General features: G+C 39.2%; 7 protein-coding genes across 9 annotated transcripts; 5 read left to right on the forward strand and 2 right to left on the reverse strand.

Moving 5' to 3' along the window:
* Window positions 1-5,135: 5,135 nt before the first annotated feature.
* LOC121053457 (probable F-box protein At4g22030) lies at window positions 5,136-6,428 on the forward strand. The gene has a single exon (XM_040520386.1). The coding sequence runs from the start codon at window positions 5,136-5,138 to the stop codon at window positions 6,426-6,428; it is 1,293 nt and encodes a 430-aa protein (XP_040376320.1).
* A 3,391-nt stretch (window positions 6,429-9,819) lies between these two features.
* Window positions 9,820-12,708, reverse strand: LOC102710471 (peroxisomal membrane protein PMP22-like). The gene is made up of 7 exons (XM_006648408.3): window positions 12,391-12,708; window positions 12,197-12,295; window positions 11,227-11,328; window positions 10,881-10,956; window positions 10,419-10,489; window positions 10,253-10,338; window positions 9,820-10,137 (listed from the first exon to the last, which is right to left on the reverse strand). The coding sequence occupies exons 1-7, from the start codon at window positions 12,499-12,501 to the stop codon at window positions 10,086-10,088; spliced, it is 597 nt and encodes a 198-aa protein (XP_006648471.1). The 5' UTR covers window positions 12,502-12,708; the 3' UTR covers window positions 9,820-10,085.
* Window positions 12,709-19,340: 6,632 nt separating this feature from the next.
* On the forward strand, window positions 19,341-20,939 carry LOC102722272 (inorganic pyrophosphatase 2-like). The gene is made up of 3 exons (XM_040521231.1): window positions 19,341-19,784; window positions 19,857-20,192; window positions 20,281-20,939. Exons 1-3 carry the CDS (start codon window positions 19,623-19,625, stop codon window positions 20,707-20,709), a joined length of 927 nt encoding a protein of 308 aa, XP_040377165.1. The 5' UTR covers window positions 19,341-19,622; the 3' UTR covers window positions 20,710-20,939.
* Window positions 20,940-22,954: 2,015 nt separating this feature from the next.
* LOC102722550 (mitochondrial carrier protein CoAc2) lies at window positions 22,955-27,002 on the forward strand. Its single transcript, XM_006647019.3, has 7 exons — window positions 22,955-23,199; window positions 24,782-24,867; window positions 24,945-25,152; window positions 25,385-25,511; window positions 25,592-25,776; window positions 25,851-25,973; window positions 26,578-27,002. Exons 1-7 carry the CDS (start codon window positions 23,065-23,067, stop codon window positions 26,713-26,715), a joined length of 1,002 nt encoding a protein of 333 aa, XP_006647082.3. The 5' UTR covers window positions 22,955-23,064; the 3' UTR covers window positions 26,716-27,002.
* A 9,965-nt stretch (window positions 27,003-36,967) lies between these two features.
* Window positions 36,968-41,003, forward strand: LOC102710762 (homeobox protein ATH1-like). Of its 3 annotated transcripts, none has more exons than XM_040521085.1 (5): window positions 36,968-37,041; window positions 38,532-39,608; window positions 39,735-40,159; window positions 40,280-40,340; window positions 40,603-41,003. In XM_040521085.1, exons 2-5 carry the CDS (start codon window positions 38,580-38,582, stop codon window positions 40,750-40,752), a joined length of 1,665 nt encoding a protein of 554 aa, XP_040377019.1. In that variant the 5' UTR covers window positions 36,968-37,041; window positions 38,532-38,579; the 3' UTR covers window positions 40,753-41,003. The 3 variants fall into 3 exon arrangements, with proteins under 3 accessions (XP_040377019.1, XP_040377018.1, XP_040377017.1); XM_040521084.1 differs by lacking the exon at window positions 36,968-37,041 and adding an exon at window positions 37,836-38,059; XM_040521083.1 differs by lacking the exon at window positions 36,968-37,041 and adding an exon at window positions 38,066-38,203.
* Window positions 41,004-52,433: 11,430 nt separating this feature from the next.
* Window positions 52,434-53,336, reverse strand: LOC121053612 (abscisic acid receptor PYL9). The gene has a single exon (XM_040521240.1). It carries the CDS (start codon window positions 53,334-53,336, stop codon window positions 52,719-52,721), a length of 618 nt encoding a protein of 205 aa, XP_040377174.1. The 3' UTR covers window positions 52,434-52,718.
* A 2,960-nt stretch (window positions 53,337-56,296) lies between these two features.
* On the forward strand, window positions 56,297-60,128 carry LOC102722830 (pentatricopeptide repeat-containing protein At1g51965, mitochondrial). The gene is made up of 2 exons (XM_006647020.3): window positions 56,297-57,026; window positions 58,286-60,128. The coding sequence occupies exons 1-2, from the start codon at window positions 56,319-56,321 to the stop codon at window positions 59,489-59,491; spliced, it is 1,914 nt and encodes a 637-aa protein (XP_006647083.2). The 5' UTR covers window positions 56,297-56,318; the 3' UTR covers window positions 59,492-60,128.
* Window positions 60,129-63,339: the final 3,211 nt, after the last annotated feature.

Consider the following 63,339-nt stretch of genomic DNA (forward strand, 5'->3'; position numbering starts at 1 on the left):
ATCGTTTAGCAGTCTGGGAAGCGTGCTCGCGGAAAATAAGGGAGAAAAATTAACTAGCAGCATCTGCCGAACGCGGCCTTGGTCACACTGCTTTTCTAGCTGAAGTCAATGGAGGCAGACAGTATGCAGCTGGCAATGGCAGGCTTGCAAGTGTGCAACCTCAAACTGAAGTCAAATGTATATGAACATGCAGTCGTTGCACAATTCAGAGTCGAATCGATCGATTCACAGTACGTAATTCTTCATGATGATTAAAGAATTGAATAGATCAACGCAAAGTTTAAGGGCTAAAAAATGAAGTTTGCCCAAGGATTAAATACCTAAATTACAGTCCTCCATCACCTCATTTCAACCAAAAAAAAAGGATAAAATGGTACTCCTACCTCAAAGCTAGCAAAGCACTGTCAGAATCTATGGCTCGGAGAAGCTGCTACAAAGTACAAACTGTTCACTGTTTGCATGCACATGCATGTAAGCATAATAATAAGTCTGTGTTTTTTAATGGAAAATAAAAGATTATATATTTTTTTAAATAGATTTATCAAGTATAAACGGTGAAATTAACTTAATATAAAATTAAAAAAACTATTCTATAAAGGCAAGATAACAGAATTATGTTAATTTTTTTAATATATATATATATATAGATAGATATATATTGTTTAAGAAAACAGAAGACGAGAAATAATCTAACTAAAACAACTCACCTAGGGGATGGAATTAGGATGCATGATGGGCATATCGCGCGGTGGAAGGAGACAAAGTGGTGTCTGCCATGCTGGAGAGGGCAGGGCAAGGCAAATGCATCTGGCCTGTCGGTCCAACGGCAGCAAATAGCTTAGCTAGCTGGATATGGCCAGCCCAAACAAGCTATAGTGGGTTGATAGCTCATAATTAATTTAAACCTTTACCGATTCTCTATACGCATCTTTCATAGTATCTGTCAAGTTTGAGCTGTCTTTCCATAAGAAATGTTTTGTTATATATATATATCAATTCTACTCGATCTGGTATTGCTATTCATAAGGGTGACTGAGATCTTCTTACATCTAGGTCACTTGAATGAACTGTTGGATCAAAATCTAGCTGTAAGGGACAATGTCATCTTCTACCTCTTCACCAGCTGAACACACACACACACTATGATCAGTTGCTCGAAGTGTTGCTAGTTCTTGCTTATTGCAACCATGGAATGAATTCTTCAGTGCTGACACGATGAGAGGATGGCTGGCGACATCGCCATATTAGGATCACGAGTGGAGGAGAGGTTTGGGAGGGAAACAAGGGAGTTAGAGGGCCTTATAGGGATATGGGAATGCAACGAGGCCATGGTGGCACCATAAGAGTATATATCATGTTTGTTTGGATGAGCCACCAATGTGCAAAGTTAAAGACGAGGGTAAAACAAACAAATTAAGTGGTTAGTAGGCAATGGGATTGGGAACAGACATAGAGGCATCAGCATAGTAATTAAAGGGTGAGCCTTCCGACAATCTCAACCAACTAGAGGGGGAATGCATATGTTCACTTGCATCTAGGAGGTAGGAGAAACATCCTAGCCATTAGATTTGCACCCAGCATTTGAGATAATTAGTTGATTAAGTCCACGTTCTTTCCTCCGAATAACTAAATCATTATTCCCTCATTTTGTGTATGCACGCGTCGCAAACTGTTAAATTGTATGTTTTTTTATGAAAATATTATGCAGCAAAATTGATTTCAAAAATCATATAAATTCATTTTAAAAGTTTTTGTAGCTAATAATTGGTTAATACTCCCTCATTCCCTAAATGTTCGACGGCATTGACTTTTTTATATACGTTTGACTATTCATCTTATTCAAAAAATATATAATTATTAGTTATTTTTATATCATTTTATTTATTGTTAAATATACTTCTATGCACATATATATATATATATATAGCTTTATATATTTGATAATTTTTTTAATAAGATAAATAGTCAAACATTTATAAATCAAATATTTAGGGACAAACACAAGTATATTATTATGTTGCTATATTTTACTTGCCGGTTACTTATCCACTGAAGAACAGTGCCCAAGTCTTCTTATGAATTTGGTCACTTTACGGTTAGATGCCCCCATCCTACTCCTAATGTGAACCGGCTGTAGCGTAGAACCATGCATTGATACGTATGAATGTTACAAGTTATATCATTATATTGAAACAAGATAAAAAAAATTGCTTCAAGGCACTCTTGATTTGTTTTGTCTGCTATAGCCACAATACTAGATTATCCTATGTAAAAACCACATAACTAGGATTTCATGCAGCAAACTTTGCCAAAGAAAATGTTGGCATGTATGCATCTATCCAACCATTTGAAGAAACAAAGTGTTACAAATCATTAAAGGGGCTGTAGTTGCCTAATTTTGTACTAAATCTCAGTCACTCTTAAATGGTTAGATTACTTCAAGATTCATGCATAAGTATAAACCTGTTAACGCCAAAATTTTGAAATAACCGTTGGAGGAAAAATCGGGAACAGTAGCCGAATCAGACAAGAGAGAAGGACGATCGGACTAAAGAACGGCGGAAAACGATTCGGATACAACAGATAGAGTTTGAGTCGAATTGGAAAAGGAGTCCAATTGAATCCGAGAAGCATGCAGATAGATTCGGAAGCAGATAGAGTCTGTAAGCTTTTATATGTAAATATTAGAGTTTGTTTTAGGTAATATATCTAAGTAGAGTCCATGTGTAACAAGTTAGGTATTAGATACGGATCCATATCCGGTTTTAGTTAGTTTTGGGGTATAAATATAGCATCCCACGGTTTGTAAAGGACATCAACAATCTTATGATCAATACATCTTCGGCGCATCGCCAACTTTTCAATAGGAGCGAGCTCTTGGCGTGAGTTTGTCAGCTTCGCAATGTAGTTCGTGATTGTCAACTTGTCGATCGACTAGATATGACTGCCTCGGTTTAGTTCGATCTCCTACCAAGTTGCTTGATGATTTATCTGAGACTTGTTAGTGCTTTAATCTATTCTTGGTTTGAAGTGGTGATAGGTTCTCAATCAAGGTTTTGCGAGTGTTTCATTCGATCTATCGATATGAGTTTGGTTAACTCGATTCTGCCTCGGTTCAGTTCGATCAATCTGGTTAGTCAGATTCGTATTTATAGATTAGATCGAGTGTTCGTATGATCTTATTATTGGAGTTCTAGCTAGCATTATCTTAAGTAGTTTATCGGCTTGTTTGTAAAGTTTATAGATCTTCACGTTTTTTATAGTTTTATCGTACTAGAATGCATAGTGTCTTGGTTTGGTCCGATCTATGTCAATCTGGTTCGATCTACCTTTAGAAGCTTGTCCGATCTACTAATATTAATAGATAAGTTGATAAATTACGCTGGTTTAATAGTTAATTCTCGGTATGCTACAATGTTATGCTGATTTCATATTTACTTGCGTTTAAATCTGAACTGTCTTAGTTTAGTCCAATCTTCTAGGTTTAACGTGAGTGTGCATGCAATCATCTATTATTGTTCTATGCTGGAAATTAGGGGTGGTAATGGGCCGAACCATTTTGCCTGCAAAATTTAAGGGCCGGGTTTAAAACGAGATGAAAATAAAATTGTATAGAGTTTTGAGCTAAATTTTTTTAAGAATTAAATAGGGTCGTGAAAGAACCCATGGGCCTTGGCCCATTCCCACCCCTACTGGTAATTAGTCTAGTAATCAAGTTTCTCATGTTTACTAATTACATATGCGATAAGTGCTAAATTGGTTTGGTCGGTTGATTAATCTTGAAACTGTCTCGGTTAAGTCCGATATTTTAAGAGAAATTAAATGGTTGAACTACTTAGTGATTATCGTACCCTTGATTCAGCCGATAATGTATACTTTTATTTTTATTTATATTTTGGCTATTTTAGAAAACTTATTTTTATAAATAGACTTAAAAAAATAATCAAGAATGTACCTTTTTTTCACCAATGATCGTGACAGTTGGCACCGAGGTGCAACGTCTCAATGACATGGTCGTTGGCACCGCGCCAAGACCCTTGCCCATAGTAGCTACAACATAGAGAAGATTGACATAAAAGACATTGGAACCAATGATCTATTTATAAAAAATTCTATAAAAATGATATATACGCATAAGAAAAATATGTATAAATAGCCAAATAGGTCCACGGCGCAAGCCATATTGGCTCCGATAACCTATTTGTAAATATTTTATTCTTATGTATAGATCTTTTTTCTTGATTTTTTTTGAAAATAGGTCCTCGATGCCAGCCTACTCCATTTCAATGAGTCGTCGTGAAGTTGAGGGGGTCGGCATCATCATCTTTGCAGATGAGACGTTGAACCTCAACACTAACGAATATGGTGCCTAGCAAAAAGGTCCAATTTTTGTTAAAGTTTTTCTAAGGGTTTATTTATTATAAAAGTTTTTCAAAAGGGCTATAATATAAAAATCTAGTCTCTACGTTGGTAACATGACTAATTAATTAAGATGGAGAGAAATGTCAAACATGTAATCCATAAAAGGTTCGATTCTTTAAAAACAAGGTGTTACATTACCTGCGATGAAGATCTTGTACCATTATGTCAGTACCATTGCAGTCACTAGCATATGAGTCCAACTCTCCTACAGACCCGCATATCTGTGACTATAACGACACTGCTATTACAATAGAGGACATAAATCCCATTACCGGTGCACGTTTTATCCAGCTCAAGCGACAGCAGATGCACACAGATGAATATGAGATCTTGGAACGGTGAAAAGGAAAGAAGCGAGAAGGCAGTGTGGAACTGTGGATCGAGTGACCACGGAGGTAGGCGTACGGACGTACCATTTGTAAACACGTCGCGGCGTCAAGTTGATCACACACCTCGAACGAAATGGTCTCCCATCAATCAAAAGCCACGGTTTCCCCGAATTGAAATTTGACCCAGCCCTAACCCCAACCCCAACCCCTCTCCCCCCTATAAAACACACCCCACCTCGCTCCGGCGACACCAACCTCATCCAGTCATCCGCATCCATCCTCTTCTTCTTCGCCGGCGACGTCCAGCCAACGAACGAACAAGACCACGCACGCACTTGCTTGGCTGTGATCGGTGCATACTCAGTTTCAGTCCGTGCTTTCATTATGGCGGCCATCGCCCAGCAGCGACTCTTCTTGGCGGCGTCCGCCTCTCGCTGCGCCGGGCGGCGGCTGAAGCCGAGCAGGATCGCCGCTCCGTGCCGCGCCGCGGTCGGCGGCGGCGTGCGCACCGCGCCCAGCCCGTCGTCGGGGAGCGGGAGCCCTGGCCTTAGGCTTCATGACCTCGAGTGGGTCGACCCGCGCGTTGTCGCTGTCCCGAGGAAGGAGGACGCCGCGGCGGAGGCGGCGAAGCTGAGGGCCGTCGCGGAGGCGGCGGCGGACAGGGCGGAGATGCACGACATCATCGGGAGGCAGCGGGACAACTGGAACCACCTGCTGCTCCACTCCACCAACTCCCTCGCGCTCGCGGCCTCCGTCATGGCCGCGCTGGCGCCCGCCGCGCCGAGCATGGTGGCGCTCAAGGCCTCGGCCGGGGCGCTCCTAGCCACCGCGGCCGTCACCATGGCCGCCGTCAACAAGATCCAGCCGTCGCAGCTCGCCGAGGAGCAGCGCAACGCCACCCGGCTGTGGAGGCAGCTGGAGCGCGACGTCCGCGCCACGCTCGAGCTCGCGCCGCCGACCAAGGCCGACGTCCAGGACGCCATGGACAGGGTCCTCGCGCTCGACGCCGCCTACCCGCTGCCGCTCCTCCCCGGCATGCTCGAGAAGTTCCCCAAGACCGTCGAGCCCACCCGGTGGTGGCCCAAGAAGAAGCAGCAGCAGCAGCAACGCGCTGCTGTCAGCAGGTCGAGCAGCTTCGGCAGCCGCCGCCGCCCACGCGCCACCTCGGGCAACGGCTGGACGCCGGAGCTGGAGGAGGAGATGCGCGGCATCCTCCGCGTGCTCAAGACCAAGGACGAGCACCAGTACGTCTCCTTCGGCAGCATGGTCCTCAACATCAACAAGCGCCTCGCCGTGGCGGGGCCAGCGCTCGCCGGCACGGCCGCGGTCGCCGCAGCCTTCATCGGCGCCGGCGAGGCCGGCGCGTGGGCGTCCGGCGCAGCCGTCCTCGGCGGCGCCCTGGCGGCCGCGGTGAACACCATGGAGCACGGTGGGCAGGCCGGCATGGTGTTCGAGCTGTGCCGCAACTGCGCCGGCTTCTACCGCAAGATCCAGGAGGAGATCGAGGCGAACCTCGGCGAGGCCGACGTCGACAGGAGGGACGACGGCGAGGTGTTCGAGACGAAGGTGGCGCTGCAGCTCGGCCGGAGCTTGTCGGAGCTGAAGCAGTTCAGGGCGATGGCGTCGCCGTCGTTCAAGGACGAGGACGTCAAGGATTTTGCCGGGAAACTCTTCTAAGAACAGAAGAAAAAAAAACAAATTTTTGATCACTCACTAATCACTAGTCATCTACCTCGTTTGAAATGGTAGATAAATTTATTTTTTTAGCAGCTCGCATTGAGCGAAATGTGCATATAGGATTCAGGGATTATTCCATTGATTCTTTTGTAAATGCTCAGACCGAAATTGATGAACATTCTTTGATTCATTCGTTTGAAATTCATTCCAAGTTTCACACTGCAAAAATGCAGCTACCAACGCGTGACACTGTTAGCAAACTAATGGAGACAGGAGATTCGTTTGGGTCATAAACTAGCGCTTCCAGCACTTTTGTTGGATGTGTTCTGGAAACATCTCGAGTATATATAAGAGCAAGGAACATAGTAACTGATCGACCGTAAGACTCTTTTAATCTTTTCTTAGCCCCACTCATAATACAGTAGGATTAAGATCCTCTACTATTACGATGTTATTACTATTACATGCACTGACATATGGGTTTTACTATCCGTGGGACCTAATATCAGTGACAATAATGTCACTACCATTATAGGATATATTTTCATCGTTAATACATGACTCATTGCTTCTCTCGCAAAGTTTCTTGATTTTTGTGTCTACGTTGACCATAAGATTACGATATGCTTATGATCTCTCTTCTCCACCTCAGCATAGTCTGCTATTATACTTGCTCTAAGAGTTACAATGATGTTGTGCACCGATCTCAAGACAAAAACTGTATGTCTAGGTGCATAATTTCTTTCCCACGGATATTTCTTGATGTTATATTTCGATGTCAAGGAGTTTAGATTTTTAAGGGTTAATTTCTATGTGCTATCCGGTTTCATAGGAATAAAGACTAGAAAAGGCAAAGGGGTTTTTCTTTCCTATATGTTGGTGAGAGAACATAGAATTTTTTACATACACCTAAAATTTATGGATTATAAATAAATTAATACAGTGCATATATTTATATTTCTTTGATTTTTTTTTGTTTCTATAGTTTGAAATTACTCCAAACCAGCCCTCGGAGGCAAGCAAAATTTGAAGGATATATTCGACAAACTACTCCGGTTTGTTTATTTGACACCGGTATCTTTTGAATCTACGTTCGTTTATCTTATTAAAAAAGTTGTGCAAATATACAAAATTATAACTTATTTTTAAAGTTTCTTTAATAATAAAATCAAATCATAAAAATATTAATTATATCTTTTTGAATAAGGCAAATGATCAAACGTAGACTAAAATTCAATGACGTAAAAAACAGAGACAGTAAAATATTAAGGATCAGATTAACCCCGGAGCGAAACCTTAGAACCTACAAAACACGTGTCTATACAAATGGTCTATCTTCTCCCAATATTTTTTTTATGTTACACGAATAGGGATGCATATTTAATTGGATTTTAGTGAGATCGAAAGGTTAGAAGACATTTCATCTCCTTAGAACTCTGTTCCTGTTGGATTTCAGGATGGGCTTATACCTTGTTTTTCATTAACGAAATTTTCAAACGGTTAAGATGTATATTTAAAAAATGCGCAATTTTACTATCCTTAAGGAGGTACCAAGAGATACCACTGTTTTCTATGTAAAATTTGGTATTATTTTACATAGAAAACAGTGGTACCTTTCGGTATCTACTCAAGAATGGAAAAAAAACTCTTAAAAAATACTTTATATATATAACTTACTTTTAAAAAATAAATAAATCTACCTATCTTAAGTTTTAATAAATAATGATCAATTAATTATATGTTAATCATATTTTTCATTTTGCATGCCCCTAATTAACTAATTCCATCCGCTGAAAATAACATGCCATAAGCGTATATTAGTTGACGTTCTCGTAGATGTGTGAGCACATGTGCGGCATGTACGTGCTCGTGTATATGCGCTAATAGTTTTTTTTAAAAAAAAAATATGACACGTCTCGTGCTGAAAGCATCATGCAAAATTCTGACCTCATTTGGACGAAACAAACATTCACACAGAAACCTCAGCTATAACACGGCGAACAAGAATGCAGGGGTGAACCTGACGGTTCGTTCGTCGGCATGCGCGCAGCTGTTCATCGCTTACTGCCATGGTCCTCGGTCGTCTTGCTGTGACCATGATCCGGCAATGCAGACAACAGGTTGCATTTTAAGCAACTAATCTCTGACCGACAATGCAGAGCACGAGTCCATAGTCCATACGTTTGACTGGTTGCAAGGTAGGTTTTGCAGGCATCAGACTACACGTTTCAGTAGATTTTGGATCAACATAGTGATCAAGAATTCATAAGATAAATAAAGGGCATATGATTTATCTCCTTTTGGCTGGCTTGGAGAAATAAGATTCAATCAGCAGGGCAACTGAAAAAGATGGGGTGGGATGGAGATGATAGATGCCAACCTTGTGGTCAGGTTGAAGATGCTGTTCGCATCTTCTTTAAGTGCCCCCATGGCAGTGTTTGTATGGTGTACCTGTAGAGATGCCCTAAACTGGAATAGGTTACCAATTTCTTTTACAGATTTTACTAACCTTGGGTTATGGAATAGAGTTTCGAAGTTACCAAAAATTAGTTTTTGTTTGTTAGCGACTTGTTGCTGGAATTTGTAGATGGTGAGAAATGATATGATTTTTAGAGGTGTCATGCTTAAGTCTCCCTTACAGATTCCTTTTGAAATTATTATAGGAAATCTGATTATGATGTCAGCTAATAGCTCAGAGCAGGAGGCCAAACCCCACCCCACCACCCCACCCCCAAAAAAAAATGGATATTTTGTCAGCATGCGAATTGGTAGGTGAACATGATTGGTTCAGATTGTGGACGTGAAGAACTATCAACGTACGTGTACGATGATCAACTGGTTGGACCTAGAATTATTCAGAGACGGCAGGGTCAATTCAACAGGGGCTGTAGAGCGTTCAGCTTCAACGCAGCGAGAAGGGCAATTTTTTTTGACAGGAAATTGGTTTCAATCAATCAGAAAAAACTCAATGGCACAGGAGAAGGTCTTGTATTATTGTTAGCTGAAATTCAATGTAAAACTTCAGCTCAATAGTAGCGTGGACAAAATCAGTTTCATGTGCTTTTGACAAGAAAGCTAGTTTGATTTCAGGCTGGTGTTGCATGGTTAAAAAGACCCAGTAAGACAAGGAAGACGAGAAAAAAAAAAGATTGAAATGAAAGAATGGTCCTGTCCAGCGTGAAATTCTGAACGGTCAAGCGTGGACCCATTCCAGGAGCCAGTCAAGAGGATTGCTGAGCATTGAAAAAACAACCTTTCTGTAGAGGAGGAGCAGCAGATTATACAGCAGAAACATATTTGCAAGATATGATAAAGGTGATGGACAAGCTGGATTTCACAGAAACAATTGCGCATATTTGGAAAATATGGTGAAGCAGATGGACAAGCTGGATTTCAAAGGCAGGCCAAGCACATCCATAGATATCAATCATACTTTGGGTTTGGTCATGAATTATAACCAGTGTCAATAGAATAACCTTGTTACCAAACTCACATTTGTTGACAAACAAACCCAACTAAACACTAGATAAATACTCCAAATCCTGGACCACCCATAACAATTCGTTGCTGGCAGCATATTGCATAGCACTCGGCATCCTTGTGCTTCAGTAAGTACGAATCAAGTTGGAGGTGCTACAATTTTGCCTACTAAACTGTCTACGACTGCTTCAAAGACATGGCCCTTGCCCGCAGGTTCAGAAATATCCCCCTGAAGAAAAACGGGATGACCAGGTAAGTGTGAGATGTGGAATTTCATCCATCAGAGAAGCTAATCATCCATCACAGAATAAGTTAACCAAGTGTTCTGTTCTAAAGAAAATTACCAACAACATGCAACAAAGCTGTGGAAAATCACCCGGAACTGCAACGGCATGTACTGATGGTTTATCCAACCAACGATTGGCCAAAACTGCATGTCGATCAGATAAATTAATGGGTAATGGAAGGAATCTCAAAGGCAAGCAGGAATGCTGAAAGCAAATCACATACCATCCAAGCAGACAACTGCACCGAGGGATATTGTTTCCTGACCCTGGTCTTCACCTCCTTAAGAGGCCTCCCTGCATCACAAGATGCAACAAACGATAAGAAGTGATTTACTGGGTTAAGAAGACATGGGATAAAGGTTTTTGTATTCACTACTGCCATTATATTTAGATATATAACCACTGATCCAAGGAAAAGAAAACAATACTCGTAGTAAATGTGCATTACTGTGACTCATTCCCTTTTAGGCCCTTAAGGACCTCCGAGTATTGTTATTTATTCAGTATGTTCCAAACATCACACTGAAGAAAAAAAAGACTAGCTGAGAAAATTCCAGAACCACCACATGCTAGGAAGACAATACATCAACTTCAAAAGTATCATTGCCAGCTTGTCATCACAGTATAATAACACAAAACTGGCATGGAGTAACGAACTGTGCTAACTTGACAGTTCAATACTTACTCTCAACAACATAACCATAATAGAACAAGAAGAGCAAGTTGTTCCAGGGAGAAGAAGTGATCTGCTCCAGTAGCACCTGAAAAGGGTATCAACTATTAAACATCTAAATAATAATATCAAGTACAGCCTGTTGATCAGGGCTAGTATTACATCAATCATGGTTTCCTCCAATATTCTGGAAAAGGACATAAATTAACATAGTCTAAAACTGTGTTTCTGGTATATTATTAGTTTGCAGTGGAATTCATTTTTTTTTTAAGATGGAAGTCTAAACATTTGCTAGATCCAGACAGCCACATAAAAAGAAGTGAAAGATTGCACATGCCATCACAAGGAAATTTTATACCTTCTTAGCTATAGTTTTGGTATCCTTCTTTCCTTTGAAGATATAATCTAACACTTTATGGAGGTAATGGCCAAAAGGGCCACCATAAGCAAACCCAAAGAGCTACAGGGAAAGAAGTGCACTGTCAGATTTTTACTACAAAAATACATGCACAAAAACATCATAATAACACTAGAGATAATTACTATAGGAATACCAATGTGACTAAATTATTTTGAGTCACCAACATCAGAGAACAGGTTAGATATGAAAAAACATGTAGTGCCATTTGTTGTCGACTGGACGAAATATCATGCATCTCACAAAGAAAATCAAGAAGTAGAAGTGAAAAAAAAAAGGTTTCAAGCCTTTCTTGTCTATTATCGTATAGTGCTAGTAGTTTATTTTAAATATGTTAATGGCTATGCAACTAACAGTATTTAAGTATATAATGTGCCATCAAAATTGAAATCCAAGGATCAGTAACTCTATGGTAGTTGAGACAAAAAAAAAAGTAGTAGATAATGGAAAACAAAGAGCTGTCTTCTGCCTGAAAGTGGGCAGCATTCACCAATAGTTGGAATGTGCACCCTTTTTGACACAACTATACATTATCCAGCACCATATAAAATATAATGTTTTATAATTGATCTTTATAGGAGACCTTGCAGTCCTCAATGCTACAATATACAGTACCAACTAATTTCTATTCACTGAAACTAAACGACAGAAAAATAGCAGCACACCAGAGCAAACCCCATCAGCCGATCTACATTTTCCAAACTGATCAGAATGTCTAAAACTACTCGCTACACAAACACTATTGAACATCCCCGACTTCCGACATGAGAATTCGACCCAATTCCACACAAGCGAGACCAGCAGACGACCAATCTCGCAGCGAAGAACTAGAGCACCCACTACGAATCAATGAAAAAAATCCACCTTTACACACAACCCCAGTGGTATCAATCTATCCGTAGTTCCGTACCATCTTGAGCAGAAGGCGGCGCTTCTCGATCTTGTCGTACCCGGAGAGCTTCTGCGCCACCGAGTCGCTGACGCCGGCGAGGCACCCGGCCGTGATCATCTGCACCACGCACGGAGCATTAAAAAAAAAAACCAAACACGCAATTGAGCAAACATCCCCCACGCAGAAAAAAAAAAAGAGACGAATTCGAAGACCTTGGTCCTGAGAGGGTGGAGCTGGAGCTGGCGCAGGTACTGCCTCCACGCGCGGCGAGCCAGCGACCCCTCCGTCTCTCTTCCCTTACCTGCTGCCGCTGCGGCCGCCATGGCGGGCGGGTGGACTCCCGATCTACCCCGCGAGCGAGCAGCTGAGCGCTTCTTCGAGAGCTCCTCGTGTGCTCCGCCCGCGCGCTAGCGGCGGCGAGGATGAGATGAGATGAGATTTTTGTATGGTTTTGTGCGTGGGGAGGGGGAAGGGCGGAGGGGAGATCCGCGTGAGGATTCCTTCCTCCTCCCTCTCCGTCGCGGTGATGCCTCGCCGGCCGGACGTACAACGGAAGGACTCCGCCGTGGTCCGCGGGCCGCCGGACGGCGGGCTTTCCTCCGGCCCATGGTAATGACGAGTGGGCTGGGCCCAAGCCCAATAAAAGCAAACGAAACAAAGGGGCACTTGGGAGTTGTTGGGATTTAGAGTTTATTTCATTTGGACGAATTTTGACCGGAAGTTGTTAGGTCTAAATATTTGTTTAGTGAGAATAGTCCTACATAAATGAATTTTGATCAACTTGTATGCCTAGTTCATTCTAACTAAAATACCGCAGGTTTAATACAAAGTGGTGATGAAAATGTAATTGCAATAGTATTCGAACATGGGTGCACTTTAGGGTGGGTTCTGTGGAGTTAAGAGGCTGAGGTGTTACACACTCTCTCATAAAGAAAAAAACATTATCTTTATCATGTGCATATAGCTGGGCATTCGCTTCGTTTTCGCATCTAAATTTGGAGTTTAAACAGTAAATATGAATATAGATTCAAAAGCAAAAAAATAAGGCCATTTTTAAAGCACTAATCCAATTTTTAAAATAATATGGTATCTCTATGTACCCCTTCTCAAGTATAAAATCTGTAGAAAAAATTGAACTTCGTCCATTTAGTTTTATGTGTTGTATTTGATGACCAAAAGTCACTACACGTAAGTCATTTCGTTGGTCCAAAACGAGTACTTAGGCCTGTTTAGTTCCTAAAAATTTTCGCGTTTACCTGTCACATCGAATCTTTGGAAAATGTGTAGAGCACTAATTATAGTTAAAAAACTAATTGCACAGTTTGGAAGAAATTTACGAGATGAACCTTTTGAGTCTAATTAGTTTATGATTAGTCATAACTACTACAGTAAGTCAAATATGCTAATAACAAATTAATTAGGCTTAGAAATTTTATCTCGTGGTTTACTGACACCCTATGTAATTAGGTTTTTAATTAGTCATCGAAATAGTCTTTTGACATCCAGTCAAACATCCAATGTCACACCCAACTCAAAAATTTTCATGCACTAAACAAGCCCTTACCTTTGACGTGGCTCTCTCTCCTCACCTCACCCTCACAGGATCCTCTTCTGAAAATCCATAATCACTACTCACCACTGATAACTTGCATGAATTTTAGTCCCAAAATGCCTATGAGGTGCACTTAGTTAAGCAACCCACAAAAAAGATAATTGATTAATTAATGATGATTCTATCCTAATCACCATCCACCAGGTGGGGAACTTAGAATCTAATACTCCCTCCATCCCTAAATATTTGACGTCGTTGACTTTTTTATACATGTTTGACCGTTCGTCTTATTCAAAAATTTTACTTAATTATTAATCATTTTTATATCATTTCGTGTATTGTTAAATATATTTTTATGCATATATATAGCTTTGCATATTTGACAAAAATTTTTAATAAGACAAATAGTCAAACGCGTATAAAAAAATCAACGACGTCAGACATTTAAGGACGGAGGTAGTAGTAAAATAAAAACTAGTGACCTTTAAAAAGAAAACCCTAGACTTGAATCTTGCCAACATTTTGGTATTAATTGACCAGCACATGAACCTACTTGAAATTTCGTCACCTATTTAACATAAGTTGTGACCTCAGCTGTTTTAAGCATGGTGCGTGCCATTGTTAAACCAAAAGGTTATCTTCAACAAAAGAGCAGCGCCATCACATAAATGGAGGGAGAGTCGTCTCTGCTTTAGCTGAAAAAAAAAAGAAACACCAAATCTTATTCCACTAATCGTTATTGCTTCTTGACATAGACACATCAAAGGTGTTCCTTTTCCAGGTTTGTTTGAATTGGAAAAAGATGGAGTGAGCAACTATTTGCCACATAATTTATTAAGTTGGTGAATATGGGTATATATGTAGAGTTTAAATTATTAAAGTTTTGGTTAGAATAATTGAATTCCAGGGTATGTGGACTGCTAAGGATTTTGGTCCTAATTTGTGGTATGTTTTCTTTGGTACTTTTATAATATTGAGATGCTGAGAATCATCAAATGAACAACATAAAGTTTGGTACTTGCATTATCCCTTTAGAGACCACAACTCATTTTATCTTAATTTCTTTCTTTCTTTTTTTGGTTACAACATTCAAATGACACTTCCAATTTGGTATTTTTATTTCTTTGTGTGAATTAAGAGACATGAAACCCAAACTTGTAGTATTGATGGGCTGAATGCATCTTGTTGTAGAGGCTGGATTGATTTTATTATCAAAGAAAATGATAGTACTGTTTTTCTAGTGTTCTAATGAGGCTAATTATGTAATAAGCTACTCAATTTACATATCCAGGTTGGAGTAACAATTCAGGAGAATTGAAATACCCCCAAATATAGTCAGGTATCAACCTCTTACCGAGCATTCTCTATATGTTTAGAACACAATATAATTTCTACAGCTACTACCAATCATTTTTTTTACTGCAGGAATTAATAAACAAGTTCCAATCAAATAAGGCCATTGTAACCACCCTACGCTGCTAATGCATCATGCACTTGACATCGATCAAACCCTACTTAATAAGAACATCCTATATATAAGGGCAAGATCACAGAAAATAAATGTCATGTGCAACCTAATATGTATGGTCACTGTCTCTAGAAAGAAGGTCACTACCGTTAAAGCCATAATCAATATGTTAATGAAAAAGAAAACCTCTGTTTGGTCCTGTTCGTTGTAAGAAAATGGCTGGGATAAAGGTAAACAAAATTAGATCCTCCAGCATATCATTGCTTTGCTTTGCTTTGCAACGTCCGATAGATCTCACTGGAAGACCAGTGGTGTTAATTAAATTAAACTAGCATATCGATATCAACCAACATTTTATTTAGATCCTCATATTGATCTCTAAAGGAAAAATGATTGCTCCACTTCGTCACTGCCCTAAAAGAGTAGAGCCCACATGTCGGTGGCTCTAATGCTACTAACATCATAAGTAGAGGATTCAGGATACACAACTCTACGAAATTGTACCTGCAATTAATTTGTGAATGGCACTCCAGTTTTTGCTAAAGAGTTTACTTAATTGCATAAAGAAAATTCATTTCATATCCATAAGGATTTTTTTTTCCTTAATCGTTTAATTTTGCCTCATCCTTTATAAAAATAAGATTTTTAGGCTACTTTGGTCAATGATATTTATAAAAATAAGTCATTTCAAACAGAAGAATTGTACATTCCGATAGTATTTTAATGATTTATCTACTAACATAATTATTCTGATGTGATCGATCTTTTTATTGGTCTTTTATTAAAGTATTATTGTAGAACGGCACATGATCGAATGTAATAATAGCATCGATTTGCAGAACAAACAGAATATTGTTGTTCCATTCATCGATCCATGTATGTACTACCTCCGTTTCATACATATACGATATTGATATTTTTGGTTGTGATGTTTAATTGACTATTCATCTTATTTAAAAGTTCAATACAAATATAAAAAATAACAAGTCGTTCTTCAAGTTTTTTATTTCAAGTTCTTTATAACAAAATAAGTCATAAGCAAAATAAATAATATTTTTATAATTTTTTGAGTAAGATAAATGGTCAGATATTACAACTAAATAAGTCAAATATGACGACGGAGGGAGTATATCGCTTTCTCAGCTGGGTAGATGAGTATAGTCAGCGTATATACGCTTGATCCGCCTCAACGATAGATAATTCTTGTCGCATTTTATCGCTTCACTCGACGATGTTATCCTAATCTTCGATCAGTTTTTATTCTCGGAACATATATATGTACACGCCATATGTATACAGCAAACGTATACTAGTATTTGATACTCTATCTAGGCCTGTCAACGTACTTCAATCCAATCCAATCCACTTGGATCAAAACCTCTTCACCAAATCAACTCACACCAATTGTTCTTTATTAGAACCCAATCCAAACCTATCTACACCAAACCATTGGCTAAATGGGGTACAATATATACACTCTAAAAGAATGGATGTAATCATTTAGTATCTATAAACTCATACCTAAAATTTTTAAACACACAGTCACATTATAAAATTTTATCAAATTTAACTGAAATTTGGTGGTGGGATGATCAATTTATTATGTATAAGAACAACTTTGTGCAAATTTTGATCACATATGTCTCCTTTTATTCATTGCTTAACCAATTAAAGGAATCCATTTGCCTCCACAGGTCAAATCCATTTAGAATCTGAAATCACCTAATCAAATCTAATCCATATGTCTATATAGTTCAATCCAGTCCAAACTATTTGAAGTAACAACCTATTTACACCCAACCACATGCAATCCAAATTAGAAACCAGTCCATTTAATTCGTTCACATCCAACTCATTAACAGGCCTAACTCCACCTGGCTTTTATTTAACGTCTTTGACTTTTGGGTAATCATTCATCTTATTCAAAAATTTATGGGATCATTAACTATTTTGTTATAATTTGATTTATTACTAAAGGAGCTTTAAGACTAACTTATAATTTTGTATATTTATACAAAAAATTTGAATGAGACGGACGATTAAAAGTAGATTCAAAAGATTTTCCGAATAAAAACTACTATTCGATTGGAATAACAAGTTTCCAAAGAGGAATAGTTTATGTCTTGTGTATATTTGACGACGAAGATATGCCGCCGCCTGCTCGACGCATTAGTAGCCGTAGACCTGCATAGATGGCTAATATCTTCAAAATACACGTTTTTTCCTCCGTCGATAACGGTTACTCTCGCTTTTCACCCTTACCATCAATTCGCCAACCAATGCTTAAAAATTGAAGGATTTGTAAGACAGAGGGTAGCAATACATCATCTTAGCTGCTCATCAGTTCGTGACACGTCAGCAATGCAGCGTGTGTTATTACGTGGTGTTAACGTCATATTTTAGCAAATAGTCGTTATGGATTATTGCACGATTAGAGACCGAATCGGATAACAAATGGGCAATCGGCTGGAAGAATAAACGGGAGGCAATATGGGTTCAACCGATAGAGTCTGAATCGAACAAGAATTGAAGTCCGATTGTGTCCAGAAGGTTAGAGATAGATTCATAACTAATTATAGTCCGTGTAACTTAGATTTATCTGTAACTTAGAGTTTGTTTAGGATTTTATATTTAATTAAAGTCTATATGTAATATGTTAGTTGCTAGTATGGATCCATATTCAGTTAGGTTAGTTAGATTCTGGGATATAAATAGGGTATCCCGTAACTTTGTAAAAACAAAAATCAGTTCAACTAATACATCTTCGGCGCATCACCGACCTTTTCGACAGAGCGAGCTCTCGGCACGAGGTTTGTCAGCTTCGCAATGTAGTTCGTGTTCGTTAACCCGTCGATCGGCTAGAACAGGATTGTCTCGATTTAGTTTGATCTCCTGCCTAGTTGGTCGATGGTTTATCTAAGGCTTATTATTACTTGATTCCATTCTTGTTTGAAGTAGTGATAGGTTCTCGATAAAGTCCTCACGAGTTCTTTATTCAATATGTCAAGATGAATCATTTCAACTTGATTCTGCATCGGTTTAGTCCGATCAATTTAGTTCAATGAGTTTGTGTTGTTAGATTGGATCAAGTACTCGTGAGAGCTTAGCGCTAGAGTTCTAGCCAGCATTATCTTAAGTAATTTGTTGATTTATTTATTAAACTCGTCGCTCTTCATGTTTTCTGTAGTTGTATCGAGTCTGGCTGCATACTGTCTCGGTTTGATCGACCTATGTAAGTTTAGTCCGATCTTGCTATAGGAGCTTGTCCGATCGGCTAGGATTAGTAAATAGATGATAGATTACGCTAGTTTGGTATCTAATATATTATTCGTACATTGCAATATTATACTGATCTTATGCATGATTACGTTTAGATCTGAACTGTCTTTGTTTGGTCCGATCTTCTAGTTCTAACGTGAGCATGTGTGTGCTTGGTTATTATTGTTTTGTGTTAATAACTAGCATAGCAATCTAGTTCACTTTGAATTTCATACTTAGTATCCTATCGACTACGACTGTAGGTGCGATAAGCATCACATCGGTCCGATCGGCTGGTTGATCTTGAAACTGTCTCGGTTAAGTCCGATTTTTAAAGATTATCTAGTTAATTGAACTATTTGGCGATTATTGTACTCATAATTCAGCCGATAGGGTATATTTTCACATATTACCATGAAATTCATGTAAAGTCGACTCTTTAGCGCATCGGCTAGGGTCCTGAAACGGTATTGGCTATCCGGCCGATAGCGATTTGGGTTTAACTGTTTTTTCTTGTTATATTTTGTCAGTTACAGAATTAAACTGACTGGCACGCCCGGTTTCTAAGAATTTAGGTTCTACACTGAAACGTTCTAATAAGTATTTCTCAGACATTCGTGTGTGATACGTTGTTAATTATTTTCAGCTTCTGGCAACTCAAAATTAATCACCTTGTTGTCAGAGTCAGACACCCTCATCAACTAAGACAACAGCACCGGTCATCCACGCCATGTACCCCTCCCGCGAAATCCGGAGAGAGAGAGGCATTCCCGCCACGCAAGCACGCACACCGGCCGTTATAACCGCCACGCCTTCAAATCGGTGGCGGGAATGAGGCTTAAGCGAACTCACCAACACGTCTCCTTCTCCTTCCCTTCCCGCCACTAATCCCAAGCGAATATTCCCGCCAACGATCCCATCCCTACCCTCTCGAATCACAGTTCATCCAACCAAAACCGCACTTAATCCCAGCAAAAGAAAAGAGAGGAAATTGATCGATCGATCGATCGATCTTGTCAGCTATAATGCGGGACGCCATCACGCCGCATTACGGATCGATGCCTTCTCTAGCCGATCGATCCGAGCTATAAATGCATGCCCGCCATGGCGATCTTTCGTTGCGACGAGGCGACGTACGTAGGTAACGTAGCTTGATCAATCTAGCTATGGCGGCGAGCGACGGCGTTGGCAATGGCGCGGTTGTGGTGGTGTTCGACTTCGACAAGACGATCATCGACTGCGACAGCGACAACTGGGTCGTCGACGCGCTCGGCGCCACCGGCCGCTTCGACGAGCTCCTCCGCCGCCTCCCCTGGAACTCCGCCATCGTAAGCCGCGCGCCTCCGCTCTTATCTCCCGTCGCCGGCGGACGAGCTGACCTCCCTGACGTACGCATGCAGGACGCCATGATGGGGGAGCTGCACGCGGAGGGGAGGACCGTGGAGGAGGTCGCGGCGTGCCTCAGGGCGGCGCCGCTGTCGCCGCGCGTCGCGGCGGCCGTGGAGACGGCGCACGCGCTCGGGTGCGAGCTCAGGGTGCTCAGCGACGCCAACGCCTTCTTCGTCGGCGCTGTCCTCGAGCACCACGGCCTCGCCGGCTACTTCTCGGCGGTCGACACCAACCCGGCCTTCGTCGACGGCGACGGCCGCCTGAGGATCCTCCCCTACCACGACTTCCACGCCCCCGCCGCCGGCCATGGCTGTACGCTCCCCACCTGCCCTCCCAACATGTGCAAGGTAACGTGAGACAGCACAGCACACAGATCACATGATCGTCACGTCGCTGGATCGATGTGCTTCGGTTGATTCGAACAATTTGGTTCAGGGCAAGGTGATGGAGAGGATCGTCGACGAAATCTCGTGCGGCGGTGGAGGCGGCAAGCCGGCGGCGAGGAGGAGGAGGGTGGTGTACCTCGGCGACGGGAGAGGCGACTACTGCCCGTCGCTGAAGCTGACGGAGAGGGACTACGTGATGCCGAGGAAGGGCTACCCGGTGTGGGACCTCATCGCCGGCGACCGCGACGCCGTCCGGGGCGACGTCCGCGAGTGGGCCGACTTCGACGACCTCGAGGCCGTGCTGCTCGGCATCGTAGCCGAGTGCCTGACGTCGGAACAGGAGGAGGACGACGACGACGACGATGGCGAGGCTGCGCCGGCGCCGGCGCCTGCGGATCAGTGCCGTGCCCTGCAGCCGACGTTGGCTTCTGGCCAGGATCAGGCGATCCTCCCTAAGGCAGTTCATGTGCCTAATTAACTGGGCTTCCATAGCACTGACACAGTGCCCAGATAATCAATTGGTTAATAATTAATCATGCTTAATTAACTATGTAAGCTTCACATCTGTTGCAAGATGGTGAGCTTTAGCAACTAGTCTCGGATCATGTGAAAGATCCCATTATCTTAAAAAAAATGTAAGTTAGCTACTGTGTTTGTTCACTTGTTTAGAACATTCAAATAAACGCACTAAAAAGAGTATTGGTGTTATGAAATGGGAATTGAGTTGAGTTGTCAAAAGTGACTGAATTTCATTGGTATTTTCAGTCAATTAAAAACAAGGGACAATGTAAGCTAGCTACTGTGTTTGTTCACTTGTTTAGAACATTCAAATAAACGCACTAAAAAGTGTATTGGTGTTATGAAATGGGAATTGAGTTGGAGTTGTCAAAAGTGACTGAATTTCATTGGTATTTTCAGTCAATTAAAAACTAGTCCCTTGTTAAATTGGGGCTGACTCCGGTGTATTTTAGAATTTAATCTATGCCTTTGATCTATTTTTATCGGACGATTATAATTAAATTATACTACCAATAATATTATGTGCAGTGGAAATTTGAAGGGGTAATATCGTCCTTTTTATCATGATCTTTGTTAAAAAAAAATAAAATTACAAAATATTGCTAATCTAGTAATTAATAAAGTAAAAAATATTTTGTTTCTACTGGTGGTATAATACTACCGGTAAAATGCACCGGAGAGTTGCCCTTTAAATTTATGCTACTTATAGAAATCGAAATGTTTGGTAACTGGTCGATCACACTACCACATGTTTGTTCTAATCTCACATTGGACACTACAAGGGCTAAGACCATCTTTCGTTCTAGCGGCGAAGCCAATTCTCGATTTTTGAGGGATTATGTCACTACTACGCTTAGGCTAGTGTACATCTCCATTGTCGACTACTAGTCAAGATTGAAAATAATGATCGGCTAGTAGGAAGTTAGCATCCTCAACAGTTTATCTAAATTTGGTCATCAATATCTTTATTTAGATAATCATCTAAACTAGTTTCATCATTCATATCTCTTTGTACTTCACTAGATCATCCATATATGACATCCTCTGTATCTCTTTGAAGGATGGAAAGAGATCATTTAAATATGGAGGTTCTCTCCTAATATGGATGATATTTAAAAATAGATGATAGGATAGCCGTTCTGTTGGAGCTCAATTTGTAGTCTTCATTCTCTATTTTCAGGATAGAGGATGGGATAGATGAGCTGTTGGGGATACTCTTAGGGTTCGATGATAGCACTAGCTTTGCCACTTTTGTCTTTGTTTAGAGAGATTTGTACTCTGAACCTAACTGGTAAGATAACCAATGAATAAATTGTTCTGCCCAACTGTTATGAACTATTAGGTATTCGAAAGAGTTAATAACTTGTGTTATTATTGTCAATAAGGATAAACAATATTGAGCCAAATTTCAAAGATAAACTAAACTCTTGTCGTAACTCCCTCCATCCCAAGATATATGAACTTCTGGCATTCAAAATTTGTCTAAGAATGTAATAGCTTCTACGGCTACATTCTATTTTCAGACAATCACAAGCTTCTAGCGCTAAATCTCTCATTTTATCTTCTCAATCAATCACGGTATTTATTCATTAAATTTCACTAACTTTCTTAATACACGTGCCCAACTTTAAAACTTCTTATATTCTAGGGTAGGGAGAGTAGTTTTTACGTGGTTCATGAATCATAGGTTTTTTTTTAAAAAAAATGGTTAGGATGTTCCCGGCGTGTTATATTGTTTGATTTACTATAAAACACCTAAAAATCACTAGTCAGATGTGATTGTTTTGTTTTTCTCAAATGATATATTTTTAAAAAAATATATAAATAAAATATTTATATATGTATTCTTAATGATCTAAAGGTCAAGACTATAAAATAAACTTAAATAAAAAACTAAAACCAAATTAAAATTTAAATTTTAGCTTATATTTAGACATGAGTGAAAAGATGAGACGAGAATTATCCTAAAGAATTGGAAATAAAAAAAAGATGAACAGAACTCCAGAACGGGTAGGACGTGGCTGCTCGGCACCTTCCCACCGTCGGCTGACAATTCTCCCTTTTTCCTCCCTCGCAGAACTCCACCACACGGTCCACGTGGCCCGACCGCAGTCGCTTCCATGTGGGCCCCACCTCCGCCGCCACCTGCCTCCCTCCCCCCGCACGCACGAAACTCCTCTCTCCTCTTCCGTCTCTTCTCTTCTCCCCTCCTCCGCCTCGGCCTCCGCTTTGCCTGCCGCCGCCGCCTACCCACCCACCCGACCACCCGCGTTCGCGTTCGCGCGCGACGAGGGAGGCGGCGCGGCGGGAGGGCATGGAGGCGCGGGAGGGAGGAGGCGTCGGCGGGGGCCTGCCGCTCGCCGTGCGGGAGCTCGTCGCCGGCGGGGTGGCGGGGGGAGTCGCCAAGACCGCCGTCGCGCCGCTGGAGCGCGTCAAGATCCTCTTCCAGGCACGTCTGCTCCTCGTTTTCCTCGATTCCGTCCACGGCAGTAGGCCCGTAATAGTAGTAGTAGTAGTAGGTACTACTGATTTCGGGAGGGACACCCACCCCGCCCGGTTCTTGATTACCTCGTGCGATGTTCTGATGATCCGTGAGGAGACGCGGCTCTGTGTGGCCGGCGTTTTCATGGAATCTTTGCGAGCGGAAAAGGCGAGCAAGTTGCAAATCTTGCTCCTCCCTCTGACTCTTTTTTTGTTCTGAAGAAAAAATGATGCACTTTTTGCTTGGGCATACCGTGACAGGGTAATCGAGTCTTTATCGTGAGAGATGGAATGGTATGAGAATCTGGTACATGGCAGTGTATTCTTCTTTCTTGGGCGTGGGAGGCGCACCATGAACCGCGTTGATCCACTTGCGTTTTAAAATTATTTGTGCTGCTAGTGATAACTCTGATAGCTGAACAGTTGAACAAAATCTGACAGGAAGGATTTGTATTAAGTGGTTCAGGTGTTGGACATGTGTTGAATTCTGAACTCAGTATATATGGTTCAGTCCCTATGTTTATTATACATGGCAATCTCTTTCTAAATACGTGTATGTATAAAAAGATGAATTGCTTTGTTGAGAAATTACAATCTTTTGAGGCTTGTAAGAGATGTAATATCAATCAGGTATTCTAGCTCACCTGAATTATTACATGATTGCTATACCCATGTATAGTGTATTGATAATGACCATCTCTGTGTATTTTGAGCGGTGAGGGCACTTGGTAATGTCACGTATCAAATCAGTCAAACAAAAAGGAAAGAAACTTTATATGGAGGAAGTTTTTGGGAAGGTTTGCTACTGCTGGATAATTTTCTGGTAGTGGAGTTTGACATTCCCTGAGTAATGTGCAGTTGTTGACAAAATCATATACTGGAAATCTGGAAAATATTTGGAAATGAGAAAACTCCACCTGAGAGTACTGGTATTTAGCAAATGTTTCTGATGATCCTTATGTAAAATTAATTGGCTGCAGCATATGTTTTGAATAAGAATCTTAAGTGGCATTGGACAATAAGGATCAAAATTCATGGTGGTGGTTAAGAAGACAACATGAATTTCAGACAAATACCAGGGAATTGAATCCCATGGGGATTTCCACACACAGGAAATTTGGAAGATACTTACCAGACAAAACTATCAGTACAATTGGTCTCCTTTCTTTACTGAAAACAATAGAGGACAACGCTATTGTTTTCAATGGGAGGCCCCTATGGTATACAAAGATACCATTGTTTTCCTGATAAATGAAATAAGCAGGCAACTGAAGAGTACTTAATTTTGTGATTCAAGTAATGCACATTAGGAAGCAGATCTGTTTGTTTTGTTCATAATGCTTCTGTCTACAACCAGAGTGTTTAGATGTATGATCTGCCTCGATATGTCTGAACTTAAATTGGTTAATAGTTGATACAAATATTAAAAAGAAACAAAAGGAATCTCAACCAATTAGTAGTTTGTTGTTCCTACCTTGAAATCGATGATCTCATCTCTATATGTCTTAGGCAGTCCTATGATATTTGAAATTTTCTTTTGGAACTTTCAGACTAGAAGAGCAGAATTTCGTGGTTCTGGATTAATTGGATCATTTCGAACAATCTATCGAACAGAAGGACTTTTAGGGTTTTACAGGTTGGCCTTGCCTGCTTTACGACTTTCATAATAAATGACTATTGCGCTATTGAGCTTGACTTTGGAACCATCCTTAGGGGAAATGGAGCCAGTGTTGCTCGGATTGTTCCTTATGCAGCTTTGCATTATATGGCCTATGAAGAATATCGGCGATGGATTATTCTTGCTTTTCCTAATGTTGAACAAGGTCCTACTCTTGATCTAGTGGCTGGATCAATAGCTGGAGGAACAGCAGTCATATGCACATACCCTCTTGATCTAGTTCGCACAAAGTTGGCCTATCAGGTTGGTCTCACACCCTGCACCCTTCATTGCATAGGAAATTCACACCCTTCATTACATTAAAACACTCTCTGTATAATGATCTAATTGACGCCACACCACTCTTTGGCAATGTTGATGTTGTGGTGTTAGAGAAACTGTTTGTTATACTCCTATATTCTCTGAGTATGACCCATTTCCTTTAGATGTGGAGCTGTGCTCTTAAATCAATGTGTTGATAATAATTTCTTTACAGGTTAAAGGTGCAGAGAGACTTAGTTTAAGAGAATCTAAGCCTTCTGAACAGGTTTACAAAGGGATCCTTGATTGCGTCAAAACAATATACAGACAAAATGGGTTAAGAGGACTATATCGTGGCATGGGTATGCTTATTTTGCACCTCACTTTTTGTCAATTTCCAAGTACTGATACTGTTGCTGTAACAAAGTTTTTGGTTTTTCAGCTCCATCGCTATATGGAATCTTCCCTTACTCTGGTCTCAAATTCTACTTTTACGAGAAGATGAAGACTCATGTACCTGAAGAGCACAGAAAAGATATTATGGCAAAACTTGGCTGTGGATCTGTGGCTGGTTTGTTAGGGCAGACAATAACATATCCCCTTGATGTTGTTAGGCGGCAAATGCAGGTACAATTTTCCTCAACCTGGTGTTTTAATTGTTTTGAATGCTGTAAATAATGATTTGGGATACTTATTTTCAGGTACAGGCCTTTTCATCATCCAACCTACTAAAAGGAAAAGGAACATTTGGAAGCCTTGCTATGATAGCAAAACATCAAGGTTGGCGGCAACTGTTCTCAGGACTATCTATCAACTATTTGAAGGTGAAATATTGCTTTTCTTGTGTCACTATTAGTCTATTTGGTAGTATTTTGTTTGAAAGACATTTCCTCACTGCCGACAAGGCGACAAGTATGAAGACATGATCAGTAAGCTGGGTATTGAAACATAGCAATCCCATTTGTCTGAAATGTAGAACTTGACTTTTGGGCAGGCTATAACTTCTCATACGTCCCATATGTGTAGTCACTGTCTCACTGAAAGCATCAATGTCTTAGGGTCATTTGAGCACTTGTGATGTTATAGCAATTTTATAATTAATTTTCTTTGAGCTGTTCATGGGTTGAAATACTTCATCGATAACTGCTGTTTCTTAGGAACTATTTCTACTGGGCTGTTATTATGTTCTTTTATTTCTGTGCAATGGTGGGAAAAGGTGGATTGTGGATTTATATGCATAGAATAGCATTGAAATTGGGTGTTGATTCTTCCAGTTAGAGTTACACCAAGTTCCTTCCTGGTATCTCACAATCTGTTATAGTTATGAGATTACATAAGTTACGTTCATTTTGTTTTGTGTTAAGAAGGTTCCTCTCTAGTTTAGTCTAGAGGCAGAGTATATCTTCATAAGTTAAATCTTTTTGACAGGTGGTTCCATCAGTAGCCATAGGGTTTACTGTTTATGACTCGATGAAGGTTTGGCTTAAAGTTCCATCGAGAGAAGAAGCAGCTGTTGCTGTGCTGACAGAAGAAAGAAGTAACACCGCCCCTGCTCACTCCAGTTAGTACAAATCATACCATTTTAGTGGTGCACCCCTTCATTGCCTTGACATTTTCGGCATGTAACATAGCATTATTTCTTGGGGCTGTACCACCGCAATTCTTAGGCTCCGCCAAACATAGCGCAGAAAATAATTCGACCTTCAATAAGCCCATAAGCAGCATGATCGCGGATGCCGAAAGATCGGCATTGGATTAGAGATAGAATTTTTTTACTGATTCTAGTGGAATTTCACTATGTACAGAATCTGTATATAATTGAATAGCTTGTATCCAACTGAAAGCTTGGTAAATCCACAATCCAGAGAGCCTTTCACCTATATCTGGATACTGACCCTTGTAAAGACAATTCTGTTGATACTCATTTCGTTCATGTGGTTCTGAGAATGAGATTTCCTGTTGCCATAGGTAGGCCTGAGTGGTTTGCTTCCGGTTTTTGCCTGAAGTACATGCATCTATCATGCCTTGCTTTCAGCACCTTGTTGGATTCTTCCAACACGGCAAGTGCTTGGGTTTGAGCCAGATTCTTGCAACATCCAGATTCCTTGACTTTTGTGGCCTTCAGTTTGTACTGGCTCTTTAAAGTTGTTCCAAAGCTGATTTGCATCGTTAGAAAATAGTAGACCACAAATGGTGTAGGGTGGCCCAGTTAACTACTTATAACTGACTGATACGTGAACCTTTCGGTGAGCTCTGTAATTCTGTAGATGGGGGGGTGGGGGGGAGGATCCATATGTAGTCGACTGCCCCGTGCAGTCGTCGTTGATATGTGGGCGCGGGATTAGGATCCCTCTATACTCGACTGCCCCATGCAGTCGTCGTCGTTGACATGTCGGCCCGAGGGGCAATATCCTATGCAGTCGATTGCAGAGGATCCAGTTCCATTCTTGGCACCATGTCCACAAAATTTGAGCACCATAGATACTACATCGATTGAATAATGACTCTTGTGCCGTCTCATGTAATGCCTTCTAACCAGCCAACATATGCAGTGATCTCCATTGTCCTTGGCTGAAAATTTCCCCAAACCGAAAGTGAGAGCATCTAGTTGAGCTTTAGGTTGTTGCCTTGTTCCCTTAATTAAGCCCCAGGAGGTAGAAGATTACTGGTGGTTTATCACTGTCTTGTGGAACATAGAAAATTTTCATTTTCTTTTGGCAAACTAACCATACTTTGTATAGAATTTCTGACAGTACTCTATAGGATTGTTACCTTTTAAACAGGTCTGCCTGGTATGCCTAGCAAGGCTAGTGTCCGTTTTGGAAACAGATTATTTACCGGGTTATTGCCACATTATGTACTTAAATATAGAGAAAAACTAAATATTTTCAAAAATAAACTTAACAAATAATCTCTCTGTTTCACAATGTAAGCACATTTTCTAGCATTCTCTAAATTTATATGAATGCTAATGTATCTAGACATATATTAATTAATAGATAATTTAGATTAGTTTAGAAAGTCTTATAATATAAAACAGAATGAGTAGCTTAGAACCAGAAGAAAGAAGAAAGGTTTTTTTAAAGAAAACTCTTTTTTTAAAAAAAAAAGATGTGGAGCGAATAATCCACCGCAATGGTCTGGTGAAGTAGCTGAAAAGAACCTCATGTTGTCTATCCAGATCAGGGTGTAACCTATTTCTTCAGTACTGCTCAGGTAGCTTATATTTTGGAACATAAGAATTACAGCCTCCTCCCCAGAATAACATATTTTATCCATACAGCAACATACCAATAAAAAACAAAAAAGTCATATCCTTTGATGTGTCAAATATCAATGTTATTGTTCTGCACTTTATGTAGTCCCGGTACTTTTGTACTCTATTTGTAAAAATGAAATAAAGTTTAGGAACTCGGAGGGAGGTATGAGGAAGTTTCATACCAGAGCCAACTACTAACTATAAATCTATATTAGAGCTAACATATACAATAAATTAGCTATAGAGTTGACTTTAATACTTTTATCTTATCACTTAATTTCTTGCACTTATATATTAAATACACATATACCTTAGAGTATGTATAAAACTAAATCTTATATTAGAACCCGCACTCTTTTTTTTATTATTTTCTCTCAACATCGATGATTTAGAGGCTGCGTTCATTTCGCCATGTTGAGATGAACCGCTCCTCGTTTTCCGTTAGTACGTTTTTCAAAATACTAAATAATGTATTTCGTATGAATATTTTTTTATATAGAAATTATTTTAAAAAATCAAATAAATCTATTTTTCTTTTTTTAATAAGAATACTTAATTAATTATATAATAATTACGTTTATCGTTTTCCGTGTTGCTAATTAGTTTTTGCAACGGCATGTTGCGAAAGCCTATACGTAGCAAAGTGGTTTTATACCATGAAACTATAGTTCTCACAGTAGTCTTTAGGATGAGATAGCCATATACCTAAAACCTAGCCATACGGATTAAAAATTTTTTTAAAAAAAGTTACTTTCTTTGTTCATAAAACCTAGCCATAAGAATTAAAATAAAAACAATTTTCTCTCCTTTCTTCACTCTCCTTCTCCCTCCTCTCCCATTTGTACTATGGACCCATCTTAAATTCTTAATGCATCTACCTTAAGATTATAGTATAGTTTAGTATTATCCACCTTAAGATCATATATATGCCCAAATCATCAGCCAAGTTGCAGCCATGCATGCAGTTGGTTAGCAAGATTCATACAGGAAGGGCATAATAATAAATGCAGTGATGTCTTGTGCAGGGGCCTAGTAGGCTGCTGCAACTCTGCACAGGTAGTAGGAGTAGTAGCTAGTAGGGGACTGAGGACAGCCTAGGATCCATAGGGCACTGGGCAAATACCTTGTTGCAGTGGATTACCTCCATGTGCAGCGGTACACCTGAGGTTTAGGCATGGCAAAAGTTTTTTACATTGAATGTTTGACCGGATATAAAAGGAGTTTTTGATACGAATAAAAAACAAATTTTACAGCTCGACTGGAAACCACAGGACAAATTTTTTTAGCCTAATTAAGCCGTCATTAGCACATGATGGTTACTGTAGCACTTATGGCTAATTATGGATTAATTAGGCTCAAAAAATTCGTCTCGAGATTTCTCACGCAATTAGTTTTTTGTTTCTTCTATGTTTAATGCTCCATTTAAATGTTCAAAAATTTGATATGATATTTTTAGAAAAAAAATTTAGGAACTAAACAAGGCCTTAGACCATGTTTAGATGGCAAAAATTTTTTAAGGAAAGGTCACATCAGACGTTTGACCAGATGTCCAAAGGGTTTTCGGACACGAATGAAAAAACGAATTTCGTGACTGGCCTGTAAACCGCTTGACGAATTTTTTGAGCCTAATTAATCCGCCATTAGCGCATGTTGGTTACTGTAGCAGTTATGACTAATCACATACTAATTGGGCTCAAAAGTTTCGTCTCACGATTTATCACATAACTGTGTAATTAGTTTTTCATTTTGTCTATATTTAATACTCTATTTACGTATTCAAAGATTGATGTTATGTTTTTAGGTGAAAATTTTTTAGAACTAAACAGCCCCTTAGATTGAGAAAATTTTTAAAAGAAATATCACGTCAAATGTTTAATCGGATGTCGGAAGGAGTTTTCGGACACGAATGAAAAAATGAATTTCACGGCTAGTTTAGAAACCGCGAGACGAATCTTTTGAGCCTAATTAATCCGTCATTAGCATATGTTGGTTACTGTAGCACTTATGGGTAATCATGGCCTAATTAGGCTCAAAAGATTCGTCTTAAGATTTCTTTCATGACTGTGCAATTAGTTTTTTGGTTTATCTATGTTTAATATTTTATTTAAGTATCCAAAAATTCGATGTAATGTTTTCGAAAAAAAATTGAAAACTAAACGAGGCCTGTGCACAGCCTCTGCATCTTCCCTCTTCTCTTTGCTCACCTGGATAATATTCTCACCCCTGCACACCCTTCACTGTACATACAGTACAGGTAGGAGTATATGAGAGATGTACTGGGCAGGGTACCGTGAATTTGTGATGTCCATCCAAGCATAATGAGCTTATTAAATGGGTGTTTGTTTCCTCTTAATTTTTTTTTTAGTCCATGTCAGATTTGAATGTTTGGACACTAATTAGAAGTATATATTGTCTTTTTATGAATAATAATTGCTCCAGAATATATGTCAGTTTAGGGCTTATTTGATTGGGAGAAATTCCAACCAGTAGAAATAGAAAAATTAAAGGAATAGGAATATATGCACACACACCAATTCATTAGAATTTTTTTTCAAAAGGGTAGAGTAGAGGTAAAATTTTCTTGTGTTGTCTCCACACCTTGCAAGCTAGGAAAAAATCCTTTGGTTTTGTTATAATTCATTCCTAAAAATCAAATAAGAATTATTTCTTAGGAATCCAGATCCTTTGATTTTTCTCCAAAATGAATGATCCCTTATTGTGAAGCCTTGTCAAAATTTTGGTAGTACGAAGTCCTGGACTCCCCTTGTTCACTTTTTGGAAGAAAAAAGTGAAACAACTTATTTATAAATAAAAAATAATCTATAGATAAAACGTTCGTATACATATCTATAGTGATTCAAAAGCAACCGTCGAAAAATAAAATACGATGAAAAAACATAAAATCAACTCCAAAATTTAAATTTAAATGTTATAAGAAGTTGCAAAGGTAAAATAGTGGAGCCTTGGACATGCACGGGCACCACCATTTTTTGGGTATGACAGCTACAATATAAAGCCAATTCTTATGGTTTATTCGGTTGGTATGATTTCTAAATTGCAGCGATAGGGAAAACTTAGGATTGGGATACGAATACATATGCAAACACATGAGGTTGAAAAACATAGAAAATTTTTCTCTAGGTATTTTGCAAATCAACGAAAGGATTGAGAAAATAAGGTTGGAGTGGATTCTTTTTGTTATGTTTTGTCACCAAAAGTGGAGGAATAGGAAATTTTTATGCAGTTTCCCTTTGGCGCATCCCTTGAAACAAATGTTCTTACAATATTCATTATAGAGGATTTCATATTCCTACATTTTTCTTTTGCAAATTCTTGGACACAAATGAGCCCATGTGATAAAAGAATTTGTAGAATGTGGTACAATGGAGCAAGGCTATATGGTCACGATGAATCTAAACTTACTCACATGTTTCAAAATATAGCAACATAGTAGTAGCACGATCGAGTCAGAAGAATGCTATCGCATTTACTACTACTATTTAACTTACCAAATAATTGGTGGGTCCATAATCAACTAGGCTCTTTTGAGACTGATAAATACCTAATCCATCTGTCACTTATTCTTAATACTCAAATTTTATCCTAAAACATAGCTATTATATGATATTATATCGATTATACCCCTACCAGTTGCGCCGCACCTACAAAGTACTCCCTCAAGGTGGCCTAACATTAATAAGGGATATATTAATCTTTATCTTTCCCTTAATCCCTAAATTACTCCTACGTTTTAGCACAGGGGAGTAAGAACATTTGATGAAGTTAAATTAAATCATGTGAAAATCTTATAAAAGCAATTGGAGGTACTTCCTCCTTCTCATAGCATGAGATTTGGCCTCTAAATTTTGTTCTAAAAGGGATTTTGTGATTCCAGGTAACACTTTATTTCACGCCCATTAACTGTGTGCTATTTTATCCTATATCTATCAACTTTGTGTACTATTTTATTACTCAAACTACCACGTTTTGGGATATGACTTCCATCTTTTCTATAACCTTAACTTTTGCAAAAATTATTCGACACAAATAGTATAAGGACATCTGGAACCCAAGAAGCCTCAACTAATGCTCTCAGATCACACACTGTGATCTCAGTTGTACTCATGACCAAACTGTTTAGATATAATATCTTTACCCAAACTATTTAGATACTATCTCCGTCTCATATTAAGTTTATTTTTCAGTTCTTGATACGATGTTTTGATTTTTCTTCTTATTTAAAATTTTTTTTTGCGATTAATATTTTTATTGTACTTTATAGAAGACTAATTTTTTTAAAAGTTTTTTATAATTTTTTTAAATAAAATAAATGATCGAACGTTAGACTTAGCAATAAAAAAATAAAGTTATCGCTCGACGAAGGCAGTATAATTCAATGAGTTCTGCGAAATCTCACGAGACGACACTTCCCAATTCCCGTAGAAACATTGGCCTCAAAAATTCTTGTCCATTTTAACTTTTCTCTCATATCTTTTCCCGAGGGTGAAAAGGAAGAATGGACAAGAAAAAAAGAAGAGAGAGAGGGAGACCCTCCAGTCCAGTCTCCTTGATTTTGGAGCTCATACACTGCTACTGCTAGTACAGCATTGCATTGTATAGCCTTCAAAGCCTCTTTTCACCCATCTTGGCACAGTGACGTGCCAATGATTACCACCCTCCATGCTTGGGTCTTAGAGCAGTATAATAACAGACTATAATTTAGCTATAAATATGTTTTAAAAAGATAAAAAATGAGAAAACAGTAATGAGTTACTACCTTCGTCTCATAATAACTTTTTTTTTCCGTTCCAATGTTTGACTATTTGTCTTATTTGAAAATTTTGTATAAAAACTTAAAAAAATAGTCACGTATAAAAAACTATTCATGTTTTATCATCTAGTAAGAATAAAAACATTAATCGAAAAAATTTCACATAAGACGAAGAGTCAAAACATTATATCAAAAAACTGAAAAATAATCTTATTTTGGGACGGAGGTAGTACAAATTTGTAGCTAGCTGGAGCACAGGCTCCAAAACCTAATGTATGATATGTGTGACCATGTATTAATGTTTTACAAATAACTATTATAAATTAGCTATTAGATTAACTATAGATGAATTATACTATTGAACTTGCTCTTAGGAACTAGCCCATCATTCCCTAACCGGCCAGCCCTTTGATGATGATACAACTTTGATACTACTCTCCTACTGGAAGTCTAGAACCTCTTGTCCAAAACCACCTTGTTCTGTCTAGAAAAAAAAGGTTCTCCACATCTATAGCAAATATGTGAAGGGTTTGTGCTAATGAGTTAACAGTTGGAATAGGAGCATTTGGATTTTCCAATGTTTAACTTCATTGTGATTTGTTGGAAGGACATGGAGAGGGTGTAAAACTTGACACAGGTGGTGGACATTTGGTTAACTTGAATGATAATTGCTATGTAGCTTGAAGGATAACCACTTCCATTAAGCCGATTTTGTGATTTGAACCCCTTTTTTATTAGGCTTTTTCCAGACACGTGTGGGTAATATTTGAGTGTATAATGTTTAGAAGCTCACTAAAAAAACATGGATTTAGATGAAGACAAGAATAGGACCTTATTATTTTCTAATTTGGATTTTTGTTAGCACACCTCTTATGCTCTTAAATGGATCATGAATCCTTCAAGGTTGTAGGCCATGTTAGTTTCGTTAAAAAGGTACAGCGTCTACATTAAAATAACTTTATTTTTCACTCCTCACACGCATATATCAATACAACAGAAGAAATTTAGAATATTGTTCACTTTGTCAAATCTCAATACAATTGTTTTTCTAGTTTATATATTCATTGCTTTTATAAAATTCAATGTAATGATTACTTAGAAATAAATTTATTTTGGAACAAAGTAGATGGGCAAAAATAATCTTATTTTGGGAGGATGTAGTATCTTATTTATGAAACATTTCATAAGAATTTCATGAAAACATCCTTTGGAGTATGTCAATCTCATGGAGTAAGCTTAAGTCATTTAATTCCTACAGAAATGTTTCGACCTAAAAGAGGATAAGCATATGATTTCAAAAGGCTGGCAATGCATAAAATTCTCCATTTCAAAGGAGGGCTAAAAAAGGAACATTCAAGGGTTGTATATAAATACTACTACCTTCATTTGTAAATACTTTGCACTTTATCAAAGTGGGTTACTCCATCTGTTCGAAAATATTATAAGTCTTTGTAGTCTTTGTACAATTCAAATCTTATTTTCTAATATAAACATTCTTAGTACTATTTATCTGAACAATCCCTTCTCGTTTAAATTTCTTTTCATCCTAACCCAATTATCAACTCAATCACTTCTCTTATTTATTGAGGACACCATAGTCTTTTCTCCTCAAATTTACTCTTTACCAAATAACCTAAAAGTTTGTATTTTGAAATGGAAGGAGTATGTTCATAAAACTTTTATTCTTCACATTGTACCTTTCATAAAATATGGAGGGCATCAACAATGTTGATAAAAAAAATAGATAGTAAGAGGTCTTATTATCCACTTTAACATTGTGGAGGGATTTGATAAAAAAAAAAACATCGGGGAGGGAGAGAGTAGAGGAGATAGTAGTATGCTTCAGTAGACCCTGTTTCTTTACCTACATTAACTAACCCAAATTTTATCTTTTTTATGCACACGCTTTTTAAACTGCTAAATGAGATGTATTTTATGAAAATTTTATATAAGAAAGTTGATTTTAAAAACCATTTTGATCCATTTTTTAAGTCTCTATAGCTAACAATTAATTAATTATATGTTAATCTAATGCTACGTTTTAGTTACTTACCCTACGTGAGAACACGAGCCGTCTTCTTTACTGCCTATTGCCGTATATGTAAGGGTCCATCTTAATAATCTTTATTCAATGGACACTCTTACTACCCACTTGTGTAATATGCACTGTGGATGCCCTCTAAATGAAATCAGTAGGAATCCAAAGTATTTGCAAAGAGAATAGAATGATTTGGCAAGTCTTGTTGATGCATTGATGTACACCTACTTCCATTTGGAGAATCAGTAGGGGCTGTTTAGTTCACAAATTTTTTTTTCCAAAAACTTCATATTGAATCTTTGAACATCTAAATAAAGCATTAAATATATATAGACATTAAAACTAATTATATAGTTATAGAGGAAACAGTGAGACGAATCTTTTGAGTCTAATTAGGACGTGATTAGCTATAAGTACCACAGTAACCAACATGTGCTAATGACAGATTAATTAGACTCAAAAGATTCGTCTCGCGATTTCCAGGCGAAATCTAAAATTTGTTTTGTAATTGGACTAAGTTTAATAGTTCTACCACAATTATGGTAGACCTTTCTCCCCCCATGAGGATGGCCAAGGAGTGAACATGAGAGGAGTACATGCCAGCCATGCATCATGAATGAACAGGGGTGGTGCTGCTGCTGCTGTGTGCTGTGCATGAGCTCATCAATGGCTACCCCTGTGCAAAGGCTACCACGCCATCATCAATGGCTGCCCAGAGATCTATCTATCTACCCACTCGATCTCGCTGACCTCATCGACCCCTGCAACGCCACTTTTATACCTTCCCAATGCTGCATTGCATCCCAACATGACATGCATTCTCTCTACTGTACTGCTCTACTGTATACACTGGAGAAAGGCTGGTACAGACCAGTGTCATCTTCTACTGTGCTATTATCCATGGAATGGAATGCATGCTCACACATGTTGGAGTAGTATACTGTACTATGGTGATCAGCAAAAAAACTGCAGGAAAAAAGAATTGGTTTTCAGATTGCTGAGGCTGTGCTGTTTATTTACAGATGGTGAAAATTTTGTGATGAACAAAGCCCTCCGATAGGATGCTGCTAGTACTGTGGGCAGTACTCGTTTGTCTCAGGGTGTGTGGCAATTTTTGGTGCTGATGAGGAGAGAAGCAGAGCACTCTGCCAGCACAGCAGAAGCAGCAGCAGCTGCGGCTGCATCATCAGCCAGCCCTGCACAGAGATTCCAGATCTTTTGGCTGCCTAGCTTGATCATTTTTGCACAGAGCACACAGAAATGAACATCAACCTGCCTGCAGTACTGTGTAGTGACTGGTGAGGTGAGATGAGGTGTGTATGTGTGTGTGTGGGACAGTGGGAGTATGTGTTTGTGTGTGTGCAAAAAACACAGCAACAGAAGATGATGTGAGTACGCACATAGAGAGGGAGAGAGAGAGGTGTCCTTAAAAAGCCTGCACAAAGTGTAGTGCTCAATGATCCCACAACTTTCACAAACACTAGCCCACAATGCCCTTTCTCTCTCTCTCTTGTCTTCTTGTGTTGGTACAAAGATCAGAGCTTTTGCATGCATCCATCTGATTGATATGCATGATCAAGGAAGGAGTGCCCATTGTTGTAGTTTTGCAGTGCCCTTGCCCACACCCTGCTGAAAAGAGGTCAGGCCATATAAAGCAGCATCCTTTGGACCCATTGCCTCTGGCCTCCTCTCCTCCTCTTGCTGCCTGCCCCTCTGCAGCTGCATTTTTTGCTTGTGTTTGTTTGCTCAAGCAAAATACTGCAAGAGAGAAAGAGTCAAGTGTGCAAGCAACTTCAACATCCCTATCTCCCTATTATTAGACAGGTAAATCTAGTTAGCATAATCCTCTTGTCCTGGTTCTTGGATCTCTCTTAAACAGTTCTCTCCATGTTTTTCTTCCTCCCATGGATTCTGATTAATTTAAGAGAAAACCTACCTTGCTTGTCTGAGTGTCTCTCATTGCCAGCACTGTTTACTGTAGAGGATGTGTGGTGGGACAGTAATAGATTTTGGCACATGCATGATCCACATTTTTATAATGCAGGGATGTATTTTGGATTAGGATACTTTTTCTTCTTTATCCTCTTTTTGCATCTATGGTTTGCCTCACCAGTGACCAATCATGAGGTGATAAATCACTTATGCTTTTAAGCCATATCAGTCAGCTCTAATGCTGGCAGTAGTAATGGAGTGAGGTGAGCTAGGTATGTATGGGCACCAACACCTTGTCATTGGCACTTTGCCTCCTGAGTAGGGTCCATTGGTAGTTTGACACAGTAGTTCCCAAAATAAGATTATTCTTTTTGCTATATTTTACTTTATTTCAATATAAGTTTATTTTAGTGATCATTTCATTGGAATTTGTAAAATTATAGAATAAATGCATTGAAGGTATACAAAGTGAAGTATAATTGCATTCAGATTTAATAAAACAGAATATATTATATTTTTTTTGTTTTTTATTGGGAGGTATGACAGGCAAAAAAATGAAATTATTTTGGGAGCATAAAAAATAAAGTCATTTTAGAAAGGAGAGTAGCAGACTACCAGTGCTACTACCCTCCAAGGCCAAAAAAATTTCTGACCCAGTGTCAAGGTCATGGAGAGCTGCTCCCTTGCTGGTCTTGATGTTCTGCATCTTTTCTTCTTCTTTGGTGGTCATTAGGCCTACCTGATACTACTAGTGAGTGATAAGTTGATAACACTTCCCTGCCCCAATTGTTTTCTTGTTCCTGGTAGAGGTAGACACTACCCCTGGTCTCTTTGGAAGGCTTCATCTTTCCATTTTAGGTCGTGCAGAAGTGTGCTCAGCAGCTGAAGGTTCCAGTGACTTCTTGGTTTGGTATAGCCTTCATTACTTTGTTAGCTCTTGTGTTCATCTTGTAGGCTGTCTTGTGGTTTCTGAATGTTTTTTGTGTTGTTGCTGCTCATGCATCAGTTCATCTGCTATGATCCATTCAGTGGATGGTTTTCTGTACTCAGTCAGGTTTCATCCATAACTAGCGTTTCTCTTGTTTTTTTTAGAAGAGATAAGAAGGATTGTTGTTTCAAGTGGGAAGATCATTTGTGAGTTGGTTACAAAATTGAATCTTTTTTTGTTCCAATGTATAACAATTATGAGTATCTTTGTGGAGCTTGTACGGTTGATTCTTTTGGTACGGCGATCTAAAAGGATTTCTAGATGAAAAGATCAACGCTTTGATTTCAAGATTTTTAGAGCTTGTACGATTGATTCTTTGTGTACTGTCAAAAATCTTTGGGAAGATGAACAGTGCGTCTGAATGTCTGATGCGTGCTGCTGTTCTTCGTCTCAGGTTTTGATTAGTTTCTGCAATTCTTGGAGAATTCCGAGGCGGCTCGCCATGAGCGGCAACCCATCGTTCTCGCAGTTCGGGGTGGACGCCATGAACGGGTACTTCATGGCGGCGAGCGGCAATGGCCTGCTCGGCGCCGCCGACGTGCCGCTGTTCCATCCGGCCATGGCGCCGCCTGATCATGGCGGCGGCGGCGGCTTTGGATCCTCTGGCGACGCGGCGGCGATGGACATTGGCGTGCACTTCGCGGCGAACAACCTGGTGCTCGCGTCCCTGGCTAGCCAGCTCTTCGGCTCCGCTCCGGCGGCGCCGCACGGGCACGGTGACTATGTCGGCGCGAGAACGCCGCAGGAGGAGGAGATGGGCGGAGGATATGGCGTTGCTGCCGTCGGTGACAGCCCCGGCGCGGTGAGCCTCGCGTGCCTCGGCCAGTCGGACGACATGGCGGTTGGTTGGTCGTCGGCGTCAAAGAAGGCGAGCTGCAACTGGAGCAACGCCGGTGGATCAAGGACCGCCGCCGCTGTACAGGGATCATATTACCTCGCCAGAGTGCCGGAGGCGGCCGGCTTTGTGTACCCGCTCGACGCCGGCCACTCCGCCGCCACGCCGGCGAGCGAGCTGTCGCTGAGCCTGTGCTCCAACTCGTCCTCGGACAGCATGATCAACGCCGGCGACCAGTGCTCGTCGGCAGCGAGCCGGTCCGGCCTGACGCAGATGAGCAGGGTGGAGCCCGAGCTGCCGCTACTGCCGTACTGCCCGCAGGCCTGCTCCAGGCCGGCGACAAACTTCGCCGCGGTGGTGGCGCGCTCCCGGTACGCGGCGTTCGCGCAGCAGGTGCTCAACGACGCCGTCGGCTGCGTGCTTGCCGGCGTCGCGGACGCCGCCGCCGCCGCCGCCGACTCGGCCAGTGCCGTCGACAGCGGGTCCAGGCCGTCGAGCTGCTCGGTGGCCGGCGCGCCGTCCTCCGCCGTGAGCTCAAACAACCAGCTCATCGCCGCCTCCTCCGGCGAGCACCCGCACGGCGGCGGCGGCGACGCCCAGAGGCTCAGGAGCGAGCTCCTCAGCATGCTCCAGCTGGTGAGCCTCCCGACACGACTCTCGATGCATCCATTTAAGCAAAATTCGTCGCATTTCCATCAAAAACTCGGAACCATTTCGAAGCAAATTTCAAACCATTTTGAGTCGTCTTTTTTTCTCCTTTAGATGGATCACAAGTACAACCAATGCCTCGACGAGATCCAGAGCACGACGGCGAGGTTCAACAGCCTGACGCACGCGGCGGAGCGCGCCGCCGGGATGGGCAGCGGCGGCGGCGGCGGGAGTATCTGCGCGCCGTTCGCGCACCGCGCCGTGTCGGCGATGTACTACGGCCTGAGGCGCCGGATCGCTGGCGAGATCATGGCCGCCGCGCCGGCCGGCGCCGGCATGGCCTGCCGCCGCGGCGGCGAGTCGTCGTCGGCGGTGACCGGCGAGAGGGAGCGGAGCTGGGAGTCGGCGTTCATCCAGAAGCACTGGGCGGTGCAGCAGCTCCGGCGCGGCGAGCAGCAGTGCTGGCGGCCGCAGCGCGGCCTCCCGGAGAAGTCCGTCGCCGTGCTCAAGGCCTGGATGTTCGAGAACTTCCTCCGCCCGTAAGCAACTACACCCACATCGATCCGACGCCGCCATTGTCGTCCATCTTGCTCCATGAATTTCTTTCGATCATCAAACCAAAATTCATGAAAAACAATGTGGTTGCTGTTCTTGGCCAGATATCCCAAAGACAGCGAGAAGGAAATGCTTGCAGCAAGGAGCGGCCTCAGCAGGAACCAGGTACACCATACTGCTCTCTTATCTCCAAATTCCAAATCTTTATTTCAAAAATCTACGATCCAAAACCAAATTCCTTCATCGAATTTTCGACAAAACAAGACTGAACTGATGTTACTGATTCAGTTCATCGATCACTGACCAACGAGGCAATGATCATGTGTTCTTGTATGAACTGTTACATTCCACTATGTGAATTCTTAGCATGATGCTTTCTTTTTTTCTCGTTGCTGATTCGGGGCGATTTGCGCGGGAATTTTGGCAGGTGTCAAACTGGTTCATAAACGCTCGGGTGCGGCTATGGAAGCCTATGATCGAGGAGATGTGCGAGGAGCTGAAGAGGAGCTCGGGAGCCAGTGGAGGAAGCCAAGCTCTTGCAATGGAGCATCTGAACAGCCAAGATGTCATCAGTTAACCAGTAGAGTTTGGCTGGTGTGATGATCAAGCATGTTAGCCGTGGATTAAGATCAACGACCTATTGCCATTGATCGATTTATTTGTGAATCCGCAAGATGTAACTTTGGTTTAGCTCGATGGTTTCAGTATATATAATCTATCGGTGCAGTGATCGATATTTCGCAATAGATCATGAGCACCTCGATGGAGATGAGATCAATGTGAATCGCTGAGTTCAGTCGAGCAGTGTTGCCTGCGGCTATTCTACTATACCCTGTGGCTATTCTACCATACAGTGGTTCATGCATTCGCGAGATGAAATTCGAAAAGATTATGATTTTTATGATAGCTATTTAATATAAACGGATGAATTAGAGAGTTCTGTATACTAGAAAATTTGTACATGAAGCATTATTTTTCTACCTGAAACGGTCCCATTTACTCATTTAGAAGGTTAAAAGCAGCGTCTATGTTGGTTTATCTGCATTGCATTGCATCTACCTACCTGAACTCCCCTATCTGGCTATCTAGGTTGTGCTATATTTCGTGTTGGGAGGGTTTCATCCAGGGGTCGTCACATGAGAGCACATGTGATGTTTTGGCCCCAATCTGATGAATTATAGGAGTAGTAATTTGGTAATGCGAGTGAGGTGACAGTTCATGGGAGCAGAAATGGCAGAGATTATGCTTAGCAGTAGGCCATGTTGGCCTGTTTGGAACATGTGATATTTCCCCCATTCCCCCTGTATCCTGCGCAACTCTAATTTCATGATTAATTTTCAGGAGGTTTGCAGTACTGTAACTACCCGATAACTCTACTAAGAGCAAGTTCAACAATATAGCTCCAATTCATCTATAATCAATATAATAGTTAATTTATATAATAGTTAGTTACAAAATATTAATACATAGTCTTACATGTCATATCTTGTAGCTCATGATGTAGCTGCCTACAAATTAGTAGCCCACTGTCCTTTCTTTTCTCTTTTATCTCTTTAAAATATGATTATAGTTAGTTTACTGCTCTTATTTTTAGTAAAGTTAAAAATAATTCATGTTTTTATAAATTTTGCCTTGTTTTTTTTATAGTTTGCAGTATAGTAATCATGCTTATCGTTTAGGTGCGTAACCACTGTAGTGGTAAGGTAAACCCTGACGCAAACCCATGTAATGATGAGTTCACTATGCGTAACTATTTTTGATAAATGTGTTATCCAACTATTTACCCTATATATATGCCCAAATGTAAGGCCTCATATTAGTGAAACATCGGTGGTATACCTTAGACATCAGATGAAACCCTATCAACCGTGAAACACCTCTTTGTTCTTTAATATATTTTAATTGGTTGTTATATTTACATGTCCTTTAAGAAACTATTGCCTTGGAAAAAAACTCACTGGTAAATCTTTTTATAGTACTACGGCGTTAAACAATTAGAGATGTAGGAAGTAGTAAGTAATAAAGATCCAACCCATTGAAATCATCTCCCGGTTAGATCCATTTATATATGATTCTTTCTCAGAAAAGAACAGCAAAAATATTTGCAAAGAACATGCCCCCAAAAAATCCAGACGATATAATTTCTGCCAAGCTCATGAAGAAGACGGACGTGATGCCACTTGGCCGTGCAGGAATATTGTTAGCGTTGTGGTGTGAGCTGACGGCTCATGGCAGCAGCAGCAGTGTAGCATGGTCATTCACCTGTGTAGTACTAGTGTTTACTCGTGTACCAGTTGTAGGGTAGAGTACAATTTATGATATATACATGAGTGTCCAAATCCAACGGGGATGTCTGAAGAATCACGTACTGGGCACCCTCTTGTCTCCTTGCTTTTGGCCACCTCCCCTTTGTTTTGTTTGATGGACGGTTTATTACCGTCTATTTGTACCGTCACCGTTCTAAAAATAAGTTATATATTTATTGCCGGATACACGAATAAAAATCTACGTGATGATTGTCTAAATTTATGTGAAAAATGAGCATACTCATCCTTTTCGCTTATGTTTATATTTATAAACTAAAATTTAAAATTTTTAACCTTAAATTAATGGTTGATTGTGAGGCTTTTTCTTCATAGTTTATTTTCTAGTATTTGATTTTAGATCACTAAGAACACGTATATCAAAATTTTATTTAAAAACTATTTTTATTTACAAATATGTCGTTTGACTTTTTTCCTAAAAGAAACCAAACAATCATCCCCCAACGACTTTATGGAACAGAGGTAGCGCTTGAAAAGTAGCTAAATATATTACTTATTGTGTATTTGCACCATTGTACATGTTCATGCTCGCAAATAGTAGTATCCGAATACATCATTACAATACAACAATTTTATAAGTATTACACACAGACAACAATGTATAGGATCACGATGAAAACCTAACCAAAAAAAATCGCACGTTTGAAACGGGCCCTATCCTTGGGGGTACAGTAACAGGGCCCTAGCGGGCCGAAGCCCACTAGCCCGGCCCATCTTGAGATCCAACGGCGGGACGGCACGCGCGAAGGTTCCACGAGATTAGCTGACGCGCCATTCGCTGGGGATGCCGTCGGGGATTAACAGCACGAATCACGAGGATATATCTGACGGCAGATCAAATTGAATTTATGGTAAGCTAAATTTCATATCGAGTTGAAGAAGATGGAACATGAAAGAGGTGGAGGTGGAGGTGGAGGAAGCAAACTTAAGAAGATGATGCATATGATTTTAAAGCAATTTTTATATAATTTTGTAAAAAACATAATATTTAGCGATCGACAAATGCAGTCATGAAAAACAAGGGAAAATTCAGCCTATGTTGCACTCCCCAAGACATCCTAAGGACTTGTTTGGACTGAGAGACTTTTAGTGGTCTCTAGAATTTTTCCTAAAAATCCATCCCAACGAACTATAAAATTTACGAGGGACTATCTAGAAAAGTTCTCAAAAAAATCTCTCCTGTTTAGGACAAGAGGGAGTTTTTTAGAAATCCTAGAGACCTTTTTAGATCCAAACATGGTATAAGTAGAAGCATGTTAAAGCCTAAATTTCATAACGAAGTCTAAAGCTTTAGATTTTTAAATTTAGGAGATAATTTCGTTCCTGCCCTGATTTTTAAGTCTAATATTGATTTTTTTCGCCCCTCTTTTTTTGAATCGAATGAACCGTTTGCCCTATTTTAGATGGAAGTTATGTTGACCGTTAGTTGACCAATATATTTAGTTCAAAAAATAAAATATTTAATTTCCGAAATAATTAATGACGAAATTACCCATGTTTAAAAATTATAAGTTTTTAAACATTTGAATTAATAATATATTGCTTTTGTATATTTCTATGAAACTTATAATTTTTTTTAAAAAATTGACATAGTTTTAAAACTCTGTCAAATATTTTTAAAAAAATTATAAGTTTTTAAACATGTCATTCGAATTAATAATATATTGGTTTTGTATATTTTTATGATTTAGAACACAGGTTAATAACACAAATGACAAAAAAAGATCAAAATAATATTCTCGTGCAGTAGTAAAATCGTCATTTAACATGATTAATCCTTCCATTCAAAGGAGGGACAACCGATTCGTTCAATTAAAAAAATAAGGGAAAAACGAGAATCCAAAAAGAAAAGATAAAATCAATATTAGAACATGAAAGAAACGAATTTGCCCCTAAATTTAGTTATGGCTGGTTAGTACCTAATTAACAAACAGACGATAGAGGCATAAATCTTGCAAAAAAAAAGTTAACGTTGAAAACTGCAATTTGGTATTCATGAAGCACGGCAAGGTCAAAGTATATGTCCTTTATTTGCGGCAGATTCGATGGAGTTTGTAAATTAATTGAATCGGTAGTTTTTGACTTTGTAGAAGCCAGCCCTGCTCATGCAGTACTATCTTCCTTGTGTGAAACTAACGCATGAAACGAGATTATCTTAATCACACTAATTATAAGTTGCACGTACGGGCGCATATATACTACTCCTACTCCCTCTGTTTCGTTTCCTAACATGACATGTTTGATCTTTTATCTGTAATATTTGACTATTTATTTTATTTAAAAAATTATGAAAATATTATTTATTTTTCTTATAACTTACTTTATTATCAAAAGAGCTTTAAAAACGATTTGTTATTTTTTTATATTTGTACTAAATTTTTAATAAGACGAATGATTAAATGTTGCAACTAAAAAAAGTCAAACATTTTATATTATGAAGCAGAGTTAGTAGTAGTATAATAATATTAGATTAAGTGAGATGTACTCGTCCAAAGTGTACGTTAATCTAGAAGCTGATGGCACATGCAACAGCTAATTAATAAATTAAGCATAATGATCGTATTATATTCAATGAGATCAATGTATATATGCCGAATCATGTGGTTCTTTCTAGAACAAGGACTCACTAATTGTACGAAATTATTTCAAAAATATCAAGGGGAGGTTTTATAATTTTATATTCTGCACTCATGGAGAGTATTATGAAATGATCAGATACCTGCTGTCGTCAACTAATTTGACAAATATATTAATTGGTCATGACAAGCCATCTATCACGTACATCACACTCAAATTAGTGAGAATTAAATTAAATTAATTAAAAACCACTGTCATTAATTCATAGCCATGGATATATCTGTACTTGGAGAAGCACCTACCAGAGAAAATTATTGGGGGCGATTTAAGAGCAATATATATATATATATATATATATATGCTAGTGGCATTAATTTATTTTTGTTTGTGTTCTTGTTTCATTGCTTAACTTGTACGTTGATGGAGTATATATCCATGCGTCATGATGAATAACTCAAATATTGTATGCGCAAGTTGCATGTGTTTCTAGAGGCATCATATTATTGTTTAATTTTGTTGCAATAAATTGACCGACAATTTCTTTTTGTTATTTTTCATGCAACCACAAAAGTGGCTCTCTATTTATCACGGGAAGTTGACCATTTCGTGGGTCCTACGCATATATAGATAAAAAAATCAATTTCTTCTGAGTTTATATATTTTTTATTCTCAACCAATGCTAGCCACAACTTTTCAGTTGCAACTTGGCCCTGTTTGTGATACACACATGATTCCTTAGGTCGTAATATGCTTGCAAAAGACATTAGTATGAGTAATTTAATTATACACAGATAAGCATATAACAATAAAACAATCATATAAATTTAATTTCCTATTATTATTACTATGGACTGCTTTTCATTGCAAAATGTGGTGCACTGATATTGAGATCAACTTGTAAATCAAGCATTATGTTGAGGCGGCATACTATAGGTGGTGTTTGGGATAGTTGAAATTGAATTATCTGAATCACTGGTATTAAGACTTGGAAACCAAGCTAATAAATAGATAATTCATAATTTATCAATGAAAATTGCTATGCGTACGACTCAACCATCCAACTTACGATCCGGTGTCACCCACTTAATCTCATTTGTCTAATTAATGGTTGCAGTATTACAGTCGTATACATGTAGTACAATTGGGTCGTACGTATAGCGGGACTATTTTATCAATATTCCACCAAGGTGACACAATATAATTAAATATCTTGCATTATTTTAGTCCTACCTAAAGTGATCGATATGAAGTAAAAATTTGGATTGTACTCCCCCGTCCCAAAAAAACCAATTTTCCACTTTTTACCTTCAATTTTTGACTTTTCGTCTTATTTAATTTTTTTGTGATTAATTTTTTTTATTAGATGATAAATCATAAATAGTAATTTACATGTGACTAATTTTTTTCTAATTTTCTGAAATTTTTCAAATAAAACAGATGGTCAAACGTTGGACACAGAAATCGGAGAATTCGTTTTTTTGGGACGGAGGGAGTATATAATATCTCTCGTTTTGTAGAATTAGTTCTATTCCATTATATGACTAAGGGCATGTTTATTTCCACTTAGTATTATTGTAATCTATAGTTATAGAAATAACCTGAAACAAATAAATAGATTATTGTGACCATGTATTATAACTTATGGCCTTAATCGATATAAATAATCAAATAAGCTACTATAAGGGTGCTCTTTTTTTAAATATTACGTGGCTAAATACCCACTGCCCTTGGTACTTTAGAGTAATTACCCATCTAATAGTTAAGTGTATTCTAGACACTAATCTTACAAAACTAATATTCTAGGCCTCTAATAGTCTATAGAAAATTATTTTACTTCATCTTATAATAATCTCTCGCTTATAGTAATATAGTTCAATAATCTATATTGTAATAATTCTTAGTAAAAAAATATGACTTACTTTGATTCTCGATAATACACTTTAAGTGATGCAAGTATAATTAAGCGGCATGGACAGAAGTCACAGACCCTATTGATTAAAGGGACATGACCTATCTTTGTTTATTTAAAACCTTTTTGTAATGAAATTACAAAACTATAATTCCATAGTCAAAACATCGGAAACACCATGAATATCCATGTGGTTGCACTCCGGTCTCCTGACTTAATTATGGTCAAAATATTCTGATTTAGAAATCAAATACGATTGTGTGATAAGGTTTATTTGTAAGTAGTATTAAAAGAGTTAGATAACATAAAGAACCTAACATACATAGAAAATTAAAATGATCAAGGATTCCACACAGTATAACATTTAGGGGTTATTGTTTGACTTTTTCAACGATATATTTACAAATCAAAAATAATTTAGGAATAAAATTTTTATATACATGTTCTTAGCAATCTAAAAACTAAGGCTGAAAATAAGCTACGATGGAAATCTTTGAAATCAACTTCAAATTTAAGGTTGAAAATTTAAATTTTGGCTTATAAACATAAGGAGAAGAAAAAAACATGAGGTTGCCAATCTAAGCTAAATACATCTATGGTTCTTCATTATTTTTTATTTTCTGTCCTAGCTTTTGGACCGCTAAGAATATAAGTTTCACTCTAGAATTATTTTTTTCCTCAGCTTTCACACCATAGCTCAACGAACACAAATTAAGGGACATATTTTCAGTGCATGTGATGATCGACAATATTGGCCGTGTGGTTCTCTAACTTGAATCTAGAAACTAAAATTAGATAAATATATCAAATTAAGCACATGAAAGGCTCAATTCATTTATATATGCAAAACAAATCCTTTATGAACTGAACGTCAACTTGCACTGTTTGATCTTTCTTCAGTCGTTGTGATCTTGCCAACTAAAAATTTGTTGAGCCCAAAAAAGCATAACAGAAAAAGGATACCTCAAAAGTATGAATAACCACTACTACGCCTAATCTTAGAGATACAAACAAAACAAACTAAATAGAAATTAGCTATAACACGATGACATTGCAAGATAAAAATGTTTAACACTTTCTACATAAGGGGTGACTGTTTGTTTTTTTTCATAGAAAAAGTCAAACGATATATTTATAAATAAAAATAATTTGTGAATAAAACTTTTATATACTTGTTTTTATCAATCTAAAAGAAAAGGATGAAAAATAAGCTACGATGAACAAAAAAACTCTAAATTTAAGGTTGAACTTAAATTTTGGCTTATAAAAGATAAGAGTGATATTAATATATAAAGTAAAAACTAACACCAACTTGTATTGCATCCTCTCTTTTGATGTCATCACCCATCAGAATTGCAACAAACAAACAATTAAATGGCAAATTTATGAACAGCTCATCTGTTTAATTACTTTTTAGGTAGAGTAAAAAGTAAGAAAAAAAAGACAAAAAAGCAAAGTAACAACCTATCCACGCATAAGCATGAATGCATGCATATGTACTGTACTACACCATCAATGATGAGGTGCACCACTAATCTGTATGTACTAACGCTACGGTGCCATAATATGTTCGATAATACATTATAAAAGAATAGCGTTTAATGTATCATTTTTAAATACAAAGTGCTCAATTATGAAATATAATTTAGCATGAGTAACTCGTAAAGCAGTACTGTTAACACCAAAATTTAGTAAATTTCCGTATTGGATTTGGATAAGGAAAGGTGCAATTGTCGGTAGATATTTTATCCGAAAGAGTTCGAATTCAACAGGGAGGTGTGAGGACCAAGGCTTGGCGGCGTAATTTTATCTAGTAGTTAGAGTTAGTTTGTATTTTATCTCTAAGATATTAGAGTCCGATCAAGACTTATGTGCGTTTTATCTAGTAGGAGTTAGAGATAGAATATACTAGTTTGTTATTTTTTTATCCATTAGGAGTTGTATGTCGTGTCCAACACGGTCTAGCGTCTACCCGAGGGTATAAATATGTGCCCCGGGTCATTGTAGGGGATATACATCATAATTAGATCTATTACTCTTAGCGCATTGCCACCCTCCTAACCGAGGTTTCAACTTCGGCGGAACTTGGCACCTGACGTGGAGCTGTATCGTCTCGATCTTCGACGGAGGGGTAAGTCCTACGTTCCGTTGGGCCACGGTAATCGTTCGGCTAGGTTAGAACTGTCTCGGTTCTGTCTGCTCTTCTAATCTAGTTGTGCGATTGTTAGTTATCGTATCAGTTTCAACTTGAGTTACTTCTGCATCTTGAGTTGATCTGGTCGATCACTTTGGGCAATCTACGTGGGTTTGATATTTGCTGTTTGACATATTCAATCTAGTACTGTCTTGATTAGGTCTGATATAGTAGAACGCATCTGTAAGATGGTTTATATCAGATCAGTGTATTTTGTTCATTGTTTTATCGGAATACTAGCCGATAAATTACCAGTCATCGGCTCATTGGCTTGATAGTAATCTAGATATGTTTAGTATCTATCCTGACATTGATAGGTTTAATCTTGAACTGTCTCGGTTGGGTTCGATCTTCTATGATTATTCTTAGCAATCTGGGCTAGGTATTTTATAGATTTTGGTTATTTGTCCGTCATCTATAGCTGATGATTTTGGCCGATCTACATGCTTATCATATTTACATCAATAGAGTAGCCGATTGCTTTACTGCATTATTTCTATACCAATCAGCTTGATTTAGTTAGATCGGCAGTTATTTATGTTGCATTGGCTTATAAGAATTATATGCAAATTAGTTTTAACCGATCGAAATATATGATTCATTGTTTATTCCAAGTAATTCGTCGGATTATTTATTAGCCTTATCGATCTTCATGTTTCCTATAATCATATCGTGCTCGACTGCATACTGTCTTGGTTAAGTCCAATCTCAATATCTATATGTCTAGTTCGATCTGGTTATAGGGGCTTGTCCGGTCGGCTAAGATTAATAAGTGACTTGACGGGTTATATTGGTCTAATATTTATTTTAACTTTATTTCTATTAAGTCTCTAGCCGATCTAAGCTTTTTATAGCCGATCGTTCATCCTATCGGCTAACCATTGCAGCATCAACATCCGATCGGCTGGATTTTTAGTTATCTATCAGCTCGATAGCCGATCGGCCTGTTTTACCGTTCATCTTGTCAGTTGCAGGATCAAACTGACTGTCACGCCCACGCATCATTCTAAGAATTTAGGTCCTGCACTGGAGCTGTCTAAAATTGACTCCTAGGCCTTCGTGTGTGACACGTCAGATCATATTTTTTACGTTAACAAGTATTAGCAAGAGTAATATGAATAACTAACTATGTATGATCATCAAAAATATGATGGCTATAGTATTTTTTTGCTACTAAATAATATATATCATGAGATACCAGAATTATTTATAATATGCTACAATCATCGAATTTATAACAAATGTCACTTACCTATTTATAACATACTATAATCATCATATTCATAACCAATGTCACAAGAGTGACCACATGTTTCACATAACTCCACATTTTCCAAATATCAAGTATATTTAATTTTAAAATAATATTAAATATTAAATTCACATAACTCACATGTTTGACATAACTCACCGTTTTTTCTAACATCAATTTCTGATTTGAGTTCAAGGCCAAAAAAAAGCAAGCAAGTACAGTTTGGAAAAAATTAATAAAATTATATTCTAAATTTGGAGTTGACTTTTACTAAGTTTTAAATCAAACGCAACACCTTGGTTGTGTTGTATGTGTATATATAGCATAATTATAGGAGTAATTTATTTTTTATAGGAAGCTTCTAGTATATGGAACAATTTTGTCTATGCATCACATATACAAAGTTTTTTAATACAAGTTTATATTTTATAGAAAGTTTCTAATATATGTTGTCACTATAGGGTAGATTAGATTATACATGTGCATATATATATATATTAATTAAGTAATTTAATTTGCACCCAAACAAATTGTTTATTTATTTTATGAATGACTTATGATATTGTATAGGTCCAAAATTTAGCGGTGTTTAAAAAACCAGACGAAGTAGTAGAAATACTACCGTGTCAAAAAATAGCTTCCGCAATCACCTGTGAGTTAATATGAACAGACACATGTTTATAATTTAAATTATATATATATATATATATTACAGAATTTATTTTACACTCTTTTCTTTTTTTATTTGACACCGTTGATTCATTTGTGTTGATATATAAAAAAAAACCCAAGTGAGTATTAAAAATACTACCATATGAAAAATATTTCTCGTTATTTAATATTGTCAACACGAATATACATATAAATATGGAAAATTAGATCCTACTATCAGGTGTATCTACTCCCTGCACGTCTATGATGAAAAATATTTTAATAACTGTTTCTGCTCCCACCCAACAGAAAGCATAGACACTATTAAATCTCATGTGAATGATACAACTACATGTATAGAGTTTGTACTTTCTGTTGGAAGGGAGAAGAAATATGTATAAAGGTGTTTCTGCACCTTAGACGTGAAGAGAGTAGCTACAACTGGTAGTAGGATAGAAGCTTCCTATAAATATTATATATATACACACACGATGCATCATTAATTAATATCCGGTCTACTTTATTGATGTCGTTGATTTAGGGGTCTAAAACCCTGGTTGGATCGAAAAAGTCCCGGGGATTTATAAAAAAAGTCCCTCCTTATCCAAACAGGAGGGACTTTTTTGGAGTAGTCCCTCCAATATCAGTAGACCCTAGGAAGGGACTTTTAGGGACTTTTTTTTCCCATTTCCTCACCCTACCCCTCTCTCTCCATAGTAGTACGTCCGCCCACCCGAAAAAAAATCCCCTCTCGGCGCCCGCCCGCACGCCGTTGCCAAGTAGATCCGACACCACCGGCCCCGCTCGCCCACTGGCACCGGCGCCTCCTCCTCGCTCCCCTCTTCTCCCCACGCTTAGCCTCCTCGCCGGCCGGTCCTCTTCACTCGGCCGGCCGATCTGTCCGCTCGGCGCCCCGCCGACACCGCCCCACTTTCCGCCCACCCGCCAGTGCCTCCCTCGCCCTCGTCATTCACCGCCCAAAGCTGCTCGGCATTCAGCGCCCATCGAGCATGCAGCAAGCAGCAACAGCCGCAAGCAGCAACGGCAACAGCAAGCAGCAGCGGCAAGCCCAGGGTACCAACCTAGGGTAAATTGGTACTTCTATCCTTTGTTTTTTTGAGCTACTTCTATCCTTTGTTGACAACTTTTAAGTCTCTCTTCCTAAAAAGGAGAGACTAAAAAAAATTCTAGGAACTAATAGGAAAAAATTCAAGGAGTACTAAAAATCCCTTAATCCAAACAGACCATAAGGTTGATCATTCGTGTTGATATATATACTTATAAAAAATATTTATTTATGAATTTGATTCATTATTAGTAAGTAACTATAAGAATGATGCATAATATTATATATTTGCATAAAAACTTTAAAACTACGAAATATTGAACGAAGATTTGACCAAGATCTAATATGGTTGTAATTGTAATACTCACTCTGGTCTTTTTATGACATTGAATTTTGGATCTATATTTGACCGGGATTTAATGCATTAAATTTAACGTAGAGAGGATGGATAGAAATTACACTTGATTTTGAGGGCCAGTAAATAGAAAGATGATAGATGAAACGTGGACCATCCGATTTGATATAAATAATTTCAGCTATTGGATTTGTCTGATGAGTAAATCATTCTCATCAAGTTTGTGCACGGTAAGGTAGATGGTGGTGGTCAGCGGAGGTGGTGGCGACGGCGGCGAGTTGCTGGAGGTTGAGCTTGACGACGGTGTCGGTGAACATGCGGGTGTCCTCGTCGGTGTTGCCCTCGGGGACGTCGACGACGTAGGACTCGACGACGACGCAGTAGGGCCGGCGCCGCCGCAGCCCGTCGTCCGGCGGGAACTCGGTGACGGAGGTGACGGAGCGGTAGTTGCGGAGGCGGTGGTCGCCGCCGACGACGCGGAAGCTGAGCACGTGGCGGTCGTCGTCGAGGATCTCGAGGCGCTCGGTGCTGGTGGACGCCGGGAGGCCCGACACGACGGCGACCTCCCGGACGCTCCCCACGGTGGCGCCGTCGCCGGCGGCCAGCTCGCACGACTTGATGAAGTGCTTGTACCGCTGCGGGGTGGCGAACCCGCGGACGATGGGCCACACGGCGGCGAGCGGCGCGTCGACGCGCTGCGTCACCAGCGACGTGCACGTCCGGCCCGGCGCGCGGCCCGGGAACGTGTGGTGCGCGCGCACCACGGGCTCCAGCTCCCGCCGCTCCGCCTCCGTCACGCCCTCCCGCAGCGCGCTCTCCATGTGCGGCTCCATGCTGGCTCGCGCGTCGCGCCGGCGCCGGCGACGTCGTCGCCGGAGGAGGAGATGATGATGATGGCTACTGTTTTAGTTATTTATGAGACATGAGGCGACTCGCCTTTTATGGTTGGCTGCTGCTGCTGGCGAGTGGCGGCTTGATGGGCTTTTTTGGGTTTAATTTATAATTTTCTGAGTACTCTACACTCTATATGGATTTGTGAGAAACGTCGAAGTGAGCTTAATTATGTTGGCGTTTTAGTTATTTTTAATAACTAAAATTAATCTGTTCTCTGTAATAATTTAGCTATTTAAGATGTGCTATAAAATATAAATATGCATATTTCTTTTTTCACAAGGTTAACTTTTATATATTTATCATATTACATGCAATTAAGCGAAGTGCACGACCGCCGGACCTAAAACCACATTGTGCTGAGAGGATGGGGATTCGGGTCTTTGGCTTTGGAAGGTAAAGGTAGAGGCCCATGGTAAAATAAGCGTGTTGTTATAGTGTAATTTTGTAGTTATTTATTATAGCAATGGTACGAAAGAGTAATTTATATTGTATGGTGTCACTGCTTGTTCTCTGTAATACTTCGTTGTAGCAATCAATCTTAAAGTCACGATGCAACGCGACTCTGCCTTTACCTGCTAAAGACAGAGGATGGTGCGCCACATCCACCACTAGCATATATATTGTTTATTAAGTTGCAATATAATTGTTACATTATATGGTTATAAATGTAACATTATTATTGTACTATTATAGTGTAGTTTTATTCAAAAGGTTTTCAAGATTTTCTTTCGAAAGTAGTTTAGCTAGTCGTCAAATTTTTTACATGACAGATTTGGCTGTGAACATGACCCAAATTACCCAAAATTAACAAATTTTGTTATAACTCTTAGGCTGAAAAGAAGGTGGCAATGGTTTTTTGGTTTTTGATGGAGATGCATTGCACGGGTTGGAACCTGGGAAGGAGGAAAGTCAACACATTTCACGGAGTCCAAGTCCAACGAATCATTGCACATATATAAGCATGCATGTGACAGGTAAGAAGGGACCTTTTAACACTGGAATGATCTTCTAAGCATGATGCAAGATCGTTGACCATGTGATTGTTTATTGATTCGCTTCCTCCTCTTTTCGTTTGTGTTTAGACTCATAATCCAAATTTGAATTTTTAATTTTTAATTTAAAGTTGATTTTAATGTTTTTTATTCTATTTTATTTTTCAGCATTGGCTTTTAAGTCAATAAAAACACATATATAAAAATTTTATTCACAAATTATTTTTAGTTTATAAATATGTCATTTGACTTTTCCATCACCCCTTGTCTTTGCTCCATTTATTGTATAAATAACTACAATCATGGGTTAATCTTGACCAAGTTAGGGGTATGTGATTACCAACTTACATGATACTCTTCGATATAAATATTTTTAAGATTTTAATCTTACCTCATAATATACATATTTCTATGTTTTTTTATCATAATTTATTTTTCCTTTTCTTTTCTCTTAGATGGTTAACAACGTATATAAAAATGTTATTCATATATTATTTTTTGTTTGTAAATATGTTATTCGGTAATGATCTGTTGTCATTGGTACTGTGAAGTGTGACTGATAAACATGAGATTAATAATTAAACTAAGGTCTTGTTTAGTTCCAAAAAATGTTGGGTTCACCAATCATATCAAATTTTTGGACACATGCATATAGCATTAAATATAGTTAAAAAAACTAATTGCATAATTTTGGATTTATTTTGCAAGACAAATCTTTTGAGCCTAATTAGTCCATGATTAGCTATAACTGCTACAGTAAATCACAAGTGCTAATGATGGATTTATTAGGCTTAAAAAATTAGTCTCGTGGTTTTCCGAAACCCTATGTAATTAGGTTTTTAACTAGTCACTGAAATAATGATCCGTTATCTGATCAAACATTCAATGTGATATCCTTCCCAAAAATTTTCGGGAAATAAACGAGCCCTAAGCATGAGTGAACAACAGCATGTGACGACGCACGTACGTGGGCGTGAATGGTGATAATGACATGCAGGCGAAAGCAGATTGGCTGACCACTCACCAAACCACTCAGTATAGCAATGAGGCGGTTTGTTTGGGTGTTTCATGGACTTCTATTTTTCCAGTCGCCTGAATTTTTTTTCTAATCTGTTGTTATTTTGTTTAGGTAGTGGTCTCAATGAGAAGATCAATGTGCCAAGAGGGATAGGGTGTGCTATCCAGTTGCCAGCATGCACGTACTTGTGTTACTGCTGCTTCGACTATCAACAATGTATCTTTCATCTGCATTCCATCACCTGTTGAAAAGAAAATCTGACTTGCACAAACCAATCTCTAATTCTCTATGTGTAGCAGAAAGGAGTTGCGATCTCTTCATGTTCATGTAGCACATTAGTAACCAGAAAATCAAATTCTTGCCTTGAGAGGTCTAATCCTTAGGGAAAAAAAAATCCTCTTATACAAATTTGATTTTGTATACTCTATACATTTTAAAAATATAAATATTTATAATATTCAAATTTTGTACCATAATATACACACCCTTTATTTGTATGACTTTCTTAACTCGAATGATTCTACGACCAATCAGGTGCTTGGAACAGAAATCTTAGCAATCCAAAATCCAAAATTGACCATTAAATAGTTATACTAAATCTTAATATTTACTAAATAATATAAAAATGCTTATATCTATCATAATGGCAGCAAGAACGCATAACTTAAGAAAAAAACAACCGTTTCTTAAAAAGAAAAAAAAACTGAGGCCCATACAAACAAGTGGAGTCTAAGATTCGGCCCATTGAACAAGCTTCCAGTTATTTGCTGCGGGCCGACGGCCCATTTAGGTGACCGCGACGGCCCACCTGTCTGCGAGGCCCGCAGTAATGGCGCCGTCGCGTTTAAGCCGCCGCGGCGACAGGCTCCGGCCGGCGCCGCCTCCTCGCCAGCGATTTTTTTAAAGGAAAAATGCCACGCCGCCTCGCGACGACCTACTCCGGCCGCATCGCCGCCGCGAGGCCGTCCCCGGAGGGCCCCTCCCTCACCGTCACAGTCGCCCCGACCCCGCCCCCGACGCCGCTCGACCCGCGCGGCTACCCGCTCCCGCGCCGCCACCTGGTCTGCGCCGCCGCGCGCATCCTCCGCTCCCAGGCCTCCCCCACGCCGCTGCTCGACCTCGCCGACTACCTCCGCTCCCTCCGCCTCACCCTCACCGCCGCCGAGGCCTCCGAGGTCGTCAAGGCCCTCTCCCCGGACCCGCCCCTCGCGCTCGCCTTCTTCCGCTTCGCCGCCACCTCCCTCCCGGGCTTCCGCCACGACGCCTTCTCCTACAACCGCATCCTGGCCCTCCTCTTCCGCGCCAGGGCCGACCCCGCCGAGGCGCTTCGGCTCGTCGCCGACATGGAGCGGGACGGCGTGGCCGGCAACATCTCCACGATAAACCTGCTGGTCGGGATGGGGGGAGGCGGCGCGGAGGTGGAGAGGTGCCTGGAGATGGCGAGCAAGTGGGGGCTGAGGCTCAGTGGGTACACCTACAAGTGCATTGTGCAGGCGCATTTGAGGAGCAGGGAGGTGTCCAAGGGGTTCCAGGTGTATGAGGAAATGCGGAGGAAGGGCTACAAGCTGGATATCTTTGCATATAACATGCTCCTCGATGCGCTTGCCAAGGCCGGAATGGTATGATAATCGGCAAAATTTTGCATTTGAATACAATGATGGTGTTTGTGGAATGTACTGCTAACCGAGGAGTGTTTATGTGGAATCTTGTTTCGTGCCATTGATATGTTTCTCTGATTGTTTTACCTAGCATGGGAAATCAGACATGTAACCTTAGTAATAGAGGATTGATATAACTATGTATTCTGATGTTAGATGTAACCCAACAATACTGAGATGAAATTGTGCCATGGATTGACAGTGCCCAACAATCGATATATTTTTTTACCTATAACTAGCTAAAAGCAACTAAGATACATCCAAAGTCCATATCCATGTGCTTTCTCATACTAGCAATATTATTGGTATTGTAGTCTAAGTTAACGCTGCTAAGTTTTGGGCCTCAGTACCTCGCTACTGTATAGTTGAAAAAAATATTATTTTCATATGCCACTGGAATGATGCAAAATGGATTCTCCCTTCTTAGCAATTCCAGTAAGATGTGGGGGGAGCTATGTAATTTCTACCTTAGCCTTGCGCCACCTTCGAACCATTCTATTCTCCGAGTCCCATCTTCCTCTCTTCCCCATGCGTTCCGCAGGGGGTGGCCTGAGGAAGTGAGAAATGAGATGAGGACAAAAGGGTGGTGAACAGTGGCACACTGTTGGGAATGGAAGAGGAAGAGGCTGAATACCTCATGAGAGATGCAAGTGATAAGAGAGAATATGACATATTTTCATGTTTTTTTTGATTTTGATTATCACCTCAATTTTAGAAGTATCACTGTAAATTGGTTATGTGGGACTATAATTGTAGACTCTGGTATCTTATCCTTTGCACAAAATTGTTCCAATTATGTCAAAATAATGAAGGCCATAGAGGATTATGTTTGTAACTGAAAATGAGTTTTCCACATGTACATGCAAAGTAGCAAACCCATCTTTTATTTGCTCAGGTGTCCTTGTTCAAATATTGAAGCATTTTCGATGTTTAGAATAGTGCATGCAGCCATGTACCTGCATACATATGGAGAAGCACTTCTCTTGATAACTTGCACATCTGTGAAATATCAATTGAGTGAATGTGCAGCATACACATAAAATTCTTGGTTTTTCTGATTTTAGTCATTACTATTTTATAAGAATCTTGCCTAATCTATGTCGTCCTGTTGTAGATTTTTTATTATTTGACATATCATACATCTTGAAAATGCATATATCTGAAAAATTCAATGCCTTCTCCTTAAAGCTTGGCAGTTGATCCTTTTTTTGGTTAAGCAGGTTGACCAAGCTTTCCAAGTCTTTGAAGATATGAAACAAAAGCACTGTGCTCCGGATGCATACACATATACTATACTAATCAGAATGTCTGGAAAGGCTGGGAGGACCTCAAAATTTCTCTCATTTTTTGATGAAATGGTGTCAAAAGGATGTGCTCTTAACCTGATTGCCTTTAATACTATTATTGAGGCTCTTGGCAAGAATAAGATGGTGGACAAGGTAATTTTCGTACTCTCCAAAATGGTTCAGAGTGACTGCCAACCCAATCAATTCACATATAGCATTACACTGGATATTTTGGCAACTGAAGGGCAACTGCACAGATTGAATGAGGTTCTAGATATCTGTAGTAGATATATGAGCAGATCAATATATTCGTATTTGGTGAAGTCACTTTGCAAATCTGGTCATGCAAGTGAGGCACATAACATATTCTGTCGAATGTGGAACTCCCATGAAAAAGGGGACAGAGATGCTTTTGTATCAATGCTCGAGGTGTTATGTAATGCAGAGAAAACATTAGAGGCTATTGATCTGCTCCTTATGATGCCTGAAAAAGGGATTGCTACAGATGTTAGTATGTACAATAAGGTCTTTTCAGCTCTTGGAAAACTCAAGCAAGTTTCTTTCATAAGCAATCTCTTTGACAAGATGAAAGAAAATGGAATTATTCCTGATATCTTTACTTACAATATTATGATTTCAAGTTATGGTAGAGTTGGCTTAGTTGATAAGGCGTCTGAACTTTTTGAAGTGATGGAGGCTAGTGGTTGTAAACCTGATGTTGTCACATACAATTCTTTGATAAACTGTCTAGGAAAAAATGGAGATCTTGATGAAGCCCATATGCTTTTCAAGGAGATGCAAGAGAAAGGATATGATCCTGATGTGTTTACTTATAGCATATTAATTGAATGTTTTGGTAAATCCAATAAGGTTGAGATGGCATGCAGCTTATTCGATGAGATGATAGCAGAGGGATGCACCCCTAATATTGTAACTTACAACATTCTACTTGATTGTTTGGAGAGACGTGGAAAGACAGAAGAAGCTCATGAACTTTATGAAACTATGAAGCAACAAGGGTTAATTCCTGACTCAATAACTTACTCAATACTTGAGCGAATAGAAAGTAGATCTCAACGAACAGTAAGAATACGCAAGCCAACTCGGATTTCTGGTTGGATTGTCAGCCCATTGAGATGACAATGGCTTGGTAAATTTGAGGGAAGCACCCCTGTTCTTTAGCTCCATACATTGAGATGACAATAGCATGGTAACTTTGAGGGAAGCACCCCTTCTCTTCAGTTCCATACCTTCTGATGTGTATGTGGGGACTTTGTGTATAGTGACCAGACTGTCATTCAATCACCAACTGAAAAAAATTGGTTTGCTTTTTCTCATACAGAATGATAGCTATTGATTACTGGATAAGCATACTTCACAACTACATATACCCTGATTCTTAGTATCTAATGCGCTTTGGTCTTTTAAAATGTATAAGAGTCCTCATTTCAACTTTGAAAGGCATACAGACGCGTGCAGTTGCAAGGCTTTGGAAATGAAACTTGTAATGAAGGCATCCTTTGTGACTGGGGAAGTTGTGAGGTTCATCATATTACAAGAGAATTCAGTGTACGGATTTTGTAGGAGCTTGTGCATTCTAGTTCCAACTTCTGAGGTTGTTGGAAGAAAGGATGCTTCAAGGTAAAGTTTTGGTATGATATTGAAGACATCTTCAAAAGTGGTAATAATTCTTCTTTCACATTATATAAGCTTTCTTCAATATGGTGAACAAACTATCTTTTAAATCTTGGAGATCATATTTATTGCTACTCCATCTGTCCCGAAATAACTTGTTTATGAAATGTTTGTCATTCTTTTCACCATCTCCAAGTTTTTAAGCTGTAAAGCTTCTGCTTTCTTCCCTATATTAACTGTGGAGAACATTATGACCAACTGTTTCTGTAGTAGTTGTACTTGAATTTCTGTAGAAATTGATGTAATACACGTGTAATTAGAAGTTCATGTACTGCTTGATTCCCTCTAGAAGTTGCATATTGTTGGATTGTTGCCTCTTATTTGTGAAATTTGAAATATTTAAGGTGACATGGGGACACTAATTGGTTTCTTAGAGTTCTAACTAATCAAATAATATTTCATGAGTACATTTTGTACAAACAACTGACTTTTCCTATCAGATCATTGTTAGGCACTTGGGTTGATGTACTTGCACTACCATGGTGGTTTTATAAGATGATCCACAAAGAATTTGCATGTTTCTCCCACCTCAATATATAGTTGGAAATTGCCATTTCTAATTCTGAAACATTTAGTTAACACCGATTCATTTTGGAGGCCCAAAATCCCGAGGCGTCCTGTTTGGACAGACCATATTTTCTTTGGCTTCCCAAATAGGCTTTTTAGATATATGCCACTATAGACTACCCGGTTTTGAGAGTTGCCACTTCAAAGTTTCTCCTTTGAAATATATACATAAAAGATCTCCACTCTGAGTATGCCTCTATGATAAATTTAGGACCACAGTGCTTCTTTCTTTTTCTTCTGTTTCCCACCTTTCCCTTTTTTCATGGCTCTATCCCCCCTTTGGTTATTGTCATGCCTAGAAATTGATGGAGCCATAATTCTAGTCTAAAAGTGTTTAATCCTAGTCTAGGACCAGCCCGGGTACATAGTTGGCAAATTGATTACAAACCATCATCTTACAAAAGAAAATAAAATAATTGTCTTACATGCAGTAGAAATTAAATGAAACAATTAAAGAAATGTACACGGGCAACTTCACATGCATCTTGAGTGTTGCAACCAGCTGACTTATACTCCTTTGGGGGAAAAGGGGAAATAGCAAGATTGAGTATAACCACGTAAGTCTTACCAAATTATGCAATTAATACAATGGGAGTATATAGGATGACATAGGGTTATTTTGCAATAAATAACATTTACAAAGCATTTTGTTGGCAGAGGCAAAATAGTGAGTAATTGATAAGAAATATTAAACCAATCACTGGCCAATGTTACACCTTGTTGCACCAGGCACAACCACCCACTAGCACTACGATACACCATGCAACACTAACTTCACTCACCTATGCTAGTCACGCTAGGTTTAATTATTAAAAGAGTTGGCAATGGCTGGTCTTGAAGTATAATTTCCTCCTCTCCTAGGCAATAGGCTGAGCATAGGCTTGAAGGGGTTGGGTCGGCCCGGGGTAGGGTTGGTCGGCGTGGTGTGGATGGTTAGGAGGGTGTTATGTGGATGGTCCAATCACAACCTCTCATCAAAGTGGCATGTTGGTGTACAGGTACGTGCGTTGGGGCTATATTGTGGGTAATGTTGTACGCCATTGGCCAAAATAAAATTATTCGAATAGCCATTTCCGCAGTTATGGCCGATCGATCGAGCTTCATTGTGATTAGTCCCACTCTTTTAATAATTAAACCTAGCATAATAATTTGACTAGCATAGGTGGGTGAAGATAGTGTTGCGTGTTGTAGCGCAGTACTAGTGGATGGTTGGACCTAGTGTAATGTTGGTCGGTGATTGGTTTAATATTGCTTATTAATTACTCATTGTTTGCCTCTGCCAACTAAATGCCTTGTAAATGTTATTTATTGCAAAATAACCCTGTGCCACCATTTGTACTCCCATTGCATTAATTACATAATTTGATATGACTTGTTGATTACGGTGGTTATACTCAATCTTGCTATCACTCCCTTTTCCCCGGAGGAGTATGAGTCAGATGGTGCCTGTTCTAAGGATTAAGCTGGTTGCTACCGTCAAGGATATGTGTGAAGCTGTCCGCCATGTTTATTTAGTTGTTTCGTTTAATTTCCGCTATATGTAAGACAATTATTTTTTTATTTATTCTGTTTTGTAACACAAGGGATTTCTGTAATCAATTTGTCAATTGTGTACTCGGGCTGGTCCTTAACCGGGATTAAATACACTTTTAGCCTAAAATTCTGGTTCTGTGAATTCTTTGGTATGACAGGTATGTTGTGTTTCAATTCCCTTAGGTATAGATGATTCACAAAGAGGAGTTTTATGTGTTCTTTCTTTGTGGCTTACTGGCTTTGTTCTGATCATCGTTTAGGGTTACTGATAGGGGAAATGTTGCATATAGAGCACATCATGTTCCATTGATACTAATGGTGCTGTCTGGGGCTCTGGGGGGCAAAAGACATAAAATATGTTGTAACTTTTCTATGTTGCCTTTGTGTTATTCACATGTCCATGAATGTTTGGTCCAATTGCAATGTTTACCATTACTAATTTGGTGTACTTTCCAATGTCTAATGCTGTTTTTGGAATCTGTGGCAAGCGTAGTTACTAATTGTAGCATGTTTTAAATGATTAATCCCCTTTTCTTTCTTTCTGTAGTATGCGCTATAGCTGTATAAATTATTTTTAAAAGTGAGAATTCATTGGGCACCCAGTGGCCATTTGTTTTAAGTTTTAAGGGTACCATTTAATGTTTTTCCTATTGTATGACCTCAAGTCACTGTATTAATTAGAATATACGTAACACTTGTTCACTATCCGGTATCTTTTCCATTAGTCCGACATTTGCAGTAGTTCATATTCTTGTGCCTATTGTCACCACTCAGGTAGCAATCAAGAGGAATGAAACCAGATTCCTTTCCAGAAAGTTTCAGCTTGAAAAGAACGGGTATTCTAAACAGTTGTGAATATCTTAATTCACCGTATTCTCAGTCCTTGCAAGTTGCCACAAGAATTTTCTATTTGAATAGGATAAGATATGGATGTCTTTTTGTGTGGGTAGGATTTGCTGTTGTCAACCTTTTTGGACAACGGTAGAATATGCTGTCAAATTGTCAGGTTATTTGGCATCCAATTCTGAAGATTTCTTTTATTTTAACAGAGCTTCTGTTTCTGAGCATGTTACTTTTACCTGTTTCCATTCACCCGAGCTTTTGGTTTGATGTGTAGTTTGTCACACCATGAAGTTCAATTATCTGTTTTTGTAAGGCCAATATGTATGTCATAGTATGTCTTCATGTTGCAC

The sequence above is a fragment of the Oryza brachyantha genome, chromosome 2 (genome assembly GCF_000231095.2).
Source record: "Oryza brachyantha chromosome 2, ObraRS2, whole genome shotgun sequence".
Lineage (NCBI taxonomy): Eukaryota > Viridiplantae > Streptophyta > Magnoliopsida > Poales > Poaceae > Oryza > Oryza brachyantha.

Excerpts from the sequence above, each read along its gene's own strand:
- LOC121053457 (XM_040520386.1), top strand. The coding sequence starts at position 5,136 with ATGGCGGCCATCGCCCAGCAGCGACTCTTCTTGGCGGCGTCCGCCTCT.
- LOC102710471 (XM_006648408.3), bottom strand. The coding sequence starts at position 12,501 with ATGGCGGCCGCAGCGGCAGCAGGTAAGGGAAGAGAGACGGAGGGGTCG. Across the intron at positions 10,490-10,880 it reads TTATGGTTATGTTGTTGAGA|GGAGGCCTCTTAAGGAGGTG; the intron begins GTAAGTATTGAA and ends CTTGTGATGCAG. Across the intron at positions 10,138-10,252 it reads AGCTTTGTTGCATGTTGTTG|GGGGATATTTCTGAACCTGC; the intron begins GTAATTTTCTTT and ends GTTTTTCTTCAG.
- LOC102722272 (XM_040521231.1), top strand. The coding sequence starts at position 19,623 with ATGGCGGCGAGCGACGGCGTTGGCAATGGCGCGGTTGTGGTGGTGTTC. Across the intron at positions 19,785-19,856 it reads TCCCCTGGAACTCCGCCATC|GACGCCATGATGGGGGAGCT; the intron begins GTAAGCCGCGCG and ends GTACGCATGCAG. Across the intron at positions 20,193-20,280 it reads GCCCTCCCAACATGTGCAAG|GGCAAGGTGATGGAGAGGAT; the intron begins GTAACGTGAGAC and ends AATTTGGTTCAG.
- LOC102722550 (XM_006647019.3), top strand. The coding sequence starts at position 23,065 with ATGGAGGCGCGGGAGGGAGGAGGCGTCGGCGGGGGCCTGCCGCTCGCC. Across the intron at positions 25,777-25,850 it reads TTGTTAGGCGGCAAATGCAG|GTACAGGCCTTTTCATCATC; the intron begins GTACAATTTTCC and ends ACTTATTTTCAG. Across the intron at positions 25,974-26,577 it reads TATCTATCAACTATTTGAAG|GTGGTTCCATCAGTAGCCAT; the intron begins GTGAAATATTGC and ends TCTTTTTGACAG.
- LOC102710762 (XM_040521083.1), top strand. The coding sequence starts at position 38,123 with ATGTTTTTTGTGTTGTTGCTGCTCATGCATCAGTTCATCTGCTATGAT. Across the intron at positions 39,609-39,734 it reads TCCTCAGCATGCTCCAGCTG|ATGGATCACAAGTACAACCA; the intron begins GTGAGCCTCCCG and ends TTTCTCCTTTAG. Across the intron at positions 40,160-40,279 it reads TTCGAGAACTTCCTCCGCCC|ATATCCCAAAGACAGCGAGA; the intron begins GTAAGCAACTAC and ends GTTCTTGGCCAG.
- LOC121053612 (XM_040521240.1), bottom strand. The coding sequence starts at position 53,336 with ATGGAGCCGCACATGGAGAGCGCGCTGCGGGAGGGCGTGACGGAGGCG.
- LOC102722830 (XM_006647020.3), top strand. The coding sequence starts at position 56,319 with ATGCCACGCCGCCTCGCGACGACCTACTCCGGCCGCATCGCCGCCGCG. Across the intron at positions 57,027-58,285 it reads CGCTTGCCAAGGCCGGAATG|GTTGACCAAGCTTTCCAAGT; the intron begins GTATGATAATCG and ends TTGGTTAAGCAG.